The sequence below is a fragment of the Antechinus flavipes genome, chromosome 5, assembly GCF_016432865.1.
Source record: "Antechinus flavipes isolate AdamAnt ecotype Samford, QLD, Australia chromosome 5, AdamAnt_v2, whole genome shotgun sequence".
Lineage (NCBI taxonomy): Eukaryota > Metazoa > Chordata > Mammalia > Dasyuromorphia > Dasyuridae > Antechinus > Antechinus flavipes.
Window position 1 is genome coordinate 188448991 of NC_067402.1, and position 72089 is coordinate 188521079.

The 72089-nt window shown below is 37.3% G+C and overlaps 1 protein-coding gene across 2 annotated transcripts; it reads left to right on the plus strand.

Moving 5' to 3' along the window:
* Positions 1 to 7784: 7784 nt before the first annotated feature.
* Positions 7785 to 50248, plus strand: PEX5 (peroxisomal biogenesis factor 5). 2 transcript variants are annotated; one of them, XM_051963249.1, is made up of 16 exons: positions 7785 to 8527; positions 9165 to 9398; positions 9496 to 9531; positions 10007 to 10139; positions 10364 to 10495; positions 23016 to 23121; positions 23857 to 23947; positions 26257 to 26367; positions 26615 to 26707; positions 27080 to 27199; positions 42156 to 42299; positions 42783 to 42853; positions 44179 to 44391; positions 45045 to 45210; positions 48346 to 48503; positions 48669 to 50248. In XM_051963249.1, the coding sequence occupies exons 2-16, from the start codon at positions 9252 to 9254 to the stop codon at positions 48868 to 48870; spliced, it is 1923 nt and encodes a 640-aa protein (XP_051819209.1). In that variant the 5' UTR covers positions 7785 to 8527; positions 9165 to 9251; the 3' UTR covers positions 48871 to 50248. The 2 variants fall into 2 exon arrangements, with proteins under 2 accessions (XP_051819209.1, XP_051819210.1); XM_051963250.1 differs by lacking the exon at positions 26257 to 26367 and having other exon boundaries at positions 8004 to 8527.
* The last annotated feature ends 21841 nt before the right edge of the window (positions 50249 to 72089 follow it).

The window sequence follows — 72089 nt, forward strand, 5'->3', positions numbered from 1 at the left end:
TAATAAGAGCAGCAACAAAATATCTCACCCATAAATCTAGGTTTCCATCTCCTACAAAGTCTAGAAAGAATGGACACATGCAAAGTTCATCAGTGTTTAAAAAACATATCAAATATATATGACCAAAACAGGTTGTATCTTCAGGCTCCTCAAGTCTTCTCATGAGGATCTCATGTTGTTTTTATTGGATATACTGGATGTATTCCAGTGTTTGGCCAACGTCTTTACTGCATCTAGCTTAGGGCTCAGCAGAAATGCTGTCTCAATGTATTGGCTATCATTTGTCCTTTGTTCTCCAAGAAGACCATGACTTGAAAGTGAGTTAGATTTACATGAGAAAGGGCTGGGCAAGGTCACCTGCCTCACTTTTCCCTCCACAGCTATCTGGGTCCAGTGACAAGATATAGATCCAGATAACTTGAAATGGCCCTGGATAAAATGGGAGACCTTGACCTTTTTAAAGATCTTCAATAAGTCTCAGTTTGACTGAGATCGTGCCTATTCTTTAAGATATGCCCTTTTAGAAGGAAGAACTCATATTCTAGGACCAGCAGAAGCTCATTCTGGGTCCTAGAACCTTTCCTCAATTTGACTTCTTTTAACTTGTCTCTATGTGCTTCTGCCACAAGCCACTCTTGTTAATTGGATGAGGGAAAAGAAATCCAATCACTCCTATTCCTATTTATTATAATCTCTAAGAGACCCAGGAAAACAGTGAAAATTGATCTCTGCAAATGAGTTCTTTCATAGTTGATTCTTTTCTTCTGAATTCAGATTATTAACAGCTCTTCCACTTAAAAACTCTAGGTCCCTTTAGTTTATCCATAGCAAAGAGATGGAAAAAAAGGGACCTTCTCCAAATCCTTAAACCTTTCATATACAAATGAACCATTTAAAATCTTTTAAAAAGAAGTTCACCTTTACCATGGAAATTCAGGCATTCTCTAGTCTTGGTCCCTTGGTCATTTGTCCACATGTCCTGAAATATTAAGTTCATTGGAGGGGAAGGACTGAATTGATCAGGGATCTTAGATAAAGCTCCAGCTCCTGTATGCATTGAAATGGAAAAATTTACAAAATCCCTTAGATTTGTGGGAATCTATGATCTTGAAAAGCTCTTATTATATATACTTTATTTTCAGTCTCAATCACCACATTCACAGGGCTGGTCTTATGAAAGAAACAGGTTGTTACCCAAGGGGTACAATTTTAAGGGGCCCTGGAAAGACAACCCCATTTTTCAAATTTCATTTTTTCAGATGCCTGAAATTTCACCAATGATTCTTTTAGAAAAATGCTTATCTTTCCAGAGAGGCTCCTTCGAAAATGGAAGCAAATTTTAGTGAGGTAACAAAGGCCCTAAATTAGTTTAAATGAATTAGTTATTCAATAAACTCCTACTTGAAGATACTGCACTATTTATTGGGGAGAGAGGCTATTATTAAAAAAATTAAATAAGATTATGGTGCATTACTGCTATGAACAAGTCCACAATTTATTAGATGAGACAAGTGTTAAAAGAAATCTTGGTTTGGACCTTACCCTGGTCAATGAAACAAATTCAGGAAAAGAAATTAAATGTATTTTATTTAGCATATCAAGGCAGGAAGCAGTTGGGTGCTGCCAGCTCAGATTCAAACACCATGCTGCTTTTTATAGACAGGAGTAAACAACTTCCATATAAAGGCAAAAGTATGTTGATTGGTGCACGTAATCATGAGGAGATGGGATTAGTGCACATGTGCAAGGGAATTTCCAGACCACCATCTTCTTCTGCAGGCTGGCTGCCCACATACCCAAAGTCTAAACAAGGTATTAAAATGGGGTCACTTAGACTAATTCTACATGAGTAGCTGACTGCTCAATCCCCTCTTTGGTACTAACCATACTTATGGTACAGCAGCAAATCAGACTTAGAGTGATTCTCTATCCTCGACTGCATCACCTTAATCTTTGCTGCTTGTAATTTGGGAGTCAGTTTGGGAATCAGTTCTTTGCACCGAAGGAGGCATTATAAACACAAACACACAAACCCTATGAGGATACACAAAAGAATATCCACAGACATAAACTTGAGCCATGAGATTCCTGAGCCAAGAGGCTGGTCACTCTTGGCTATGGGCTCTATGGGGACAAGGGTTTCTGCCCATCCACTTGGAACTTAATCCAAGTATTCCAAATGTTGTTTATATGGGTATGAATAGCACTGAAATTATCAGGAATCCATGTGCAATACTCCTAACCTATAAGAATTCATATTCCCTCCTCTACCAGGAGATATCTAGAACCAACCTATTTGGCAAACCCATAACCCTAAGTGTGAGGATTTCAGTATTAAGGTCCTCTGCTGGGACTATGGTTTCATTAACAAATACTTGAAAAAATATGTTCCATCTTATTCAGGAGCATCCAGTCTGCATACCAGACTGCAACCAGTTCCTATACATGAATAATAGGATGGAAAAGGCCCATTCAGACTCATTTACTAAACGGGAAATTGTAGCAGAAACTTGGATGACTGTATACTTGCTTCTTCAGTGAGTGCTAGGAGGCAGGGTAGATGTGGGCTGAAGGCCAAATAATGTGCTCTAGCCCACACCTGCCCATTCAATTTGAGGGGAGCCAGTATTAAGCTTTCTTGTTACATGGGAAATGAAATCTCTCTGGGGGGTATCTTGAAAAATCTGTGTGTGTGTGCCAAGCCTTCCAGCTTAAAAATTCTCAGAAGGCCTTTTTTGTCTTGAATAGTCACATTTTGTTTCAGGGATAGGGAATAATTACATCCCATTTGCCATGTCATTTCCTGACCTGGTATCTCATTTTGCTCACAACACTGGTGGCCTAACAATGTTGCAAGCTATGGGGGAGGGGGGAGAGAGAGAAAGACAGACAGAGACAGAGACAGAGACAAGAGACAGAGACAGAGAGACAGAGACAGAAACCGAGGGAGAGAGAATTGTGAAAAGTTAGTGATTTTTTCTTAATTAAAAGTGAATGAGTTGGAGGAATCAATTTTTTCAACCCATGACTTGTTTGCCTTATAGACTGCAAAATAATAACACAAGTTCTAGATGTCTGCTCCCATACCCATCAGGGGCATCCTTTCCCCCAAAGACAATTTCAGCATTTGGTCTGGTTAAAAGCATAGCTGGCGTGTTGGTTCAGGAGTGCATAAATGTTGGATTCTCTTGTTCTTCCAGCCCTACGGGTGCAAAGCAAGGCAAAAGTACAAACAATACTAGATAAGTTACAAGTGAGGGAAAAGGTCCTAGTTATCAGGAACGAATAAATAGGTGTCCAAGATTGTTATTATTGTTATTTTTTTTAGCCTAACTGAATCTAGGGGCTGTTCACAGGTTGTGTCTTTTGCTGTGCTCAGGTCAATTATGGCAGGCTTTATAGGGGAATGATGTATGCCAGTCATCCATTTGACACCCTTGGTGGCAGTATGAGTGGTCAACAGAATCTGGAAAAGCCCTTTACTCAGTGGCTTAATTAATCTCTGGACACCAAAATATATCTGTAGACCATAGATTTTGGCAATTTAATAAAGTCAGTCTGAGTATTCAAATGATAGAGGAAACAAAATCAATCTGCCTATGTTTAAATGGTAGGATCACCCACTTTATCTCCTCTTCCTACCTTTTGTCATACTTTCCTTTTATGAGAATTTAAATTGTTGACAGGAAAGGTAGCTGGAGATCACATGATGCTACCATTCATCAATGCAAACCTTGAAAGGCAAACTTGTAGTACAAGTGTCTCAGTTCTTAAACTGGTATCAATCCAAGCAGAAATGATAAGGAGTTTGCAAAAAAAAAAAAAAAAGAAAGTAACAGGTCCACAACAAACAAAACTAGCAAAACAGTCAAAATTATAATAGGGTGAATAAAGAAATTGTTCTTCAGATTCTACTCACTTCATCTGGTATTGATATAAATCTTCCCAGAAATGTCTGAAACTATCATTTCACCATTTCTTATGAAATAAAAAAAAAATTATACTGACATATATATATGTCAGTATAATTTGTTCAGCCACTGACCAATTGAACATATCTTGTCTTTTAGTTTTTTTGTCACAAAGAAATGTTACAAAAATTTGTATACATATGAGGATCCTTTCCTTTTTTCTTTGATCTCTTTAAGAAATATATCTAGTGTTATTGCTGGATAAAAATAATAGCTATCATTTTATATGAGAACGTTAAGTTTTGAAAAACCCTTTAGTTCACAAATATTAGTTTACAAATATTCTCAGTTTTTCTCACTATAATACTGGGAAATAAATGCATGCTACAAGATGTCATTGGTCTTCTTCAAGAAAGAAGTACAAACAATCCCCATTTTACAGATGAGGAAGTTGGAGGTTAGGTGATTTATCAAGGTTCATATTTGTGTCGCTCAGTCCTCTCTGACTCTTTGTGATCCCCAGGGACCATAGCATACCAGAACCTTCTAACCTCCACTATCTCTATAAGTTTGTCCAAGTTCATATTCATTGTTTCCATGACACTACTGTCTCATCTTCTGCTATCCCCCCCTTTTTTTTTGCTTTCAATCTTTCCCAATACCAGGGTTTTTTCCAGATTCCTGTGTTCTCATTAATTATATCACCAAAGTATTTAAGCTTTAGCTTCAGCATTTGACCTTCAAGTGAATAATCTGAATTAATTTCTTTAAATATTGATGGATTTGATTGTCATGCAGTCTAAGGAACTCTCAAAAGACTTCTCCATGCAAAAATATTTGTGGCAGCCCTTTTGTAGTGGCAAAAAAACTGGAAACTGAATGGATGCCCATCAGTTGGAGAATGACTGAATAAGTTATGGTATATGAATGTTATGGGATATTATTGTTCTGTAAGAAAAGATCAATAGGATGATTTCAGAGAGGCCTGGAGAGACTTACACGAACTGATGCTAGTGAAATGAGCAGAACCAGATCATTACACACAACAACAAGACTATGTGATAATCAATTCTGATGGACATAGCTCTCTTCAACAGTGAGATGATTCAGTTCCAATCGTTCAGTGATAAAGAGAGCCATATACACCCAGAGAGAGGACTGTGGGAACTGAGTATGAATCACAACATAGCACTTTCACTCTTTTTGTTGATATTTGCTTGCATTTTGTTTTCTTTCTCAGGTTTTTTTTTTCCTTCTTGATCTGATTTTTCTTGTACAGCAAGATAACTATATAAGTATGTATACATATATTGGATTTAACATATATTTTAACATATTTAACATGTATTGGATTACCTGCCATTTTGGGGAGGGAGTTGGGGGGAAGGAGGGGAAAATTTGAAACAAAGTTTTGCAAGGGTAGTATTGAAAAATTACCCATGAATATGTTTTGTAAATAAAAAGCTATAATAAAATAAATTTTTTAAAAAAAGACTTCTCCAGTATATAATATGAAAGTGTTGATTCTGTGGTGCTCATCTTTCTTATAGTCTAATTCTCACAGCTATACATTACTATTGGAAAAACTATATGAACCTTTATCTTTATGTTCTCAACTATATGAACTTTTGTTCACAAGATGACATCTTTGCTTTTTTAACATGCTGTGCAGATTTGCCATAGCTTTCCATCCATGAAGCAAGTATCTTAATTTCATGGCTGTGGCTACAGTGATCTTTGAATCTAAAAATATAAAATCTGACACTATTTCCTCTTCTTTTCCCTATTTGCCAGAAAATGATGGAAGTTGCCAAAATCTTAGTTTTTTGGACATTGACCTTCAAGCCAGCTTTTATTCTCTTCTTTTATCCTCATCAAGATGCTTCTTAATTCCTTTTCACTTTCTGTCATCAAATGTTATTGTCAGCATATCTGAAATTATTGATAGTTCTCTCAATAATCTTAATTACAATTTTTGATCCATCCAGCCTGGCATTTCATATATATTGCATATAACTTAAATAAAGTGATAATATATAACCTTGTCATACTCCCTTTCCTATCTTAAACCCAATCAGCTGTTCCACATTCAGTTGTAACTGTTGTTTCTTGGCTTATATACAGATTCTTCAAAAGACAAACAAGATGATCTAGTACTCCCATCTTGAAGATGTGCCACATTTTGTTGTGATCCACACAAAGGCTTTAGGGTAATCAATGAAGCAGAAATAAATATGTTTCTGGAACTCCCTTACTTTCTCCATAATCCAATAAATATTGACAATTTGGTCTCTAGTTTTTCTGTCTCTTTGAAAACCATCTTTCTTCTTTCACATATTGCTGAAACCTAGTTTACAGAATCTTAAAACATAATCTTGCTAACTTGTGAAATGAATGCAGTTTTCCAGTAATTTGAACATTCCTTCGCATTGCCCTTTAGGATTCAGATGTAAACTGATCTTTTCCAATCCAGTGGCTACTGTTGTATTTTCCAAATTTGCTGGCATATTAAATGCAACACTTGAACAGCACCATCTTTTAATGTTTAAAATAGCTCTGCTGGAATTTCATCATCTCCACTAGCTTTATCATTAGCAATGCTTCCTAAGACCCACCTGACTTCATTCTCCAGAATATTTGGCTCTAAATAATCAGTATTATCTTGGTTACTGGTGATATTAAAATCTTTCTTGGATATATATATGTGTGTGTGTGTGTGTGTGTGTGTATTCTTGTCATCTTTTAATCTTTTCTACTTCTGTTAAATCCCTATCATTTTTGTCTTTTATCATTTCTATTTTTGCAAGAAACTCCCTTTATGTCTCTAATTTTCTTGAAGAGATTTCTTATCTTTCCCTAGGTATTTTTATTCTATTTTCTTATATTGTTTATTAAAAAAAAAATTCTCTTTCCTTTCTTTCTGTAATTCTGTATTCAGATGCTATAATTCCTCTCTCTCAAAGGTCACACTGTTAAATAAATGTATAAAATAAGATTTTTAACTCATGTCTTCTTGGTTCTAGGCCCAGCACTTTATTCATTGCACGATTTAGTGACTTTTGGGATATATTTCCAAATCTGCACATTTTCCTACCATTTTTTCAAAGCCATTGTAAAAAATAGACCTAGCCAAGCAAAACAAATAACCCACATTGGCCATGTTCCTCCAAAATACAAGTCTCAATCCGCAGCCTATACATATACAGATATGTATAGTTATTGGCATGTTGTTTCCCTCATTAAAATGGGAAGGAGACACTGGGCAAAGACTTGTTTTTTGCCTTTCTTTGTACTTAATCTGTCAGCCTCAGTTTTTTCATCCATAAAATGATAAAAGTATCTATTTCATAGAGCCTCACCTCAACAGGAAACACGTGGAAAACACTTTTGCAAACTTAAGTGCTATCATTATCATTAATAATTATTTGCAGCCCTTTGCACAGGGCCTGAAGCAGAGTAACCCACTTCGAAGTGGTGAGGGGCGCCTTAATTAAGGTCCGGGAGACTCCAATTGTAATGATAATTCAGACACTATCCGTGAGACTCTGGGCAAGTCATTTTCAGTTGCCTCGGCGGCAAAATGAGGATAAGAATAGTGCTAATCTCCCAGGATTCTCAAATGAGATAAGACTCAAAAAATGTAGGCTATAAGGTAGCCAGGTGATCCGGGGGATATCGCGCCTCCCCCCCCTCCGTTCTCCCCCCCTTTTTTGGACGTTTCCTAAGTGTATGATCCTGGGCCAGTCCCTTACTCTACTCAGTCTCCTAATCTATAATAGGTCGAACTCCCAGCGTTATGTATGCAAATAATACACGGGAAGAGCTAATCAGAACTTAAGGACCCATCTCAGAATGGTTTTTAAATGCATGGAGTGAGATACACACGAGTACAAAAGAAACCGATTGCTTGGAAATACAATCAATGAGGAAAAAAAAAAGTCTGCAGACCACAAGGTAAATCCTACTTCGAGTCCAAGTCTGCGTTTTATAAAGGAGCCAGAGGCCCAGCATGGTCCAAGCAGCGCTCCAACCAGCCAGTGGGCATTCAGAGCCGGCCCTAACTAACCGGAGATCCGGAGGGCTGGCATTGAAGGCCGCACCAGCCTGGGGGTGGGGGAGGTCAGCCGAGTGGCCAAGCGCCCCGCGGGGTAGAGGCGCCCGAGGCCCGTTCTGAAGCAGAGAGGCGGTAACTGACGATGAGCTCCGGGAGGGGCGGGCGCTGAGCCCGGAAGGCCTCGCCTCGGAAGGCGAGGAGCGGGGGGCGGGTCTCCGCTTCGCTGGGCTAAGGCCTCCCCTTTAAGGGGCCGCCCCCTTTAAGAATTCGGCCTAGTCTGCGCTCGCACCGCGGCCCCTTTAAGCGCGCGCCCCGCCGGACCCCACCCCCCTTCCCTTTTCCTCCCCCACCTCTTCTTCTTACTCCGTTCCCGGCCTCTTTAAGCGCGCGCCCGCTGGGGGGCGTCGCCCCTCCTCCTCCGTTTTACCTCTCCTTCTCCCCGCTTCCCCTCCTCCTTCCCCTCGCCCCCTTCACTCTCCACCCTCGGCCGGCTCCTGGCCTCCGCCCCGCCCCGCAGCCGCACCCCCGCGCCTGGAGCAGGTCTGGCGGCCGGCGCGTGGCGGTGAGCGCTGGGGGCCGAGAGGGAGCTTCCTGTCGCCCTTTCCCTGTCCTCGCGGGACCCCGGGGGCGGGGCAGGAGCAGGGGGAGGAGGCAGGAGGGAGGGGGGGCTCAGGTGACGGGGGGAACACCCCAGGGCAGACGGCGGTCCGGGGAGCTAAGCCAGGTGTGGGTGCCGTGAGCTGAGGGGGAGGGCCCAGCCCTTGGGCTAGGAGGGCTGGTTGGGGTCGGGGTTCTGGAGATGATGGGGGCCGACAGCGGGGGGTCGTCCCTTCTTTCCGTCGAGTTTCCATTCTGGACTCCGGAGAGGAGAGCCCAGTCCAACCCCGGGGCTCCCAGCCTGCCCTGCCTCGGAGATGCTCCGGGCTTAGTGTCCTCAGGGGTGTTGGAGTCTTCTAGGGGGCTAACAGTGCCGCTGACCTCTGGCTTCTAAACCTGGCCGAGCAGCCGCTGATTGGCACCCCTCCAGCCTCCTGAGACCTGCGAGTAGGAGGCTGCTAAGCGGCCGCCTCAAGCCTCCAAGGTGGGAGGGTGGGTGTACCCCTGGCTGGGGGAGTCCCTGCTAGGAGTGGAAGCCGAGTGGGGATGCAGATGCTTGCTATGATACAAAGAGGCTTTCCCTTTTCTCCCCACCAACTTAGGGCTGGAGTTAGGCTGCGGGGGGTCACCTCCTAGGACTGCGCTGAGTGGAAAACTTCCTCCTGCCCATCAGAAGGCCTTCGGTCAACATGGCAATGCGGGAGCTGGTGGAGGCAGAGTGTGGTGGGGCCAACCCACTCATGAAGCTGGCGGGTCACTTTACCCAGGACAAAGCCTTGCAGCAAGAAGGGCTGCATCCTGCGCCCTGGCCCCCAGGAACCCCAGCACCTGAATCTGTAAGTGGCGAGGAAGTGGCAAGTGAAAGGCCGGTGGGATATTGGGGGGGGGGACTTTATGCACCTCTATAACTGTCTTCCTTTCTATCTCTCTTAGGTCTCCAAGCCTTTGGGAGTGGCTTCTGAAAATGAGGTAAATTTACAAGTCTTCCTTCTGCCACCCCTAATCTTGCCTCCTTATACCAGGGGAAAGAGCGCTGGAGTTACAGGAGCTGAGTTCAAATTCTTACTACCTGCCTGACCTCAGGCCTCTGAGCCACTTTGCTCAACTGCGAAATGAGGGAGTTGGAGTAGGTGACCTCCAGATCCTTTATTGCTCTAAATGTGTTTTCCTGTGATATCTTTTCACCTCTTTTCTGTGTTGCCTCTAAATTTCATGCCATTTTTTCTCCTTCACCAGCCTGATGTGCTTTGCCTCCCTCTCTTATTCCTTTGCATGCTTCTGACTCTGGAGTTAGTTTTGTTTCTGTAGTTCTGTTCTTTTCTCTCAACTGTATGTTTTTGTTTGCTCTAGTTTGCAGGGCTCTGTCTCCCCAGTCTTGGTTCCTTCTCACTTTGAGTCCAAGAGTTTTTTTCCTATTGCTTCTTAATGGTGTCTTTCCTGACAGTTGGTGGCTGAATTCCTTCAGGATCAGAATGCCCCACTTGTGTCCCGGGCTCCCCAGACCTTCAAGATGGATGATCTGTTGGCAGAAATGCAAGAAATTGAACAGTCTAGCTTCCGCCAGGCACCCCAGAGAGGTAGGTCCACAGCCTGATGGATTGGGGGACAGGTGGAGATGGACAATTTTAGTTCTATTTTGGAATACCCCTTACTAAGGGCTGGTTATAGGTAGAGGACTTGACCTACAAAAGGGGACATAAGATGTGGTATGATCAGTTGAACTCAACTGGAGTTTCTGAACTTTGTTTTTCTTTTTTTATCCCCTCATCTTTTATCTTTTTTTTTCATCTTTTTCTCTTAGCCCCTGGTGTGGCTGACCTGGCACTATCTGAGAATTGGGCCCAAGAGTTCCTGGCAGCTGGAGATGCAGTGGATATAGCTCAGGATTATAATGAGGCTGACTGGTCTCAGGAATTCATATCTGAAGTTACAGGTGAGGCTTTAAATGAGGGAGTCTGTAATCCCCTTCAATGAAACAATCAGTTTCATTTCCCTTTTCTCTCCTTCCCATCCTTCTCCACAGTCGGGATATAATGCAGTTTCAACAGCTTTATCCTTAGGTCCACTGGCTCAATTTTATAGGAAGATGGGCCTTTGACTTTCATCTAGGTCAGAAGTTCTTAACTTGTGGACCATGAACTATGTTTTTTTAAAAAAAAATGCTTTGATAACTGTATTTTTAAAAATAATTTTAAAATAGAGTTTATCATTACTTTTATTTTTTCAATTAACAGATATTTAAAAAATCAATCTGTCTCTTCTACCACAACTCTTCCACTGATTAAAAAGTTTTTTAAAGCCCTCAGTTTATAGCCTACATAGTCCAGCAAAACAAATTGCTACATTTGCTATGTCCAAAAAGGTATGTCTTACTCTGCATTTTTAGTTTGTCACTTCTCTGTTGGTGAGTGACTTGCTTCATCAACATTCTTTTGAACTAATCTTTTATCATTGCATTGGTCAGAGCCTTTCAAAGTTGTTTTTCTGTATGGTGTTATAATTTTATTATAAAGTATTCTATTTCTGCTCACCTTATTCATCATTAATTCAGAGAGATCTTCCATTTCCCCTGAAATTGTTCATTTCATCATTTCTTATGGCGCAATAATATTCTATTCATTCATGTACCATAGTGTGTTTAGCTATTCTTCAGTAGGAGGGCATCCTCTTAATTTTCAGTTTGTGGATATTACAAGAGCTGTTGTAATTTTTTTTTACTTCATTTTGTTCGGATTAGGCCTAGTAGTGGTATAGCCTGGTCAAAGGGCATGCACAGTTTGGTAACTTTCTGGGCATGGTACCAAATTGCCTTCCAGAATAGTCAGACCAATTCACAGCTCAAACAACAGGGTAAAAAGTATAAAAACTGTACTTTTTCCCAGAGTCCCTCTAACACTTGACATTTTACTCATTTGTTATTTTTGCCAGTCTGATAGGTATGGGGTATATTCTCAAAATTACTTTAATTTGCATTAAATTCTTAGTGATTTAGAGGGTTTTTTCATTTAATTGTTTTGAATTTGGATTTCTTTTTTTTGAAAATTTTCTGTTCATATCCTTTGACCATTTATTAGTAAATGACTCTTCGTCCTATAAACTTGAATTAGTTTTTTAATGTATTTTGGATAAGAGACTTCTCTCAGAAACTTGCTGCAAAGGTTTTTTTTCCCACCAATTGTTTCCTTTCTACATTGGATATGTTTATGTAAAAACTTTTAAATTTTACTTAATCAAAATTGTCCATTTTATCTTGTGTTATCTTCTTTAATACTTTTTTCCGTCATAAACTCTTGCCCATCCATAGATTTGAAAGGTAATTTTTCCTTGCTCCTCTAATTTGTTTATGATGTGACTTTTTATATCTAGGTCAGGTTTCTATATGGAGCATATCTTGGTGTATGGTATGCAGTGTTGGTCTAAATCTAATTTCTGCCAAGCTTCTGTCCAGTTTTCCCAGCAGTTTTTGTCAAATAGTGAGTTCTTTTCCCAATAACTGGGGTCTTTGGGTTTATCAAACAGTATGCTACTATGTTTGTTTGCTTCTCTATGTTGTATATCTAATCTGTCCTACTGATGGACCTTGATTTATTTTGACCAGTACAAAATTTTTATATTACTGCTTTATAGTGATTTGAAATTTGATACTGATGACTCCATCCCCAACCTTCCTGCTTTTTTTCATTATTACTTGAGATTATTGAATTTTTGTTCTTCCATATTAATTTCATAATTATTTTAATGAAATATTTTATAAAATATTCTTTTGAGAATTTGATCAGTACAGAAAATGGATTTATCTATTACTGTCATTTTTATTATATTGCTTTGACCTACTCATGAGCAATTAATGTTACTCGAATTATTTAGGTCTTTTTTTAAATTTCTGCAAAAAGTGTTTTGTCATCAGGATAACTATTTTAAAACCATGTATGTTATGCCTTTAAAAACATTATTAAGAAGGAGTTCATAAACTTCATCAAATTGCCAGAGGAGTACATAGCACAAAAAAAGATTAAGAACCTCTGAATCTATGATGGCAGGGCAGGGAAACTGGTCTTGGACCAAGAAAACTAGCTTGTATTGGTGTTTTGAGAAAGTAATGATTCATTGCTCTTTGGGGGCCAATTGACCATAAACTAGGGTTGAAAAGAGCTAGAAGTTGATCATAATTTCTAGAACCTTACTGTAGTTTCCTCACACAGAGAAGTCAGGAGTGATTAGCCATCTCTAGTAAGGTTTTGAAGTTATGAGTTCTTTTGGCTGTGTTGCCTAGTCACTTTCAATATGTTTTGGGTCCCCTAACAGCTTGAGATAGGAAGCTCCCTAGGATCGGGGCAGTGACAATAAAGTCCTGGGTATTCTTAATTTAGCTTCTGAAGTTTAAGCAGTATGCTTCCTCTGTTCTTGCCCCTGGTGTTTGATGGTATAGCAACAGAGCAGGGATTTCTTGAATAGTATAGTAGCACAGAAAGTTCCCATTTCTGCTCTTTTCCTTCGGGAGAACCGAGATTTTTGTACAAGTAAATGCTGGGGTTCTGTTATGTTAAGTTACCACAGCTGCCCTCTAATTCTAGGTCATGAGAGTGGGACTAGAAGGCCCTCTTCTGCCTAATTTTTTTTTCTGTCTTGCTTTGGTAAAATATATCTGTGAAGTTGTCATTTTCTTTTGAAAGGATCAAAATTTGATTGGCATAAAGCCATTTGGGAAAAAAAAGCCCTACAAAAATACTACATGTGCTGGCATGGGAAGTCTTTTCTAGAGCTTTGTGCCATATTCTGTCAAATTCCTGATGTTCCTTTTTCCTCATTTGGGGAAATAACTCCAGTCTTAAGACTCAACTAAGCCAAATTATCTGAGAACATTTGTAGATGAAACTGGAGCGGGGGGTGGTATCAGCCAGTGTGCTAAAGGACTGCCTGGATTTGGACTCTGCTACTGCAGAACTAGATGCAGTCTGTGAGCACTGGTGAAAGAGGTTAAGAAGAACTGGAGCTAGGTTAATTCATACAAAAAGATCTGGGCTGGAGCTGATCCCATTTAAAAATACTCAACAATCAATTCAAGATAACTAAAAAAGGGAAGATGCTAAAAGAATGAAAAAGACGGTGGAACAAGATGATTCCCTCTTTGATCCAATAATATCCCATAAGATTCTATGTCAAATGCTGTTGTGTGCTTTTAAGCTTTGTTTGATATTGACACTAATAGATACAAGTCATATGTTCACCAAAAGCCTTTGCCCGTGTCATGGAAGATGGCCTTTGATGGACTCTAAATAAAAGAGAGATTTGATGGGGAGGGTTTTTTAAATGTTTCTATTTATGAATGACATTATGCTGTCGCATTGAATGCCAAAACCTTTTGGGGCCTCGTCACTAAGATGCCAAGTGGAAAAGACTTTAAAACAAATAGAGAAAGACAGTACCATGTTACAGAAGCCAACCAAGGAGACTTTAAGGATTATGTAAATGTTATTTACCTGGACTATAGCACACAGTTGGATGGACAACCTGTTGAATTATTCTTACAATAGACATATCCTGGGCCAACACTGCAGGTGGATAGTGAGCTGAATCCAGAATTGGCACCAGGTGGAGAATAGGTTGAATTGAATTTGACTATGTATACAGCTCTTTCAATGTTCCCAAACCACTCCATGCTACAAAAGCCCATCTTTTCACTAACACCAATATTTTCCTGGTGATATCATATGGCTACGAATAGAAGAATGCCTTGATCTTGAGAAAATCACGGTTACAGACAGCTGGTAGATGTAAGCCGCCTGCAGCACGTGAGAAGCGATGCAAAAGACGCTTATGACGCAGAAAAGGAGGTAAGCCAGGTATATATTAAGAATGAGCAAAAATAAATGGACCGTATGTAGAAATGGATGGGAAAGGAAGCCAAAAAAATCTGTATAATAATAGGACAAGATTAGAAGCATCTTGACATACTCAGCTGTAAGTTATGGAATATAAGTATTTCTGTTTATGGGGATAGCCACATAAGGGTTGGAGGCAATCACAAAAGAGAAAAACAATAACTTGAAATTGAAAGCCTTTTATATGAAAAACATTTATACAACTAGGTTAAGAAAGAAAGTGGTTAATCTTTGTATTAACTTTTTATAACAGGGATGTGGTTCAAGATATATGGGGAACTAATAGACATGTGTAAGATCAGAAATCATTCCCCAGTATATAAGTGGTCAAATAGTGTCAAAAGAATTATAATCCCTTCCTTGGCATCCCTTGACAAAGCAGAATTGGTTCTCTTCTAACTTTTTTGGAGAGGAGAGTGTGGCATAGTAGATAGAGAACAGACCTTGCAATCAGAAAAGCTTGGATTTATGTCCTGCCTTTGACACATACTTGGCTGTGTGATCCTGGGCAAGTCACTGACCCTCTTAGTGCTGTAGTCACCTTTTGAAAAGAAGGTGTTGACCTGCATTGGTAGAGGAAATTTCCTCATTAGAAAATTCTCTCTGCCACTTAAATCACAGATCTAGGCCCTTGTCCTTATGACTTTTATTTAACATTTAGGTCACATGTCTGTTTTGAGCTTCTTGTGACATATGATAGAATGTGTTGGTGTTTTCCCATTTTGCTGCTACAAAGAGTGCTGCTTGGATGTTTTAGTACGTATTGGAGCTTTCTTCCACAAAACCCTATTCTTATGCCTCTGATGGAGATAGCTCAGAATTTCTGAAGGCTATGCCATCAGAGTGTGATCTCTGGCAGAGTCTACCAAGCTGGAAAGACCGTGAGACTGTCTTTTTTTTTTCTGAGGATCAAACCAGCTGGTGATGGAGAAACACATCACTAGTAGGCTGGCCACCTGGTGATGAAATGTTTTTGGCTGTGGCAACCCTTGAGACAAAACTGTTAAATGGCTGTCAGTTGAATGAGACCCCTTTCTGTTCCTGTGATTCAAATATTAGAGTATTGGTGGTGCTAAGTATACTAAGCATTAGTAATGGGTGCTAAGAATCACATGGTCTTTAGACCACTGACACACTTCATTTTGACCCATTGATATTCTAAGTGTGAACTCTTTGTTCAGTGACCAAGAAGTGGATGTTTTGTAAGACAAGCCAAATCACACCCATCTGGATATTCTTGCTATTAGTGAAAGAAGAAGAAAGAAGAAAGAATTTTTGAAGAGGCCAAAAAAAAAAAAAAAAAAAGAAAGAAAGAAAGAAAGAAAATTAATGACATGGGTTTTATTATACCTCCAGCAGCTACAAGAAGCTTTTCATGAGACATTTGGTTATCATATAGTGCAGTACTAATGATGTACTAAAAGTACATTATGATAATTGTAGCTTATGTACTGACATCTTTTGTTGAAGATAAAGTAGAGAGATTCTATAAAGAACTTAATAATAGTCTCCAAATAAAATTAAACACAAGGCTTATATTGGTGATTTCAATGCAAAAGTGGCAAAAAGTGAAGATAGAAATATATGACAAAATGTGGTTTGGGAGAAAGAAAAGAGAGAGGGCAAAGATGTATTTCTTACATGGAAGCCTCATATTGTTATATATCATCCATATTTTCTCTTAAAAGAAGTTTATTAGGTCCTGAACATGATGAGCATTAAATAATGTCATGAAGGAACAGGAAGAAAACTTGTTGTAGTTATCCCTGAGTCAACTGTGTATGTACAGTTAGGCCATTGATTCATCAGAACCAAGATCAGAATTTGAAAAGAGAGAGGGAAAAAAATTAGTACTGTAAAAATTGGGGTGCAGTTAAAATGATTAACCCTGAATTGTTTAAATGTAATCAAAAATTAGAAATAGGAAATGGACAATAGAACTTATATCAACACCAATATGATAGTTTTGTTCAGAAGCTTAACCAATGTTAATTCCCACAAAACCCCCGAAGAACCCAGTAAATGGCTCAGTCAGTAAGCATCTTAACTTGCTAAAAAGAGAATTTATCTTTCTTAGCTTCCAATGACAAGAGTGGAATAGAATATAAACTCATCTGTAAAATCTTACAAAGAAAGATGATGAATGATTAGCAATATGGTCTCATAAAACAACAGTAGTAGAGGGCAAAACTAGTTTATTGAAAGCCTGGTAAGAGATCCAACTAAGCAAAGTCATCTCAAGGGTGTTCAAGAATGAAAATGGAAGGATTACAAATAGAAACAACAACAAAAAAAGTAAACTATTTGCAAAAGCCATTTAGCAAATTTTGTTTTCTCCATCAAGGATAGTGGAACCACCATATTGGAAACCCTAAAATCACAGTCTACAAGGTACTTCTAGAGAATGTAGCAATTATACTAGCAAACAATGATGCAGCCAGATTTGGACCAAGAAAAGAGATAAAGCAGATCTGTCCTGGAGAAGCTATGATTATGAGGACATTGACAAATATGCAAGGTATCTGAAGAAAAAAAAGATACCAAAGGTATAGGGAAAAAAAAAATCACCCCAAACCTTAGACATTTAGGATTGAAGAAAAGATATCCAAGAGAACATTAATAACTACCAAAACTGTTTGTCTACTTTTCCATCTACTCAAAATCTGAGCGTCATCTATATACAAATCAGGAACATCAGTGAAGATATTAACTTTTGCAAGTTTGTTCAACAATGGATAACATTTTTTCCATCTAACAATTAGCTGAATGATGTAGAGAATTTACCACCGTTCTTGGTATTGATTAAAAAAAAAATTTGATCCAGTAGAACATGATGCAATTTCACAGTATCCCAAAATCATTCATGATTATTGGAAGCTTTAACGACAGAGACAACTTTGCTCAATTATCATCTGACAGAATCAGATGAGGCAAAAACGTATGCCAAAAACTTTTTTTTTAAATCACTGTTATTGTTGTTTTGGGGTTTTGTTTTTAAGATTATCTTGCCTTGGCTGAAAGCTGTGAAGTCACTCACAGATAGCGTCCCAATGATGATCTTTAAGGACTTTTTAACTGGCTCTGTTTTTCTGACCTAGGTTTTGTCACCCGTCCTTAAGCAGCTTGATAGTCTTCTGTTAAGAATGCCTCATATTAGTGCTAGACTTAGTGCAGACAGCCAGTTGAAACTCAGAAACCCCAAACTTAAGTGATCTACCAGTCTCAATCTCCTCAAGCAAGCCAACAAACTTAGCTCTTGCCAAAGGCATTGACCATTGTATTGGAGATCTAAAAACAGATTTCAGTGTGGTGAAAGCCTTCAGATACTCTAATTTGCAGATGAGTGCTAGTTGCATCAAGACATTCTCAAAGAGCTCTATAATCACTCAAAAGAGTTTGGCTTGCCCAGATATTGAAGAAAGACAAAGTAGATGAAAAATGTTCAGATTTCAGTATAGATTTGAATACTCTGGTGTTTGCTCAAACTTGTCCAACGGTTATGTATATATCTGAAACAAATAGTACAGGTACACACCAAGCTGTTCTAGAGTTAAAAAATAATAGACAGTATTGCATTTAGTAAATTGCAGAGCTCTTTTGCTCATCTCTTATTTTCCATGCAAGGACCCAACTTTTCAGTACAAATACTTTGTGGATGATGCTGTATGGCATCAAGACATGGAATATTGGTGCTTTTTAAGAGCCGAGATTCACAGAGAGCCTTGGAGAGTCTCGTCATGGTGTCAACAGGCTGCACTGTATAACCAATGGAATGCTGATAAACACGAACAAATGGTACCATCAAGAAATTGAGTGATAGGAAAAGAAGATGGATTACTCATATGACAAGAGCAAGGCATGTCAGGTGGCCAACTAGAGTAATCTATTTGTGTCCTTTTAATGTCAGGAAGAAGCCTGGAAAGCCTCCATTTCATTGAGTTGTATCCTCTTATGATAGATATTTGGTTGAACCTGCTCAAAAATAGTACAGACAGGTGTAGGTGGGTTGTGATCTGCACTGTTAGAAATCCCAAATTGATGAGAGCACAGATCCATTTGAGTATATTGGAAATTGGTTGCTTTTTATTCCAAGGAGTATATGCCCAGTAGCCCAATTACTGAATTAGAAGATCATTGTGACTTAAACATATTTCTTGTATAATTCCAAATTGAAAGCAAAAATTTATTGGAGCACTACTAAGGTCCATCATCAGTGCATCTGTCTTCCTGTTTTAGACCTGTTTAAAATTTCATTTCTCATACTGCTAGTGATTTGTTGCATATTTATTTCTTTTTAAGTTGCTCCTGGAAAGCATGAAAATGTAAGGGAGTTTGGAGTGCAGTTGTTCTATCATTTCCTTGAATATTTTCACTCTAGGAACTAAACCTTTTGTACAATATAATATTCAATAAATGTTGGAAGAAATGCATTCAAAAAGTAGAAGGAAGCTGGGTTCTTAGTCACTTTTTCATCACTTTTCCTTCCTTCCTCTCACCTTACTTGTTTTTACAGAAAGGATATTGGGTTCTAAGGAATGCCATCAGTAGAAAAGGGCCAACCCAGGGAAAACTAAAGAAAGCTTCCATGCAGTAAAATACTTGCTTATATACTTTTTGATTATGAAAATGATTTTGTTATAAGTGAACAGTGCATCAAAGACAGAAACTTTCATAGATAGAGAGAATATTTATTCTTTTTATTTTTGACCTAGGAGATTGATGTGTATGTAACAAGTGCCTTGCAGACTCTTGTCAGCAGCCAACCTATGCCTACAATATTGGCCCTAAGATTAGGAGTTGACTTTTTCAAAGCTCACATAATAGATTATTCTTCTTGTAGGTTTCTTCTAAGACAAGTTATATTGTGTTCTTTTCTAACTAGCTCTTTTGAATGTTCTACAAAATTGTATTTTTCAAATGTGGCATATGCTGTAGTTTTATGAAGGCTTCTTGCAACTTAATAACTAGCTACTGAAGAAGACAAGTTTAAAATGTTGGGTAGGGAATGACTACAAAGTAATAAAAAAAGGATTGGAGGTTATTTTATTCATCAGTGAGAATGGAGCAAGTGGCTAGATGATGGGTAAATATTAAGGACTTAATACCCATCAATATGATGGGATTGAAAGTGGTTGACAGGATATATATATAACTCAATAGAATGGTATGTGACCTCGAGGAACCTTTTTGGATTATAAAATAGATATAGAGCTAGAAGTGACTTTAGTGACCATCTAAAGTCCCAAGTTTTCTGCCCTATAATTTTAGTTAGGAATAGTGTAAAGAGGTTTCTAGGGAGGGAAACCTTAGTGTCAGTATTAAAAAGTAGTTCCTAAAATTAGGGGACAGTGTCTTGGGCAGAAAATGTTTGGGGAACATCCATTTTTTGTTAGATATTACTTGATGGCCAAGTTGTTGTTTGTCCTTCATTCTCAAAGAAGACCCTGACCAGAGCGAGTTTTGGATTTAAGTGAAGGAGGCTGGGCAAGGTCACCTGCTTCACTTTCCCCGCCAGAGACATAGGGGTCAATGGCCAGATATAGATCAGGACCCTTGGAGATGGCCCTGGATGCAATAGGAGACCTTGATTTTTTTATGCTGTTTTCAAAAGGATTATTTGACTGAGACCACACCCATTCAGTGATAAAGGCTAGGTAGCAATTGAGGCAAAATATCTCCTTTCACCTAGTCTTAAAAAAAAAAAAAACTAAATAAATAAATAGATGAAAGAATCTGGGAGGGGAAGACCCTCAGGGTTTCTGGCCAAAGCTGAAGTGATTGCTGAGTCAAACAGGAACTAAACAATGACTAAATGGGGCTTGGCCTGGGATCTATTGGTGGCCAAGGAGAATTGGGAGGGATTAGCAGAAGTATGCCAAGCAAAATTGTGGATTGTAATTTTCTGTATAATCTTGAGACATTCATACACTATCTCAGTAGGAAGAGTGATAGGCCATATTTTCTAGTATATAAGCACTGCTCTGCTTTTTACTTCTGTATAGTGTGTGTGTGTGTGTGTGTGTGTGTGTGTGTGTGTGTGTGTGTATAATATCCTTTGAAAATTTTTTTTGCCTGCTGTTTCTATATTGCAACTCAAAATCATATGGAGAAAAATAATTAAAGCAAAACCTTGGTAACAAATATTTGTCATGTTCTGTACTTAACAATGTTATATTTTATTAAAAACAAAATTACTTCATATTTATCTGTAACTCTTTAGGATCAAATACTATTAAAATGAAGTGATTATATTAATCAAAATACAATATCTTGATTTTTTCCAAGGTTTTAGAAAATTTTTGGAGAAGTATATCTTCCAAAGATTTAAATATTTTCTTAATATTTTTAAATTTATATTAATGACATAGCTAGAGAGGAGAGAGGGAGTAAGATTTGTGCCTTTTTCTTTTACACACAGAGAAAAGTGAGGTAGATAGTGACGGAAGAGAGAAATGGACTTTGCCTAAATTGCCCATTAAGTAAACTGCAGAACTAGCTTCCCAAGGGGTATGTGTATATGTATGTATACGTATGTATATGTGTGTGTATCTATATGTGTATGTATAATCACATTCTGTTTTGGTCTTTGCCACTACTTGAAAATCGTATAGTTTTTGAATATATTTTTCTGATGATCCAGCTACTTTTATTGCTAGTTTTAGGGAACTGTAGACTTCTTCTAGTTGTGGGATAACTCCCCAGCCTTATGTATCTGCTGATTTGACCTTTAACACCCTTTCAGAGTTTTCAACCTGTTGCACTTGTTTCTGGATGTGGGAATAGTGAAGGGTGGCAGGCAGTGTCACATTCTACTTGCAGTGTGTCTTGATTTATGTTAGAGTCTTCCTTTTTCACATGTACAGCTTGTCTCTAAGAAAATATACTGGAAGAAAAGATTTTAGAGTAGATACTTGCAAAGCAGGGATAACAATCTGGATAGCCTGACTCCCAGGTGGCTGCTTTGCTTCTCAGATTGTCTGGGAACAGTATTAACTGGTAGGACTGACACAGCTCCTCCTGATAGGGGCATGTGGTTCCCCATTTAGGAGTGTCCTGCTCAGAACAGGGAAAGAGATCACGTGGCTTCCAAAGCCACTGAGGAGAAGACAAGAGGCAAGAACCTGTTAGTTCTTGAATCTGGGTAGGTGGAAGAACAGATTAGGCAGTTTGTAAGAAGGAAAAGGAAGTCTTCCTTTGTGCCTCAACTCCTCTTTCTTTGCCACCTTACAATTCTTTCTCCTCAATGAGGATGTTCATCATATTGATTCTTTATATTTTTATAGAACTTTTAGTTTTTAAACATGTTTTATTGATATATTCTGTCTACCTATGACAGTCTTTCCTGCTTGCTCTTCCAGATCAAACCGTCTCTTATAACTAAGGAAAACAATTGAATTTGATACAGACAACATATATAATACTTTCTCATAGTAATTTCCCACTCCTCTGGCAGGAAGAGGAAGTATATTTATTTTCTTCTTCCCTGGGACTGTCACTGGTTTTTTCATTACTCAAGAGTTTGATTTAGTCATTTTTTCATTTACATTTTTTTAAGATGTCATATATCATTCTCTTGTTTTGATTACTTAATTTGGTGTCATTTCATATAAATCTTGCTCATTCCTCTGAATTCTTCCTATTTGTCATTTCTTGCTGCATAATTTTTCCCACTTGCATGACATTCATGTACTATAGTTTTTCATTCTCCAAGTGATGGGATTTTGTTTCTGGTTCTGTACAGCCACAAAGAGGCTGCACATTTTGAACATTTTGGTGTATGTTGGAACTTTGTTTCTGTCCTTAGGATGCTGCTCAGTAATGGCATTGTTGAGTCAAAGAGTTTGGATAGTTTAGTCACTTTTCTTATAATTCCAAATTAAATTCTACTTTGCAGCCTGTCTTCCCGTAGCTCTTTCAGTATTGAGTGTTCTTAATTATTTGCCAATTTTCATGGTGTGAAGTAAAACCTTAGTATTTTTATTTGAATTTCTCCTATTTCTGTGTGTTTTTATGGTTTTTTTGTGTTTTTTTTTTTTTTGTGGTTTGCAATTCTTTTAAAAAGTGTTGATCTCTTTTGCCCCCTCTCTATTGGGGTTGGCTTTTTCTGTCCTATATTTGAGCCATTTTCTATATGGTGCACTGAGTTATATAAAGTGCTTTCCTTCTGGCACTTTATCAGACCTCGGTGAGGTAAGTAGTGTAAAGATTATTCTCCACATTTTATAAATGAGAGAACTGAGGCTTGGGAAATTAAATATCTTGCTTAGGATCACATAGCTGAAAAATATCAGCTGGAATTTGAGCCCATGTCTCTTGGTTCCATGTCTAGAACTCATATCTGCTATGGGCCTGACATTCTCATGTAGCCTCATGACTTGTTCTGTAACCTTCAGAAACCTTCTACCTTTAACTTTCTGAAAGTGGAGATTCATTAGCATGATTAGGCCAGAGAAGTGACTATTTTTTGAAATACTAGGAATAGGGATGTCATCTAGTCTGTACTTAGAATTCCTCATTTCCCCATTCTCTGGCTGACCCTGTTGGTTCTCCAATCTCCCCTAATCTCTGCAGACCCCTCATCGGTGTCCCCTGCCCGCTGGGCTGAGGAGTACCTGGAACAGTCAGAAGAGAAACTCTGGCTAGGAGAGCCTGAGGGAACAACCACCACTGACCACTGGTGAGTCCTGGCTGTTCCTTCCTGTACTTCCAAGGAAAGATTTTAGGCAATATTTTTTATCCCAACATTTCTCATTCATATTTACATTCTGTCTTCTCCAAGCTTCTTTTTCCTCCTTAGCCTCTTTAATTTTTCCTGCTTGTATTACATCCAACATAAAAACTCTGTAAATCCTACCCTTAGCTTACTAAAAGTCTATAGCTGTCCTAAGGCCTTTCTTGCATCATTTGTGACTCCTAATTCCTTCAAAGTTGTGTGTTAGGGAAGGAAGGAAAGAATGGAGGGAGGATTGAATACCTAGTATATACCAGGCACTGTGCTACTTTTTTTTTTTTTTTCAAATATTATCTCAGTTGGTCCTTATAAAAACCCTGGGAGTTAGATTCTTTTATTATCTCCATTTTATGTTGAAGGAACTGAGGCAGACAGGTTAATTGACTTGCCCGGTATCACAGAGCTAGTTTGAGCCCGGATTTGAATTCGGGTCTTCCTCACTTAAGGTCCAGAGCTCTATCCATTACACCACCTAGCCTTAGGGAAGAGAAGATAATATAATATGGGAATTTGCCTTTTCTTCTATCCCTCATTGTCTCCTTTTAAATATGTATATATGCATTCCTCTTCAGCTGAGAAGAAAAAATTGTTACTGAGGGCTAGGAATGGGTATGCATAAGGAATGTGCATAAGGTAGTGCTATTTTGGAGCATCAGATCATTTTGTCCTCTTCTGACTCAGGTACAAGGAATATCTTCCTGACGAAGACCTGCAGTCCACTGCCAATGACTTCGTGGCCAAGGTGGATGACCCTAAATTAGCTAATTCTGAGGTGAGCCTCACCCCACTGTTTTTCTGTTTGGGAGAGCTTTGAATGGGACATAGGGAATATGTTTTTAATCTTGTTCTGTCCTGGGAGAGGGAGATGAAACAGCAGGACTTTTCCTATAGTCACCTCTATTTTATCTGTTCTTCCAGTCTTACCACATTTTTCCCTTCAGTCTTGGCCACAGTTGATCAGTTCAACTTTATCGAAAATAGAAGTCATTTATGTATATTCCCTTTTCTTTCTTATTTGACCCCTCAAAATTTCTCTAGCTTTTTCTTTTATTTCCTCCAGTTTCTGAGGAAGAACTCACTATTCTTAGCCAAAGCCAGTCCCTCTACTTTTGTCCTTTATCCTCTCCCTTCCTTTCTCTGTTATGGATTTTACCTTTCAGTTATATCTTCTTTTTTTTTTTTTTTTTGTTCAATCTCTTCTTTGTTGTTTCCTTCCCTATTTGCTACAAATGTGCACAAGTCTTCTTTTTAAAAATCCTGTTATCTCAAACCATCATTACACATCTCTCTCACAGCCTATCACTCAGAGTTGCTATACTCTTGTCTCTATTTCTATACTTCCCATTTATTTCTCAACTTTTTGTAATTTAGCTTCTGTCCTCCCTCGACCCCTCCAAGGGCAGGATTTGAATTCATGTCTTGCTTCCTCCCAAGCTTTCTCCTCTATCCATTTTGCCACTCTGTTTAGCATTTGGATCTCAAGGTCAGAGTATTGATGTTCTCATAACTGCTAAAACCAATAGACTTTTTCTTCATTCTAATTGTTTTTTCCCCCTCTTTGCTGATGACTTCCTTCTTTTGAGCACACTTACTTTCCCTGGCTTCTGTGACCTTTTTCTTTCGGTTTTCCTCCCACCTTTCTGGCCATTCCTTCTTGGTCTTCTTTGCAGGAGAATCATCTGTCTTCTAACCACCATTCTTGGTGACTCTCAAGGTTTCTGTCTCTGTCCGGGCCATCTCATAAATATGATCCTTAATCTCCTAAATCATTGCCAACTATCTGTGGGATGACTCTGCCTGGATGTTCCACTGACTTCTGAAAATCAGCTGATCTACAACACTGGTCTCCCACTTTCGTCTACCTTCTTGTCTCATTCTGTCGGCTCATTTTCTAGGGCATTTTCTGCTTTCAGTCACCATAGTTTGCAACATCAACATCATAGGTGACTCTTTCCTCTCCAGTATCCCCAACTCTAGTCACTTGCCAAGTTTGGTAGTTCTACTTTGGCAATACCTTTCACTTATATCTCTGTTTTGTTTTTTTCCAGACAGGTTGCAACTACTCTAGTTCAGACCCTCATATAGTCTCCCTGTTTTCAGGTTTTCCTTTCTGATCTATCCTTTATATCATTGTCAAATTAATATTACTAAGACACAGCTGTGACCATGTTTACTCTCTTGTTTTATATTTTTCAATGAATAACTATTTCCGTTAGGAGATGGTACAAATTCCTCAGCCCAGCATTAAAGGATTCCAAAATCTCTCTAGTCTATATTTCCAGGCTTTTTTTGTATTACTCCCTTTCATGTATATGTTCCAGGCACACCAGTTTGCAAACTCTTCCCCAAACTAAAGATTGCTTCTGAATCTGGATCTTTGCACAGGCTTGGAGCTCCCTTTGCCTTCTTACATTTGCCTCTTCACATTTGCTTTCTTCAAGTGTTGGCCTAAATGGCACATTTTATATAAAGCCTTTACACATTTCCCTCTTTCCAGTTATTAGGACCCTCTCAATTCAGATTATCTTGTATTTACTTATATGGGTACATACTATATGGCCACAGTAGAGTATAAGCTTCTTGGGGACAGGAATTGTTTTTTGTTTTTGTTTTTCTTATACCAGCATAGTGCCATGCACTTAATAAGTGCAAATAATTTCCAAAGAAATGAAATTTGAGACCCATCCCACAACTCTAATTTCTCTGTCTGTCTCAGCACTTGGGGTTAAATGATTTGCCCAGAGTCACACACCTCGTAAGTGTCTGATGCTAGATTTGAACTTGGGTCCTCCTGATTCCAGAGCTGGTAATCTATCCACTATATCACCAAGCTGTTCCATGTGCCCTTTCTCTTACCTCCCTTCCAGCCCCTTTCTAGTTTGTGGTTTTCTTTGCCTCTGTTCCCCACCTTTGGAACCTATGATCTCTTTTTTGTTCTTGGCTATCTTTCAAAGTGCATATTTTTATTGGAGCTGGGTATATTCAAGGAGAAGGGAGTGTGCAGGGTCCTTTCAATCATGGTAGAGGGCACACACTTGGCAATCCTCTCCCAAGTAGCCTGTGTGTGTCTCTGTGCCCCAGTTCCTGCGATTCGTGCGGCAGATCGGAGAGGGGCGGGTGTCCCTGGATGCCAATTCGGGGTCCAGCCAGGAGCAGGCAGAACAGTGGGCAGCAGAGTTTGTACAGCAGCAGGTAGGACCCTGTCACAACCCAGTCCAGCCTCAGAGTCAGCTCTTGCTCCAGGTTATGGTTTCCCTATCAGTATCTCTAATCCCAAGTGGGGAGACGAGGGTTATTGACAGTTTTTTCTGTCAGTGCCTGCCCCTGGCGTGGGTGGCAATGGGAGCTGATATTATTCAGCTTGAGGGGATTTTTGAGAGGATAAAGAATTTTTAGGTGGTAGAACATTGACTGGCCATTTACCATTTCTTTCTCACAGGGCACATCAGATGCCTGGGTGGACCAGTTCACACGGCCGGCGAATGTGCCTGCCCTTGATACAGAATTTGAAAGAGCCAAGTCAGCTGTAGAGGTGAGAACAGAGACCAGGGGGAACACCTCTCATAAAATGCCCATTGGCAGTTTAGTGAAACCTAGGGATCCTTTCTTAGAATAATGTTTTTAAATGCATAAAATCAAATAACATAGACTTGCAAGGGAAACCAATCATGGAAATAGTTATCAAAATTTTTTTAAAAAAAGTTCATGGACCACAAGTTCAGAATCCTTTCCTAGAGGAATTTTTCTGTGGATTGGAACCTAGATAGTAGAGATGTAAAACCAAATAGGAAGGCTCCTAGGAAATAACCTTAGACAGTAAACAGTAGCTTTATAGCTGTGACAGTTGACTCTTTTTGTCCTTCCTCTTTTGCCCTCTTCTTCCTCCCTATGTACCTTCCTACAGTCTGATGTTGATTTCTGGGATAAGCTACAGGCAGAATGGGAAGAGATGGCAAAACGGGATGCTGAGGCCCATCCTTGGCTCTCTGACTATGATGACCTTGCTTCTTCCTCCTATGATAAGGTAAGAGCACTGGTTCTCTGGTGTCCTCTTCTCTTTCAGTCTTCTCTTCAAGCTGGAGATAAAAGGAAAGCTAACTTTGCAAATACTGTTTTTCTATGAACCTTCATATGAAAAGAAATCTAAACAATCATACTGTCTTCCTTTGTTAACAGAAAATCACAAATACTGAATGCCAAAGGTTGTAGCATAAATCTATCATTTTGCTTTATCAAAGCTGTTAATATATGGGATTTGGCATTCATGGACACACTAAGGAATTCAGGACAGCTAAGGAATACATACTTAGCTGAGTATTCAGCTGAGTAGAATACTGAGAATAAAATATTTTGGTTTCTAGTTTGGGGCTCCAGACTTTGGAAAGAATGTAATTTTCTTGAAATGAAACAAGAACATGCCAAAGACTGGAAGCCTTGAACTATAGAGAATTAGCCCCAGTGATTTTGAGGGGAGGTGGACACTGCAGTTAGTAGGGGAGGGTAATTACCTATCAGTGATCTGGAATGATAGGATCAGACTAGAATCCTCTCTGTTCAGAAGTTGCTAGATGGTAGTTATTTTCTTGCCTCCAGACACTTATCTGTCATACTTAAAGTTGGCAAATTTTTTCCATTCTAATCCCATTCTTCAGATGCTAGCTACCCCAACCAAGGTAATATCATTAATTAATGAGGATTGGGGTGAAAACAGAATCACAGAATTTAGAGTTGTGAGGCATCTCGGCAACTCTGCTTCAACACGGCCAAGAAAAGATTTCTCACTCGAATGTATCCCATAAATGGGCTTCCAGCTTCTGCTGGAAGACCTCCAATGAGGGACAAGCTATCTCCCTCTTGAAGCAACCCACTCCATTTTGGGATAGTTTCTTTTGCCTCTGAGGCTGCCTTCTACGACCAAGCAGAATAAGTCTGATTCTATTTCCATATCGTGGTTCTTCACATATTCAGAACCAGCCATCATGTTTTTATTCAGTCTTCTCGCAAAATCTTTTATCAGACTGCATGGTCTGTATGGTCTGTATCCGTCTTAGTGTTCCCAAATTTCTCAGTGTCCTTCATAAATTGTGATACTAACCCCCACATACAGTTCTGGATGTGACTGTGGCAGAGTATAGTGGGACCATCCTTCCTGTGAATGAAGACTGGATGTTCAGTGCTGCCTGAGCTCGGCCACCATATGTAACTCGTGCTGAGTTTACAGTCCACTAAGATTTCTGGACCATTTTTGGAGTGAACTTGTTTTCTATTTCCTCCCTGAGGATAGCAAATAGTATGTGCATAATTTGGGAATCTCTTTCTTTGGGTGATCTCTTTGATCTTCATCATGGGTTCTGCAAAGCACGTGGTTTCATTGCCACTTTATAGGTGAGAAAAATGAAGCTGAAAGAGGAGAAGTGACTTGCCTAATGTCACAAGCTAGAACATGCCTGAGGCAAGATTTATACTTGGATCTACCTCACTAAGTCCAGCACTCTCTGCATTGCACCAGTACTTTTGCTCTGTACTTGTGAAGCAGCTCCATTCTGTGTTTGTAGATCTGATTTTTATGAATCTACATATAAGACTTTACATTCATCTGTGTTGGATTTCATCTCATGAGATTGAGCAGCTGCGTAGTGCAGTTATAATAGCTAACATTTTTTACAACTGATATGTATCTAGTCTCTTCCTTATTAGCTTAGCAGTGTCGATAGTATGATACCATAACCAAACTTTTGCCTTTTGGAAATATGTAAGATCATGCATTTACAGCCAATGTTACAAGTTTGTCTTTTTCTCTCTTGTTTTATATGTATGATATATAACATTTAAAAGAATATTTTTTCTTGATTGAAAGCAAAAGCCACAGTTTTGATAATTGAAAATAGCCAATTGTTTTCCAGTACTTTATTATATTGAGAATGTTGTTTTTGGGGGGCTTTTAGCTACTGAATGAATACATTGGGCACATTTGGGTTTTAGTTGGAATTTTACTTAGCTTACATTTTAATTCTTTGGCTCTTTGCTATTTCTAGTAACTCATAGTATTATTTTAATAAATGTTATAATACTTAACTTAAAAATAGTTAATATTTTTATAGCACTTAATATGTGCCTGGCACTGGGCTAAACATTTTACATATATTCTCCCGTTTGATCTTCACAGCTTCCCTGGGAAGGTACTGTCATCTTTAATTTTGCAAGATGTTGAAAGATTTGCCCAGAGTCCCACAGCTCCAAGTGTCTAGTTAGAATTGAGGCTGGATTTGAAATCAGAGCTTTTTGACCTTAGGTCCAGTGCTCACTCTCTTCATTCACTGTTCTCTCCAGCTGCCATCTCCAGCTGATAGAGAGCTGGCCTTAGATCCAGGAGAACCTATGTTCAATCCTTGCCTCAACCACATTCTGACTGTGACTCTGGCAAGTCACTTAAAGTGCTCTTGGTTAACTCTCTTAAGACTTTGGTTTCAGAGAAAATGCCAACCTGTGCTGGTAGAGGGATTTCTTCATTTGGGAGTTCTCCATATCAGTGAACTCATCTTGTCATTATTGTTATCTTTATTAGACTAAACTCATTTACTTTAGCCTGCCTAGCTTAGCTCTTTTATCTCACATGTTAGCCGTCTCTCCTAGTTTTTTTGTCATCTCAGATCAGATCAGCATCCCTCTTTGTCTTTTTCCAAGTTGCTGATTAGAAAAATGAGCTTCAGAGCCAAGCACAGATTTCTGAGACACACCTCTGCAGGTGTGTCTAACTACTTTTTGAACAATGGTTCTCCAAGGCTTTATCCTGAGCTTGCTTGCTTCTTTTTTTATGCTCTCCAGTCTCACTTGGTGATCTCTTAAACTCTCTTAGGTTTCTCTCTCTCTCTCTCTCTTTCTTTTCTTTTTCTTTTTTTTTTTTGACTAAATATATTATCATATTTATTGTGCTGCACAAGAAAAATCAGATCAAAAAGGAAAAAAAAACCGAGGGAAAAAAAAAGGCAAGCAAGCAAACAACAATAAAAAAGATGACTGTACTATGTTGTGATCCACATTCAGTCCCTGCAGACCTCTTTCTAAATGCAGATGACTCTCTCCATCACAAGTCTGTTGGAATTGGCCTGAATCACCTCATTGTTTTGTAACTGTATTGTGTTCTCTTGGTTCTGCTCACTTCATTTAGCATCAGTTCATGTAAGTCTTTCCAGGCCTTTCTGAAATCATCCTGAGGATTATTTGATCCTGCTGAATCAAAGGGTATGCACAGTTTGATAGCCCTTTGGGCATAGTTCCAAATTAGATTCAGTTGGATTAGTTCACAACTCCACCAAAAATGTATTAGTATCCTAATTTTCCCACATCCTCTCCAACATTTATCATTACCTTTTTCTGTCATTTTAGCCAATCTGAGAGATGTGTAGTGGTACTTCAGAGTTGTCTTAATTTGAATTTCTCTATTTAATAGTTATTTAGAACATTTTTTCATATGAATAGAAATGGCTTTAATTTTTTCATCTAAAAATTATCTGTTCATATCCTTTGATCATTTTATCAATTGAAGAATGACTTGTATCCTTTCAAATTTGAGTCAGTTCTCTCTATATTTTAGAAATGAGGCCTTTATCAGAAACCTTAAATATAGAATTTTTTCCCCAGTTTTCTGCTTCCCTTCTAATCTTGGCTATATTGGTTTTGTTTGTACAAAACCTTTTTAATTTAATGTAATCAAAATTATCCATTTTGCATTTCATAATGTTCTCTAGTTCTTCTTTGGCCATAAATTCCTTCCTCCCTTCACAAATCTGAGAGATAGACTATTCCTTGTTCTCCTGATTTGCTTATGTCACCCTTTATGTCTAAATCATAAACCTATTTCAACCTTATCTTGGTATGAGTGCCAGGTATGGTTCAGGGCTTAGTTTCTGCCATACTGTTTTCCAATTTTCTGAGCAATTTTTGTCAAATAGTGAGTTCTTATCTCAGAAGCTGGAGTCTTTAGGTTTATCAAACACTAGATTACTATAGTCATTGACTATTGTATCTTGTGAACCTAACTTATAGCACTGATTTATCACTCTATTTCTTAGCCAGTACCAAATGGTAATTGATGACTGCTGCTTTACAATATAGTTTTAGGTCTGGTACAGCTAGACCATCTTCATTTGCATTGGTTTTTTTTTTTTTTTTCACTTAATTCCCTTGAAATTCTTGACCTTTATTTCTTCCAGATAAATTTTATTATTTTTTTCTAGCTTTATAAAATAATTTCTTGGCAGTTTGATATGGCACTGAATAAGTAGATTTATTTAGATAGAATTGTCATTTTTATTATATTAGCTCAGCTTGCCCATGAGCACTTGATATTATTATAATTGTTTAGATCTAATTTTATTTGTGTAGAAAGTGTTTTGTAATTAGCTTTGTCTTGGCAGGTAGACCCCCATGGGATTGTCTTTCATCTCTATGTGCATAATTTCTAGATCTGTACTTCTAGATGTGTAGTCCTAATCTCTCTTCTGAGCTTTAATCTCATGGCATCTGCTGCCTTTTGGACATTTTAGACTGGATGTCCTGTGAGTATCTCAAATTCAGCATGTCCCAAACAGAATTATTATCTTTCTCCGTAAAACTGTCTCTCTTCCTAACTTTCCTAATACTTTTGAGATCACCACAATCCTCCTAGTTGTCCAAGCTTGCAAACTTGGCATTATTTTTGACTCCACATTTATTCCACATATAGGTGTGGAGCAGAGAGAGTCTTGGATCAAAGCTGATGTAGACAAAGACAGGCCAGAAAGGGGGTTTGGAGAGAGTCCTGGAGGCCTGGTTTTTTAGATAGTGTCTCCCTGAGCAAATAGAACTCTGGAACAGGAACTGAGTAGTACAGAGGGGGATTTTTAGATAATATATAGCCCTCTACCCTTAGGAAACTTGTAGTTAGTAGAAAAATATATATGACATGCATAAATATCCATAATACAACATTAAATACAAATGTTGCTTATATATAAACAGTGCCTAAGAACAGTATGCAAAAGAGATCAGGAAAGGCTTTCTGGAGATTTGAACCAGGAAAGGATTATAGAAGTCATGTCAGTTATAAGGAATAAAATGGGAAGGCAGGAAAACACAGGGTGTGCAGTTTGGCTGACTGGAGCATAGAATATTGAAGGTTCCTTATGAGAAAAGGTAAGATAAGATAATGCTACTAACAAAATCAGTGTAACTGAAGGAAAAATTATATCAAATATCATTGATAAGGGTCTATATTTCATTTATTTTGATGCCTAACCTAAAATCTGTAAGACCAAAAGCTATTCCCTGGTAGATTAGTAGTTAAAGCATATAAGTGAACAGCTCTCAGAAGAAGAAAGGTGGTAGTGGTAGGAGGAAAAGGGACAAGCATTTATTAAACATCTATTGTATATCAGGCACTGTGTTAAGCACTTTACAAATGTTATTTATCTCAGGAACTGCAAAATCTTAACCATATGAAAGATTGCTTCTTTAATAATGTCTAATATGATTTTATGTAATAGTTATATCATGTATAAATTATATTATCTAAAGTGAATATAACAATAATAATATTAACAACAAAAGAAATAATATTTCTTGGATTTGGCACATTATTACACCAAATTTTTGCTAGGATTCCTGAGTCCATCTTCATTGAAGAAGCAAAGCAGTTCCAGATAAAACATTTGGTATCTGGCTCAGTTGAGTCTGATTGCTTTCTCCACTTTGAGGTCTCAGGAAGGAAAGCTGCCATTTAGTAAGCTAAGAGACTGGAAGTTAATAGTCAGGGAGATTAAGTGATGTCTGAGGGACAAGTTGGGGGTTGTTTTGTTCTAGAAATGGAGGTTAGGACTAGAGTAAAGGAGTGTCTAGGTGGCACAATGGATAAAGTACCAGGCCTAGAGTCAGGAAGACTCATTTTCCTGAGGTCAGATCTGAGTTCAAACACTTGCTAGCTGTATCTGGGCAAGTCACGTATCCCTATTTGCCTTAATTTCCTCATCTGTAAAATGAGTTGGAGAAGGAAAAGGAAAATTACTGTAGAATCTCTGCCAAGAAAACTGCAAATGGAGTCATAACGAGTTAGACTGTATCCTGTCCAACTGTACAATAACAAGAGTAGAGGTACCAGGGAGTATGTAAGCAGAAAGATATTTTGTTGAGGGGAGAATAAGTAGGCCATAGCAAGCAGGAGTTTTCCCAGACTAGTAGTCTGCCTCTTAGCAGGCAACTTTAGAACAATGGGTTAGGGGCAACAAGCAAGCCTTTGGGCAAACATAAGCTGACTAGGGGAAGTTAAGTAAGATGTAGAGACCTGGGCCTCTATACTCTATAAAGGCAGACTTAACAGTGCAGCAGTAACATTAGGGAGGAAGTAAACCCTATTGTCAGAACATGTTGCCAAAATTTAGGCAATATCTCTGGTGTGATGTATTTAGTACTAGAGCTCACCTTTCTTATTTAGTTGCGGTAGCACTGGAAAAGTTGGGAGAAAAAATTTAATTGGATAAATACATTTCTATACTCTCCAAATTGAAATCTCTCTTGGGAAGCCACATTAGGAGAAGAATCTGATCATCAAGGGGCTTCTGCTTACACAAACTACCTCCTGTAGGGTGTTCCATCACTGGCACAGTGGAATGTCAGCTTTGCTGGTAGAGCTTCATCTAGAAGTACATGGCTTTGTTAGTCCTGATTTTCCTCAGTTACCTTGCTCTCTGGCAAAGTTTGAATACAGAATAGCTGTTCTACCATGGCTGCTCATTTCAAAATGGGGAGGATGTAGAAGAGAATAATGGCATGTCATCAGTAGAGTCCTACCAGTAACACTGTGAGGTGGTTTTTGGCCACACTCTCATTGGTGCCTCTTCCCTATCCTTTACCTCAAATGTTACCTGGGACCAGTTCAATATTGAGTTGAACCACTCAGCCATCATCTTAGAGTCTTTGAGAGGAAACCAGCAGTCACATTCTCATATTGTCATATAAAAACAGAATAAATACAAGGTAATTTTGTGGAAGGAGAAAGCACTAGCTCTTGGGGGATTTGAGACTACCTTGGAGGTGACATCGAGCTGTGCTTTGAAATCCCACAGGGATTCAGAAAGGCTATGTGTGTGTATGCATGTATATGTGTAAAAGAGATTGGAAAAGGACTAGAGAGAGAGACTTGTGACAGAGTAATCTAGTGTTTGATAAACCTAAAGACTTCAGCTTCTGAGATAAGAACTCACTAAACAGTATGGCAGAAACTAGGCCCTGAACCACACCTGGCACTCATACCAAGATAAGGCAATGCCCCAGGATAGAGGGACAGCCTGTGCAAAGAAGAGGGGGGGAACTTAACGCTTTGTGTTAGGAACATCAGGAAGAATAACTTGGCTAGACAGAGTATATCATGGGGAGTGATGTGTAATAAGACCAGAAAGTATGTTGGGAAAGGACAGAGGAGTTTCTATTTGATCTCAATAGGAACAGCAGCCTATAATTTATTGAACAGGCAGATCTGTGCTCCAGGACTATCACTTGGGCAGAGATGGGGAGGGGGGGAAGGGAGGGAAGAAGAGAGAGAAGGAGGAAGGAGAGAAGGCTAAAGAAAGGGGGAGAATGAACGAGGGAGGGAGGGGGAGGAAAAAAAGGGGAAGAGCGAGAGAGACAGAGAAAGACAAAGAAGGAGAGAGGAAGAGACAGAAAGAGAATGTGTATATGTGTGTGTGTGTGTATGCATGTATGTGTGTAAAAGAGATTGGAAAAGGACTAGAGGGAGAGACTTGTGACAGAGGGACCACTTAGGAGCTATTATAATAGTCCACTTAAGCAGTTCAGTCAAGTGGCGAGGAATTTGGACCAGAATCATAGCCCTGTGAGTAGAGAGAAGAGGATTTATGAGAGAGATGTTGTAGAAGTAGAATTGGCAAGATTTAGTAACTAGTCAGTTGTGAGATGAGAGAAAAGAAGTCACTGAAGATGACTCAGAAATTTTGAACTTCATTGGAAAGGGGAATTTTAGAAGAGAGGTAAATTTGGTGAATAGATAACGAGTTTTGTTTTGGAGACATTGCCTTTAAAAGAGTCTTGTAGAGCATCCATGTAGTAACAATTAGTGGTATGGAACTAAAGCTTAGGAGAGAACCAGGGACTACATATTTGTATCTGGGAGTTTTCCCCTGACATAATTAAAACAGAAGCTGATGAGATCACCAGGAGAGTGTAGAAAAGATTCTTAGTCATTTTTGTGTTATGAACCCTTTGGCAATCTGATGAAGCCAGCAGACCCCCTTTCAGAATAGTGCCTTTAAATGTATAAGATGCAGGACAGAATCCTTAAAGTATGGCAACAGCTAAGGAGAGAATATGAATGACGGGCCAGCAAAGGATGCTGAAAAAAAGGTTCCTCTATGGCCATATTCCTTTCCAAGGGGATTCACAGTGGAAGAGTAGATATGAAAGCTATAGACATTTCCTCTCTAAAATGTATTCAGTGGTTCAACTTATTAGAACCCTTTACTTCCATCAATTTGACACACTGAGATAGAAGCAGAGCAGTTAGATGGCTCAGTGACTAGAGCTTTGGTCTGGAGTCGGGAAGACCTGAATTCAAATTCAGCCTCAGACACTTGTTAGCTGTGTGATCCTGGGCAAGGATCTTTGTTTATTTTAATCCACTGGAGAAGCTATTCCAGTAGCTTTGCCAGGAAAACCTCTTGGAAAATACAGTCCAAAGGAATCATGAAGAGTCAGACATGACTGAACAGCAACCACAAAAGATAGAATTGTTCAGCCCCAGTCCCCAAACCATGGCTGGTAGCATCTGTATTTGCCAGTTGAGAATGGTAGATCTGTTGCAAATGGGGGTAGGGATGTGTCTCTTGAAGCAAGAGAAGAAGGAAAATGAAACAGTAGCAGTGATATTCTTATACTGATAGAGAATTGGAGGACTTAACAAAGTATTAACAGAAACATTTCCAAGACCTGTTTGCTGTATCAAGTGTAAGAACTGAGCGCTTTGATACTCTGGAAACTGTTTCTCTGTTCTTACTTTCTTCTGGTTCACTCAGTCAGTTGTATTTTTTCTAGTCTATACCATGTGTTGGGCACCATGCTAAGAGTTTTATAGAAAGGCATTCCCCACTCCCCATTTACATTTAAATTTTACTACAGAGTTTTAAAGTTTTTTGAATAAAGTCCTTCAATCCATTTAATCCAACTAAATCATAGTGTATTTTTGCCCTCAACGACTCCTCTCTGGAGCTTCCCAGAACAGTAAGTTATAGAAGGTCATTAGCAATCCAAAGCTTTCATTGTCCAAGGAAGGCAAGATGGGACAGATTCTATTCTTCTGTCCTTCATTGTTGAGGAAAGGAAAACCAAAAAAAAAAAAACCTTTATGGATCTACTCCCAAAATCTAATCCCTTCCTCTGGAATCAAAGGGAAATTTGAGGAAATTCCTCATAATAATTTAATGGAAGTTTTTATTAACAAATCATGCTTGCCCTCACCTTAAAACAGCAGCCAGAAACAATTCCTTTCCACTTCCATTCCTTTTTGGCAGTTTTAACTGTCTGCTTTCAAGCCTACTTCTCTGAGATACCTGAGCTGACATAGTACAGTTAGGAGGATGTTAGGGCTCTGCAGTGTAAAGCAAGGTACCCAATTTCTATTCTAGAAGTAGAACTGAGGAGGCCTGGAGACTGTAGTACAAACTGAAGGGCTCCATCTTTTTGTCTGTCTGCGTTTCAGGCTTCTGAGTCCCAAAGTGTGCATATCAATTGAGAAATTTCATTCTATTTTTTTTTTATTATAGCTTTTTATTTACAAGATATATGCATGGGTAATTTTTCAGCATTGATAATTGCAAAACCTTTTGTTCCAATTTTTTCCTTCCTTTCTCCCACCCCTTCCCCCAGAGGGCAGGTTGACCAATGCATCTTAAATATGTTAAAGTATAAATTAAATACAATATGTGTATACATGTCCATACAGTTATTTTGCTGTACAAAAAGAATTGGACCTTGAAATTGTGTACAAATAACCTGTGAGGGAAATAAAAAATGCAGGCGGACAAAAATAGAGAGATTGGGAATTCTATGTAGTGGTTTATCCTCATTTCCCAGAGTTCTTTCACCAATTCATTACTGCTCTACTAGAACTGATTTGGTTCATCTCATTGTTGAAGAGGGCCACGTCCATCAGAATTGATCATCATATAGTATTGTTGTTGAAATACATAATGATTTCCTGGTCCTGCTCATTTCACTTAGCATCAGTTCATGTAAGTCTCTCCAGGCCTTTCTGAAATCATCCTTCTGGTCATTTCTTACAGAACAATAATATTCCATAATATTCATATACCACAATTTATTCAGCCATTTTCCAATTGATGGGCATCCACTCAGTTTCCAATTTTTGGCCACTACAAAGAGGGTTGCCACAAACATTCTTGCAATACAGTCCCTTTCCCTTCTTTAAGATCTCTTTGGGATATAAGCCCGGTAGTAACACTGCTGGATCAAAGGGTATGCACAGTTTGATAACTTTTTGAGCATAGTTCCAAATCGTTCTCCAGAATGGCTGGATGTATTCACAATTCCACCAACGATGTATCAGTGTCCCAGTTTTCCCACATCCCCTCCAACATTCTGCAATATCTTTCCCTGTCATTCTAGCCAATCTGACAGGTGTATAGTGGTATCTTAGAATTGTCTTAATTTGCATTTCTCTGATTAATAATGACTTGGAGCATCTTTTCATATGGCTAGAAATAGAAATTGACTTCTTATAAATTAGAGTCAATTCTCTATATATTTTGGAAATTAGGCCTTTATCAGAACCTTTGACTATAATATTGCTTCCCTTCTAATCTTGTCTGCATTAGTTTTGTTTGTACAAAAACTTTTCAACTTGATATAATCAAAATTTTTTATTTTGTGATCAATAATAATCTCTAGTTCTTCTTTGGTCATAAATTCCTTCCTCTTCCACAGGTCTGAGAGGTAAACTATCCTATGTTCTAAAAAAAAAAAAATAAGATGAAGGTGGCCTAACTGTACCAGATCTAAAATTATATTATAAAGCAGGATATTTTATTTTTATTTATAAAAAAGAACTTATGACTCAATTTGAGAGAGTAATACAGTATATAAACTAGATAATAATTACCTCAAATAAAAAAAAATGTAAACACAGATGAAAACAATGAAGCCAAAATTAGGAAGAAAGCAGGAACCTGGGGAAAATGTTTAGTTTTTTTGTTTTTGCAGCAAGGTTTCTTTTCAGGACTCATTTCATAAATATATAGAGAACTGAATCAAATTTATAAAAATATGAGTTATTCATTCTCCAGTTGATAAGTGGCCAAAGGATCTAAACAGGCAGTTTTCAGATGGAGAAATCAAAGCTATCTATAGTCATATTTTAAAAATGCTTTAAATTCCTATTGATTAGAAAAATGCAAATTGAAACAATTCTGAGACACTACCTCACACCTATCAGATTGGCTAAGATGATAGGAAAAAATAATGATAAATATTGGAAAGGATCTAGGAAAATTGGGACATTAATAGTACTATTGGTTGTGAACTGTTCCAGCCATTATGGAGAATAGTTTGTCTCTAAAATTGGTCATAGTTTTTGATCCAGCAATACCACTACTAAGTCTGCATCTCAAAGATATCCAAGGAAAAGGACTTATATGTACTAAAATATTTGCAGCACCTCATTTTGTAGTGTCAAAGAATTAGGAATTATTGGGATTCCCATCATTTGGGGAATGGTGAAGAAGTTGTGATATAATTTTTAAAATAAAAATTAATTAATCTTTATTTAAAATTAATTTATTTTTAATACACATTGCTTTATGAATCATGCTGGGAGAGAAAAAATAGAATAAAAGGGAAAAACCATTGGAGAGAAAAAAAATAGAAAAAAGAAGTGAATCTAGCATGTGTTGATTTATATTCAATCTTTGTAATTATTTTTCTGGACCCAAGTGACATTTTCTGTTCAAGTCTGTTGGGATTGCTTTGGATCACTGAGCCACTAAGAACCAAGTCTTTCATACTTGAACATTGTACATTCTTGCTGTTACTATGTGCAATGTACTCCTGATTCTTCTTGTTTTGGTCAGCATCAGTTCATAAATCTTTCTAGGCCTTTCTAAAATCAGCTTGTTTATTATTTTTTATAGAACAATAATATTCTATTATCTTCATATACCATAATTTATTTAGCCATTCCCTAATTGATGGGCATCTATTTCTTTTCCAATTCTTTGCTACCACAAAAAGAGCTGCTATAAAGATTTTTGCACATGTGGGTCCTTTCTTTTCCTTTATGATTTCTTTGGGATACAGAACCAGTAAAGGCACTGAAGAGTCGAAGGTAACATATGATTGTGATGGAATACTATTGTGCTATAAGAAATGGTAAACAGAGTGGTTTCAGGAAAAGCTGGAAAGACTCCAGGAAAGCTGTAAATTTAAGTGAGTAGAAGAAGAACATTGTACACAGTAACAGCTATATTCTATGATGAATGATTATATTATACATGAATGACAGCTGGTCTCAGCAAAACAATGATCCAAGACAACTTTGAAGTACTCATGATGAAAAATGCTATCCAATCCCAGAGAAAGAACTAGTGGAGCGGGCAGCTAGGTGTTGCAGTGGATACTGCACACTGGCTTCAGGAGTTAGGAAGACTGGAGTTAAAATTTGCCCTCAGACACTTGACACTTAAAGCTATGTTAATCTGGGTATGTCACTTAAACCCAATTTCCTTGTGAAAGAAAATGGTGTCTAAGTATAGATTAAAGCATACTTTTTAAAAAACATGTAATTGAGAAACATTTAATGAAGTAAATATATATTGGGGAAAACATGCAAACAATAATTTTAGAGTTTGAAAAAGAAAATGACTATATAGCCCAATCTAAAAAGAAATCCCTGCTATAACATGGTCATGACCTTTTTCCTGAATCAGGAAACCTGAAAACCACTAATGAGGAGGTCACTGTCTTTGGAGACATCTCATTATACTTTTTCACTGTTCTAATCATTAGGAAAATTTCTATTTCTTTGACCTGTACAGGTAATTTTATTGCCCTGGGCCTCACTTCCTTCGTCTATAAAACAAAAGCTTGTTACTACATGATTTTAAGTTCTGGTCACATTTTATGATTCTGCTTATAGCCGTAAATGAGCAAATCTGTCTCTCTGTCTTTGAGACTCCTGTTATCAGAAGGCACAATGGTACAGTAGCACACTAATCTTAGGTTTACATCCTGGCTTTCATACTTCCTACCTGTGTGAATTGACAAGTTCCTTGACATCTTTCAGCCTCAGTTTCCTTATTTGTAAAATGAGTAGAATTGAATTAAATGACCACAGGTATTCTTTCCATCCTATGATCTGGGGGCAGCTTTAAAAAGTCCTCATTTTGTGATGGACAGAAGCAGCTACACCCAAAGAAAGAACACTGGGAAACGAATGTGAACTATTTGCATTTTTGTTTTTCTTCCCGGGTTATTTCTACCTTCTGAATCCAATTCTCCCTGTGCAACAAGAGAACTGTTCGGTTCTGCAAACATATATTGTATCTAGGATATATTGCAACATATCTAACATATATAGGCCTGCTTGCCATCTAGGGGAGGGGGTGGAGGGAGGGAGGGGAAAAATCGGAACAGAGGCAAGTGCAAGGGATAATATTGTAAAAAAAATTACCCTGGCATGGATTCTGTCAATATAAAGTTATTATAAAATAAAATAAAATATTAACAAAAAAGTCTTCATTTTGTCTCGCAAGTCAGTGTTCAGAAGCAAGTGTTATTGGTAGCAAGGCAAGGTGGAAAAAGTTCAAGTCTCATGCTGAAGTAGACACAGATTGTGTAGTGCAGAATGTTTATGAACTTGTAGAAAACACTGTAATGTTCTGGTTGGTTTTCTGGAGGTCCTTTGTTTCAGCAGAATAATCACAAGAACAGCCAGGGATAAAGTCCAAATTCTTTATTATCTCCTTCACAGTCTAGTTTCCTTCCCTGAGGCCTGGGCTAGCTTTCTGGAGGTCTTCCAGAATGTGTCTTGATTTCTGTGAGGGAGTCAGGAGAACCATCATAACGGTCTCTGTCTTGAAGTCTCCGTGAGTCTGCAAGGTTGTGCTCCAGCCTCGAGTCCTCTGTCTTCCCCGAATTTGTTCTGGTCCCCTTTGCTCCCTCTCTAGGTCTGACTCTGACCTTCTTAAATACTCTATTACAACTAAATCCATTCATCATACTGAGTATAAGCCAATCATTATATCACTAAGGAACCATTATTTGTTGTAAGATTAAGTCAATCATACTGAACCATGCTAAACTAGATAACCATTGTCTTATCAATTCCACTGAGTTAACACCTTGTTTAAAATCATTCATACAGAATTTCAGCCCTTTGCAAAACACTGTGCTTTTCTCCTGGCCAGCAGATGGCAGCAAAAGCATGTAAGCCATTTTAAAGATTTTTTTATAACCAGAGGTTCTTAGAGCTTCTCTATTAAAGTAAACCAGTCAAGTTGTGTGCATCAGATGTCCTAATTTTTGTTTGGGGCACTGCTTTAAGTTTTTATTTATTAGGCTGATCTGGAGAGGGGGAAAGGTCTTAATTTCTCTTTCTGAAGACTTCAGACTAGGAGAACTTTTAAATACTTTTTAATATTTATAAAAGTAGGGCAGAAAAAGGAGATTTTTTCGGCTTCCCCCGAAGTACTGTAATCCTAGGAGAAAAATACGATGTTATCTATTATTCCATACAGTGATCCATTGACCAGATGTGGTTCCCTAGCCCAAGAACATGTCCCAAGGGGTCTTCGAGTTGACTTCTTTTCCAATTAGATTCTCTCCTCCTGTTTTTCTCTGATAGACCTTTCTCCACATAAGACTTCCTCTAACTGCACAGTAGAACCATGACTATTCATCTCACTCCTCCATCTCTTTTCTAGGGGTACCAATTTGAAGAAGAGAACCCACTTCGGGACCATCCACAGCCATTTGCAGAGGGGTTATTGCGACTACAAGAGGGGGATCTGCCAAATGCAGTCCTCCTCTTTGAGGCAGCAGTACAACAGGATCCTGAGCATATGGAGGTAAAGGACTTGTACCTCTGAGCCCCACATGGCTTCTCAGCTTCAGAGCATTGAAAAGCAGATGGTTATTGTTTTTTTTTTTTCTTCTTTGCCTTTCACATTTTTAAAGAAATTATTTTATCGCAGTTCCCAATTTCATGGAAAGATTTTTTAGCATTCATTTTTAAAAGCTTTTGAATTCTAAATTCTCTCCTTTCCTTTTACTCTTTCCCTCCCTACCCCTTGAGAAGACAAGCAGTGTGATATTTGTGTGAAATCATGCAAAACATTTCCATATTAGTCCTGTTGCAAAAGAAAACCTAGAAAAATAAAATAAAAAAGCATGTTTCAGTTTGCACTCAGAGTACATAGATAAATAATTTGGGCTAGAGGTTAGGGGAAAAGATTAGGAAAATAAAATGACAAGTTTATTAATTTTTTATCTCTTCTGGGTACATGTTAGGGTAGATCCAGGAATGATGGGTATTTTTAACCTCCTTACAGGCATGGCAGTACTTGGGTACCACCCAGGCAGAGAATGAACAAGAACTATTGGCTATCAGTGCCCTTCGAAGGTGAGTACCATGAATGACAAGGTACATGATACCAATTAGATCTAAGCTGCTTGAATTATTTCTAGTCCTTCAAAAGAGCACATTTGTCTTTTTTTTTTTTAATAATATTTTTTCCCTTAAATTACATATAAAACCAATTTTTAACATTTGGGTTTTTTAAAATTCTGCCTTTCTCTCCTTCCCTTCCCCTTCCCTGAGATGGTAAGCCATGTGATATGAGTTTTACATGAGCAGTCATGTAAAACATTGCCATATTTTGTGGAAGAAAACTTGAACCAAAAAACCCCCCAAAACTGAAAGAAAGTGAAAAATAGTTTGCTTGGATCTGTACTCAGATACCATCAGTTCTTTCTCTGGAGGTAGATAGCATTATCAGTCCATTATACTGATCAGATAGAAGTTGTTCACTGTATAATATTGCTGTTACCATGCATAATGCTTTTTTTTAGTTCTACTCCCTTTATTCTGCCTTAGTTCATGTAAGCTTTTTCACGTTTTTTTGGAATCATCCTATTCATCATTTCTTATACTACTGTAATATTCCATTACAATCATATATCACAACTAGTTTCTCCAATTGATGGGTAGCTCCTCAGTTTCCAATTCCTAGCCACCATAAAGGGAGCTGCTATAAATATTTTTGTACAAATAAGTTCTTTTCCCTTTTTTATAATCTCTTTGGGATACAGACCCAGTAGCGGTGTTGCTAGATCAAAGGGTGTGCACAGTTTGATAGCCTTTGGAAATAATTCCAAATTCTTACTGCTAGAATGTGAATGTTGCATTGCTCTGGATGGGAACTAGTTCTATTCCCACATCAACCCATGTCACTGTGGGGCCCCAGCTTAAGCCTCTCTAAATTTCCTCTAAATTTCTTCTCAGACCTGTGACTGGAGAACAAATTAGGGTTTCTTTACTAACTTAAAAGTTTGAATCTGGAGAATACTTTAGTTTGAGGTTAGTCAGGTATGAATCTGTACTCATTCTCTATCCCAGGCTTTGGTGCCCTGTGACCATGGCTGTTATTGTTTGTGTAAACCTAATCGCTGTAACTGAGAGTATTTGGACTTACTTTTTAACCCTTTCTCTTAGGGTTTCTTTAATAACTTAAAAGTTTGAATCTGGAGAATACTTTAGTTTGAGGTTAGTTAGGTAATGAATCTGTACTCATTCTCTATCCCAGGCTTTTGGTGCCCTGTGACCATGGCTGTTATTGTTTGTGTAAACCTAACCGCTGTAGCTGAGAGTATTTGGACTTACTTTTTAACCCTTTCTCTTTTTTTGCCTCTCCCTTCCCCTTAATCTCCCATTCCCGCTTTACACAGGTGTCTTGAATTAAAGCCAGATAATCTGACAGCACTAATGGCACTGGCTGTGAGCTTCACCAATGAATCCCTGCAGCGCCAGGCCTGTGAGACCCTGCGGGACTGGCTACGATACACACCTGCCTATGCCCACCTGGTGGCACCTGCTGAGGAGGGAGCTGGTGGGGCAGGGCTGGGGCCAAGCAAGCGCATCTTGGGTTCTTTGTTGTCTGAGTGAGTGTGGGTCCTGTTGAAGCTGTGTGGTTTAGGCCAAGGTTGGGGTGAGAATTGATGAATTAGAATCTGAGAAGATACACACTGATTGTGCAGCCAGAGGCAAGCCCCTTTACTTCTCTGGGTCTCAGTTCTTTCATATGCAAATGAGAAAGAGTTTAGATGTAGTTCATGTATTGTTAGCCTTTTTTTGTGTCATGGACTTCTTCTCAGAATAATGTTCTTAAATGCATAAAACAAAATATATAGGATTACAAAGAAAACCCGTTATATTGGAACACTTATTTAGAGACCCCAGATTAAGGATCTTTGAAGATAATCTCTGAGGTTTGTTCTAAGTATATTATTTTGTGATTCTTCTAGTTAGTATTAGTGAGGGGGACATTCAGAGCCAAAGTCTCAGTGATGGAATGGGGATCTTAGATTTAATAATAAGTTAAGTTCATTTTGTATACTAACATACTAGAATGAAACGAAGTTTTGAAAAGTGTGTTTTTTTAGCCCCCGGGTTTGAAATGGTTTGAATGATTGAAGGAGAGATGATTTTCAGGGAAAAGGGTTGGTCAGTTTGGAGTATGTTTAGCAAATGGGAATAGGTAACCTGAAGGTGGTTATTATCTTCTGATTCTTCTTTTCCTCTTTCTCTCTCCCAGCTCCTTATTTGTGGAGGTAAAGGAATTATTCTTAGCAGCTGTACGACTTGATCCTGCATCCATTGACCCCGATGTGCAGTGTGGCCTAGGGGTTCTTTTCAACCTGAGCGGAGAGTATGACAAGGCTGTGGACTGTTTCACTGCTGCCCTCAGTGTTCGCCCAAATGTGAGCCCAGGGCAAGGGGAGTAAAAGGGTCATATGTAGAAATGTAAGGGGGAACTAAGGTCCCCCCTTGTCTGAAGTCATGGTATGACTTGCCATGTTCCACATTTGGGAAGAGTTAGAAATGAGATACGCATTCAGAATCATAAGGCCATATTGGGGTTTGAAATTGGAGGTGACTATGGGCATTCCTTACTTTTCCATAGACACTGCAACTTCAGTTGCACTTTGACATACTGTAACTACATCAAAGACAAAATTCAGTTCTGGAGTTATGGCAGATCATTGATCAGCACTCATGAGTCTTGCAGAATTGTTCATTTTTATCATATCATAGTTATATGTGTAAGATAAAATACAATTACTTACCATTTATGAGGTGGTCTGCTGGAGCTGGGGGCATAAAGGTTAAGAAATGCCTTTGTGTTTCTCAAACTTTACACATAAAACTGAGCTTAAGGAGCTTCAAGTTTAGTAGCACATGTATGTGACTAATTATAATACATTTTTGTACTTACTGGCGTCATAAAACGTTTAGAAAGGGAGAGGTTACTGGAGGAATAAATTGAAGGCTTCATGGATAATGGAGCATCTGAACTGAATGTTAAAGATTATTTTAAATAAGTCATTTAACAAGCATTTATTAAGCACTTTCTGTGTTCCTAGACTTTGAAACAAATAGGAAAGTAAGATAGATAGTTCCTGTTCTCAAGAAGCTTACATTCCATTCTAGTGGAATGATGCCATATATTCACAGATATTTAAATGCAAATTATAATATAAACAACAGCTGGAGAATCAGGAAAGGACTTTTGAGGGACGTGGCACCTGAATTGAGGCTTGAAGGAAATTGGAGATCCCAAGATAGATAAGTGAGGAGAAAGATCATTCCAAGTATTGGGAAACAGCCTGTAGAAAGGTGTGGAAATAGGAGGTAGAATTTAATGTATGGAGAATAGTAAATAGGCCAGTTTGGCTACTGAGTAGTAGTGTACAGTTAGCCTGGATATATGATCTGGAGCCAGACTGTAAAAACTTTAGTGCATAAGCGAAGGATTTGTATCTTAACTTAGAAGCAATAGGGAGCCCTGAAACTCATTGAAATGAGGGAGTGATAGTCAAACTATATGAAGAATGGACTTCAGATAGATACCCATTTGGAGTCTATTGCAGTAGTCCAGATAAATTGTGAGAGGGACCTGAACAAGGAAGTTGCCTGGTGAGTAGAGAAGCCATAAATGCACAAATTATTGTGGAAGAAGAATTACTAAAATTTGACAACTTGTTGGATATGAGGGATAAGGATATGAGTGAGAAAATGGTGGTGCTTTTGACAGCAAACAAAAAAATTAAGGAGGAATAGATTTAGAAAGTAAGATAATGAATTTTGTCTTTGATGTAGTTACAGTATGTCAAAGTGCAACTGAAGTTGCAGTGTCTATGGAAAAGTAAGGAAGTTACATTCCATTCTACTGGAATGATGCCGTATATTCATAGATATTTAAATGAGATTGAGATTGAGATAGCTAGCAGGTTAAGATATTTTGGACCTGGAATTGAGGAGAGAAATGAAGTCAAGAATTATCTGGCTAGAGATGACGGTCTGACACAAGGTTACTGATGAGAGTGCCAAGGGAAGAGAAGAGGCCCCAGGATGGAGCCCTAAGGGATACACATGCATTGGGGAAAAGGTGTAGATGAGTAGGAAGGATGAAAACTATGTGTAGTATAACAAAAAAGTCCAGAGAAGAGATTACCACAAGTAGAGGGTCTTCAACATCAAACACTATGGAGAGATCAAGGAAGTTAAAGACCAAAATGTCCATTGGGATGGACTTCTTTTGTTTAAGTTTGATTGCCTGTGAAAATGTACAGTGGTGTAGAGAAGGTAGGATAAGTTTGGGCATTGATTGATTGGTGAAACAGAGACTAGGATGAAATACTACTGGAAAGATAGATTGGAGTCAGGTTGTAGAGAGATTTATATTCTGAAAGTTCTGCCAGTGACTTGATTTAGTGCCTAACACTGAAATGAAATTTCTAAAGAAGGCCCAGTGATCCCATCCTAAAAGATTTAATGTGTTTTAATTCCACTGGGTGAAGGACAGTGAAACCACCCCACCTGATGTCCAGAAGGGAGGGGAAGGAAAAGAAACTTGATTCTGGCATTCAAGATCTAAACGTGAACTGATGAATAAATCAAAGAAAATACCATTCAGTATAAAAAATTATCTCAAAAATTCAAATAAAGATTCCCCAAAAAGGAGTAACTTCAAAGCAAGCAGAGACTCAAAGGACTGACAAGGACTCCACCAATACCTACAAGAAATAAAAAAGGAAAGAAAAGCTAGAAGCAAAGAATTGGCAGGCGCTTAGACATGAAAGTGGTAAACTTTAACCAGGAAATAGATTCCTTTGAAAATTAGACTAAAACAGACAGAAATCAATGACTCCATGATTCCATGAAGACAAAAAATATCAGAACAAGAACAAAAGATAGAAGGAAATGGCAGATATTTGATATTAAAAGTAATTGATCTGGGAAATAGACCAAGGAGAAATAATTTAGCAATCAGACTCTCTGAAAACTATGGTTAACAAAGAAATGCCTAAAGCACTACTCAAATCTGTTACAAATAGAGAATAAAATAAAGAATAAACCCACTGATCATATGTTGAAAGGAACCCCAAAAGTTAAAATGCAATTCACTTCAGTTTAACAAGTATTTTCTGCTATTGGACCTTTATCAAAGAGTGAGCCTTAAAGCAGTCTTAAACTTTAATACAGAGAATCACTGTTATGTTGTAGAAGAAACCTAATTTCTAATACTGGCTCTGATACTTAATTGCATGAATTTGGACAAGAAACTTAAATTCTGAATCTGAGTTTTTTGATTTGTAAATTTAAGGGAATTGGACTAGATGATCTTTAAGATCATTTCCAGTCCTAAATCTTGTGATGCTCTGTTAGGATAAGATGGTTTGCTTATTATCTTTATAGATAATGGTTGCAATTATATAGATAAGAACAGAGAGCAATGAGATTGAGTAGAATGAGCAGAGATTGAACTAGTCCTGATCTCATGTCTTCTTTCTATATCTTCTTCCTTTGTACTTCTTACTTTCTTGTGCCTGTAGGACTATTTACTATGGAATAAACTGGGAGCTACCCTGGCTAATGGAAATCAGAGTGAAGAAGCAGTGGCTGCATACCGCCGGGCCCTGGAACTACAACCTGGCTATATACGTTCCCGCTATAACTTGGGGATAAGCTGTATTAATCTTGGGGCTCACCGGTGAGAGCACATTTTTCCCCAACTTTTTAAACCCTTAATGCATAATTTCTCTTTATTTCTAATTAATGGTAACCAGCTCTTTGGGATGATTTGTCAGCATTAACCACTTAATTGTCCTATTTCTCTTGTAATTCTATTCACCAGTTGTTGCCCTTTATCTCCTAGAGAAGCTGTGGAGCACTTTCTGGAGGCATTGAACATGCAACAGAAAAGCCGAGGTCCTCGGGGCAAAGGAGGTGCCATGTCAGAGAATATCTGGAGTACTCTGCGCATGGCACTGTCTATGCTGGGCCAGAGTGATGTTTATGGGGCAGCAGATGCTCGGGACCTTCCCACTCTACTTCGTACATTTGGCCTGCCCCAATGACAAGGGGATGGGCTGCCCTGTGAGTGTTCTCTCTGAGGGGTCCCCGCTTCTGCTGTGACTCCCTCCCTCCCAAAGGGCCTCCCAAGGGGGTGGGCTGATAACCATACGCGGTACGGCTTCTCAGGAGGTGCTTGGGGAAGGGGAGAAGAGTCAGATAATCAGATATTCTATTCTCCAGTTAATTGTGGGGAACTGAACTTCTCCTTTTCCTGGATTCTCTTGCAATTAGAGGGTTTCACATCAAACTATGTATCTCTCTTTCTGATCATCATGCCCTGCCTTTTTGGATCTGCCATTTAGGTAGGGCTCAACATAATAGGGTAGCCCCTCACACCAATAGTTACTTCTTATAGAACCTGTCACACATGAAATAATCTTCCCCCATTCATACTCTCTTTTACTGGGAGTTTGTAACATCACAGACTTTGAATAATGGGTTCCCTCTCCACCATCAATGCCTATATATTTTTGGGATAGGATTCCCAATAGGGTGGCCTATTGGAGTTAAATAATTGACTCAGTGGAGGGGAAGTTTTTGTAGGGTTTTTCTGCAGCTGTGTTCCTTTTGAACTGCTCCTGGCTGTGGGGTTATGAGCATGAGGCTGCATGCACTGGTTTGTCCACGTAGGGCTGCTTTAAAAAACAAAACAAAACAAAATCCCAAACTCAGACATCTGTGTTTAGAGATTAGATAAATTGAGTGCTGTGGCTTTAAAGGCTGAAAGCATGCTGTGGAGTGAGCCTATAAAATAATTTGGTTCTATGTATAAAATGGATTAGAATAAGGAGCACTTTAGTGAGTGTGAGGGAGGAATTGACAGAACACTTGGGAGTTCTTGGACTTGGCTCTAGTCTGTAAACTGCCACTGATGTCCTAGTTGTTAGGGCTGTGATTGGGAACTGAGTTTGCTATTTCCCTGGGAACATGTTCTAGAAGTAGAGATCTTGCCAAATTCCTAGAAAGTGTGGGTGTAGCAGCGTATTTCTGTTACTGTATTCCCATTTTCTCACTTCACTGGTTGCTTCAGGGAATTGGGGAGAAGAGCATCTCTCTACTTTCTCCTGCTCTGGCCCCTTTTTTATGAGGTAAAGTCAGGAAGATTCAAACTAACCTCTAATATCTGTACTGCCTCTTAGGTAGGGAGATAACCCCTGCTCCCTGAAATGAAGGTTAAAGCCCTCTTGTCAGTACTTAATGATCAGAAAAAAAGGAAATATTAATTTTCTTTGTTTTTTAAACCACCTTGCTCCCTAGGTTCTATCCTAGAATTTTATTTTTCTTTGTATAAATATGTGTATATGATTTTGTCAAAAATGGTTTTTAAATAAAATTGTAAAATATTTGTATGAAGAATAAATGGAACTAATGCAACTATAATTTTCCACCTTCTTCTTGGAGTTTTAGGGTCAAGGGAAAGGTTGGATTTGTGAATCCTCTGTATCCATCCTGAAGTGCTCTTCTTCCCTGAGGTCACCAACTGAGCCCTTGAGTAAAGAATTGAGTGGTCTGTATAGTGTTTCCCAAATAGAATAGATAGCCTGAAGGTCTAGCTGGCACATCTAGCAAAGCCATGTTAGCTGTGTTTTCTCCATAACGTTGACTGTAATTAGTGTACTGGAAAGATTGGCAGATTAAGGGTCAGTCATAGTATCCGCGCGACTTTGGCTGGGCAACTTAGATCTTTAAAAGTTATTTCCTTTTCTGTAAAAAGAGGGAATTGGATTAGGTGATTTCTAAGATTCTAAGCTCTAATTTCAATGAGCTTTCCCCTGGTTATTTATACTTCCCTTAATCTGTAATCTGAGCTGTGCTGCAGCCAATTTCTTGTCCCTCCATTGTCATCACGTGCTTTTCAAAGTCTGAGAACCTTTTCTCTCCTGGTTTTTATTTGGGGTCAGGATCCTCTGCAAGTGTGCTAGAGCTAATTTTAAATGTTCCAGCGAGCTCTTGGCTAGAGCAAAGGGCAGCCTTAGAAGACTGGGTTATGATCTTTGAACAGATTCCTGTTTTGGAGGGAGAGGGGAGAAGGGAGGATTGGGAATATAACTTTAACCAAGATAATCAATCTTTAGTTATTTACATTAATGATTATGAAAGAAAAGTTTCATGACTTTAACATAGAATATCCATCATTTGAATTACATAGCAACAACAACTTCAGGAACATAAGTCCTATTTAGACAAACAACAGTTATGTTTCAGAAACTACTGCAATTACATGATAGCTTTTTTAGAGGTTTCATTGTCACAGATTTAATCAGATATAATCTTATATTTTTAAATACAATTCTCTAAAGTGCAAGGTAAATGTGCGCCTATAAGTGCAAGGTCATGTAACAATGATTAGCATCAGATAGAAACATTGCTATTCATGAGGCCTGATAAAACTCTAGTGTAGCTGGTATCTTGCAAATAATATCTCATGAATCCTTACCTGGGGACAGATATATTTTGTACTTGGCTGAAGTAACTGGGGCAGAATATGTAGATAATTTTTCATTCAGTAGAGGCTAGAATTAAATTATGTATTCTCAGCAAATGCATCCATAAGATGTTTTTCAAATCTTTAAGGCTATACCGGGCCATGACCTTTGCTGCTTTTGCTACATCTCTTACTTTTAATTATGATACTTGAGAGTTTCCCAGCTTTGCCAAAGGATGGGGTAGAAATGTCTTTCCATACCTTTTATTTTGAACCATTCTTGTTCTTTATAATTTTACAACATTCACTTTTGCTATTTTTGTGGTTTTGTTTACATTACTGTGCATATTGTTTTCTTGACTGCTTTCTTCAGTCTGCCTCACTTTTTGTAGAACTTTCCATACTTCTCTGTATGTATTCTGTCACCCACCTACTGATTCCTTTTCCCTATTCCCTTTAGTTCCTACCCCAAACCCACAAAGTCTCAGCTAAATGCTACCCTTTTACTGTGTACACTGGAATGCCTGCTCTGTGGGCAACAGATTTGCTTTCATTTTAAAATCTTTTCCTTTCCCACTCCTTCCCTTTCCTGGCTCATTCCTGATGACATAGCTTTCCTAGCTACCCTTTCTAGAACTGGTTGAACTTGTATTCATTCTCCCCAATTTCACAGTTGAGATGGAAGAATAAGAATACTTCTTGTATTTTATTGCTACTATCATTCTATAATCTCTGATTTCATGAAATTCACATCTACCACTCAAATTCCTAATAGCTGCTATCTACAGATTTCCATGATACTCCCATTTGTTCTTCAATAGATTTAGTTCCTAGTTTACAATCTTCCCTCCTCAATTCCTGCCCTATATTGATATTCCCTCACTCTTATCTCCCAATTTATCAGTTTACTCATTTCCTATAACTTTCTTCATTCTATCTTAGCACACATAAAGATGATCATACCCTTGATCTTGCCATCACCCATAAATGTAGCGATTCCATGTTAAGGAACTCTAAAATACCCTTATCTTACCAAAGTCTATTGACTTTCCTCTTTCTGCCTTTCATTACCAATCCTGCTCTTTGTTCACATCATTGCCCCCAGTCCCTCAAGTTCTTTCCCTGGTCATTACCACTGCTCTAACCACAGCTTTCCCCATGCTGACAACTTAGTGAGCCAGTTCTACTCTGTACTATCTTCTGAAGTCCTTTGCTACCTTATCATAGGGCTATTTGTGCCTTACAAAGCCCCAGTCTTAGATCACTCCTACCATCCACTGTCTCTGCACTTATACATGTGCTGATGAACAAAGGTGGAGAAAATCATAATCATCCTGGCTGGATCCACTACAATTCTATGTTACCCATCCTCAAATGGACCCTCACTGCTTCTACCTAATTATCTCACTATCCCACTCAATAGATGGCTCTTTCAAATCTTTACATTTCTTCTCAAACATCCCATAGCTCCCTCTCCCTCAAACTTCTCAGTTGAATACCTTGCCTCATATTTTACTGAAAATATTCAGATCATTTTCTAAGATCTATCTTTCCTTCCCTCATTATTTCAAATCAACCAAATGCATCCTACCACTATCTTTTCTTTTATTCATCTTTCATGATGATATAGCCCTTCTCTCTGTCAAGGCTTATTACAATAGCCTGCTACTTGTCATAAGTCTTTCCCTATTCCACTCCATTCTCCCCTCAGCTACCATACTTAATTTTTCTGAAGTACAAGTTCAGTCATATCACTTCCTTATTTAATAAAATGTAATGATTCCCTATCATCTCCAGGATCAAATATAAAATCCTCCAACAAACATAACCTGGCTCCCTTCTACATTTTGTCTTTTTATACCCTCCCTTCTCTCCTCCCTGCTAGACTTTGATCCAGTGATGGAGTTTTGTTTTCTGTTCCTAGAATAAGACTCCAGATAGTTTCACAGGCTGTCCTTCATGCCTAGAAGGCTTTCCCTTCTGATCTCTGCCTCCTGGCCTCCTTCAAGTCCCAGCTAAAATCCAGTCTTCTATAGCAATCTCTTTCAATCTCTTAACTCTAGTGCCTGTTTCTATTTAGCCTGTTATCTAGTTTTGGGGTTTTTTTCAGTTCATAGTTGTTTGCAAGTTATCTCTCCCATTTGATTGTAAGATGCTCAAAGGCAAGGATTTCAAAGACTTTTTTGTCTGTCTTTGTATCCCAAGCCCTTGTTACAGTGCCTGGTACATAGTAGGCACTTAAATGTTTATTGACTATTCTTCACATTGGTCATGTCTTATAGCACAATAATATTCCATTCTATTTGTGTACCACAATTTGCTTAGCCATTTCCTAATTGATTGGCATCCACTTTGTTTCTAATTCTTTGTTATCATAATAAGTGCTGCTATATAAATATTTTGGTATTTATGGGAGTGGTGATAGACTTTTTTTTATAATGGCTTAGTAAGAACTGGATGGTACTTCAGGTATTAGCTTGTCTAATTCTTTGATTTTGCAGGAAAAAAAACCCAGATTTATCAAGGTGAACTAAATTGCTTCAGGTTAGGCAGCTAAGTTAATAGCGGAAACTGAGCTAGAACTAAAATTTCTAAACTTGATGTTTTTTATATTGTGTCCCACTGGTCATCTTCATGCCTAGTGAATAAACAATTATAGGCATAACTGGGATCTTAGACACACTGAACAATTTTAAGAGTTTTAAGAATAAACCACAAATAATTTTTTTTAAAATGCAGAGTAGGTCCCATAAGATTGTATACAAAAACTATTTGTATTAAAGTAATTAATTTCTTTTATTAAAGTCACTGCCTATGTTGCTGTCTAGTGACTACCTTGAAAAATTGCATCCATAAAGCCTAGAACCATTCACTATCAGTGAAAAAGTATGCTCCCTCCCTCCCCATTCTCCAACAACAACAACAACAACAAAGCTAATACTTTCAGCTCTCAAATATTACCACACTCTTTGGATTTCAGTTTTCCTCTAACCTTCTTAGAAGAAAATTGGCCTTTTGCAAGTTCTTTTGTGTGTAAAAAATGGGGGAAAACAATTTTTCTTTCAAAAAAAAATCCTTGCATATCAGATGACCAGTTAGTTGCTCTTGCAATGGTGAAGACTGTGTTAATCAGTAAGCTGTCTGTGTGTGTGTGTGTGTGTGTGTGTGTGTATGTATGTATGTGTGTGTACGTGCATACACGTGCACTAACAGTATGCCAGGTGCTATAGGAGACACTGAGGAAACAAAAAGCAACAATAGTCCCTGACTTTAAGGAGCAGTGGATACCTGGAGTTATGGCACTCATTTTCCTTTGGCCATATAACTGCTATGACAGAATTAAGATTAATTGCTGTAGAGTTCTGGGTCAAATTGGCAAAAGAGAATTGTTCTCTTTGCTTGAAAATCAGGAGATGGGAACAGGTTACCAGGATGGACTCTGAAACATGTAGATCCCATTTTGAGTTCAGGCAGACAATACAAAAAGGAACATGGTCAAGAACACTGAAATCATCCCATGTAAAATTGGTAACACTTTGTTTGCCTTCTTAAAGGGAAGGGAAAGGAGGCAGGGAAAGAATTTGCAACTCAAAATTGAAGTTAAAATGTTTTTATATGTAATTGGGAAATTTAATGAAGTTATATGATGGAATATTTGTATCTGTAGGGTATAGAATTCCCTTACAAAGGGAACTCTTGATTGCCACTGCTCCCCTCTCCCAACCAAAGGGACATCCCCAACCAAGAGGCAAGCTAATTTTAAGGTCCAGAGTTCCCCAAGCAAGGGAACTTTGGGCCCTCTCACTCCACCCCCTCAATTAGGAAGAATACTTAAGAAAAAGACAGGAAGCTCCCTTATGATTATATAAGTAGTTTAATAATCATATACATTACTTACATAGGGGCTAGCTGAGTTGGCTGCCAGTTGAGTCAATGTGTTTGTATCCCTGCAAAGACCCCCGCCTCACCAAAAGCCCATGGGAATTATAGAAATTAAAGGGAGAAGGAGCTATAAAGCATCATGTATACATTAATGCAGTTTAGCTAATGTTTTTTGTTGTTGTCTGGGAACTGGACTTGATTCCCAGATCTTGAGCATCAGACCAGTGTAGGTGATTAGATGTTTAGACATGCAAGGCCATGTGATGGTCATTTCGAATAAGTTCCCAGGCACACACCAGATTACTTGCAGGATATTGTGTTCTTGTAATAGTTTTCACTTCCTTTAGTATGGTTTTTACTAATAGGACACCATATTTCACCCCTGAGAGCCACCCATATATTCTTTCTGAATATCTTCCACAAGGTCTCTGGAGGCAGTTCTACACTACACTTTTGGATACTGCCAGGAAGGATCATTCCATTTGTAGGCACAAACTGCATAAGCAATACAAGCACAGGTATTGTTTTCATACAACCAGTAAGAAAATTACCACAATTGTTGCAATTTTCTTCCATTCTATCCCTAGGCAGGTGAAAAAAGAATCCGTGGCATATGGTAATATAATAATGACTACCAACCCATTTCCAATGTCCATTTAATCACCAGATTTCATCTTGGAGTTCAGATATCCCATGTACGGTTTGGTCCTTAGAACCTCTTTTTTAGGGAGCAATCTGGAAGATGTATTGTTTGCAGGGGCAGTTCTTCCATAAAATTATTTTTTCTGGTTCCAGAACCCATGCCAGGGTAATTTTTTACAACATTATCCCTTGCACTCGCTTCTGTTCCAGTTTTTCTCCTCCCTCCCTCCTCCTCCCCACAACAGATGTCAAGCAGTCCTATACATGTTAAATATGTCACAGTATATTCTAGATACAATATACGTATGAAAAACCGAACAGTTCTCTGATTGCACAGGAAGAATTGGATTCAGAAGGTATAAATAACTCGGGAAGAAAAACAAAAATGCAAGCAGTTTATATTCATTTCCCAGTGTTCTTTCTTTGAGTGGAGCTGCTTCTGTCAATCCTTGATCAATTGAAACTGAGTTAGATCTCTTTGTCGAAGAAATCCACTTCCATCAGAATACATCCTCACACAATATTGTTGTTGAGGTATAAAATGTGCAGATTACTTCCTGCAAAAATCTCTTATAAAACAGATCTTACTACAAGTTAGCATAGCCTCTTAAAATTTACTAATTCTAGTTCATGTTGTGAAAACTAACAGTTCTAATTAGAACTCATAGTTCTAATCTAATCAGTGGCAAAATTAAAAGAGGGAAGGCCAAACTACAACCCAGAGTTTATCTGAAACTTTAGGGAATTTAGGTCTTTGCATGTCCCATTAGAATCATCTACATTTGACATACAGGATTATCTGATCTTGTTGCTTTTTCAAAATTTTCTACTCTGATTTCATTTTCTTTTGGAGGATCAGATGTTATTGAGGATTCAATCCTATACATGAAAGCATGAGTAGCAACGTTCTTGCAGGTAGAGGCTTTTCATCCTTAGGTTCAATGATTACACAAATAAATTTACTTATAAGAATAGGTTGACTTTTTTCTAGTTATAATGAAAAGACTTGGGAGAGTACTATTTTACTTTCAAAATGGTGCATATCAACTAAGTTATTTATGAGAAAACATATTTGTGCCATAAGATACACAGTACAAATAAATGTTATTTCTACACTGGTAATAAACTTAAATAAAATTGACTTTTTCATTTATGTAACACAAAATATTCCATAAGTTACATCCCTCTAAGAAAACTGATTGCACTAAAATTTTCTTCTCTAAACCATATGGAAGATGTTTCTGATTTAAATCTCACAAATAATAGAGTAACAGCTAGGTCCCACAAATAGTTGCATTAATACTTAATTATTCTTACATCATTTTGAAGCATTTAAGAAGCTTATTTCATATAAGCATATACCTTTGTTAACAGGCAGATGATTAGATCAAATATGCATTTACCTAATTATTTAGGATATGGAATGACTACACAGATTGAAAACAGCAAGATCTCACATACTTTGTATTTTGCTCCTATCTTCCATTGATACTCTCCTCCATTTATAGAAATTTGCTATAAAAAAGAAAGAAAAAAGCAAGTACATAATTATAATAGCATCAAACTGGTCCTTCAGGCTCAATCCTAAGGGGCACATATATAGCAAGTTAAGGCATTCTTAGCTGTTTGACTTTAAGTAAGTCACAGTTGACAACTAACCATGCTGCAACAATTTCACCTTATAGCCAGACTCAGGAATAATCAGGTGGTAAACATTTCTGTTCAAAGGAACACAATAGGGAAACTGAACCAGAAGGATCCCACTTCAGGCTAGACCAAAGGTTTGCCTCTTATCTTTTGCTCATATATAGACCTCCACCTATAATAGTTCAGGATCACATTCTTCTGAGTAGCTTAAATGGTGGAATACTCACTTAATGATTATCAGATAATTATACCTGAATTCAAAACTCAAAACTTTACTAGTTACAGTTCCAAGAGACTTTACCTCAAATATCAAGTTTTATTTATAACAGCTTAGGGGTGTAAAATGATTTTTATTCTCATGAGGTTGCAATAAGCAATAAGCAGTTTACCAAGACTTGCACACATAAGAGATTTCATTTAACATCTTTAATTTGTTTTTCTTCTAAAGTTTAAATTCATCCTGGTATAAAGATGAATCATTAGAAATCACTTCTTTGTAATAAACAGGCTTGTATTTTTTCAGTAAACCCATTCCTTTTTGTTGGAACCATATAATCCAAACAAGCTCTTTCCCCAGGGATGATGACCTTGCTCATATAGTTTCACAAAAACTATCATGTTTACAAATTAGGGGGAATTGATAGGGACTCCAGAGAAGGGGCTGATCCTGCTGCCCCTACCTGCCCACCTCATCTATCCTTAGAGCTATTATGCTCTTTGACCTCCCCACTACCTCCCCTTTGACCTCTCCTGTGAAGCGGGGAAAACTGCACACCCTGATACTCCAATGTGGACTGCTCTGAATAAGCATAGAAAATCCAGATATGGCTTTAATTTCATCTCCTCCTTTCCACACACAGTCCTCCCCGCTTTTCCATAATTTGTACAGTTTTTATTGAGTCTCAATACTCAGTAGTAGACCCAAATGATAGAATTTTTATTCCCCAAGCTATTGTAGCTCTGGGAGTTCTCATGGGGGCTTAGGTTTTTCCCTTCTGTTTCCTTAAATAAGCTCTTTTGTTTTAGGGAGGAAACGAGACTGTTCTTAAAATTCAAATAGAACACAACTTGTTACTCCTATAAATGAGTCATAATTTACAGTCAAGTTTCTAATTTTATCACACACCAGTTTAAAAATTATTGAAAATTAATCAACAATTAACTTTTGTTTGTAAGACTCTAAATTCTTTTTTTTTAAATTAAAGCTTTTTATTTTCAAAACATGCATGGATAATTTTTAACATTGACCCTTGAAAAACCTTGTGTTCCAATTCCCCCTCCCCTTCCCTCACTCCCTCTTCTAGATGGCAAGTAACACAATATATATATATATATATATATATAAACATAGTAGAAATATATGTTAAATCCAATATATGCATACATATTTATACAATTACCTTGCTGCACAAGAAAAATCAGATCAAAAAGGAAAAAATAAGAAAATAAGATGCGAGCAAACAACAACAAAAAGCGTGAAAATGCTGTGTTCGACATGTTGTGATCCACACTCAGTTGCCACAGTTTTCTCTCTGGGTACAGATGGCTCTCTTCATTAAAAGATCATTGGAACTAGCCTCAGTGACCTCATTATTGAGGAAAGCCACTTCCATCAGAAGTAATCATTGTATAGTATTGTTACCGTGTATAATGATCTCCTGATTCTGCTCACATCACTCAGCATCAGTTCATGTAAGTCTCTCCAGGCCTCTCTGAAATCATCCTGCTGGTCATTTCTTATGGAACAATAATATTCCATAACTTTCATATTCCATAACTTATTCAGTCATTCCCTAACTGATGGGCATGCACTTAGTTTCCAGTTTCTTGCCAGTACAAAAAGGGCTGCCACAAACATCTTTAGTATCTCTTTGGGATACAGGCCCAGTAGAAACACTGGTAGATCAAAGGGTATGTATAATTGATATCTCTTTGAGCATAGTTCCAAATTGATTATAAAAGTAGCTGTCTGGGGCAGCTGCTAAATAGTTCCTACAAAGATCCATTTTGGAGATTTATGACAAAAAAGACCAGAATTCAATGGAAAATTTGACACACAAGATTCAGGAGAACCTGAATAAGGTAAATATTAAAGACCAATTATTAGGAACCCAATAAGGTCAACCTGTTTACTTATGTGTGAAAATGTTATTTGTACTCTTAAGAATTTATCATAATATGGATATTTTGAAAGATAGAAGACTTGGGGTTAAGTTGAGTTAAAAATAAAATTGGGTAGAGCAAGGTAAAATGGAGCAATTATATAAATGAAGCATCAATTGGAGAATGGCTATAGTGGAATCAGGTAAAGGTGGAGGTCTGGTATTGCTGGAACCTTATTCTCATCAGAACTAGGTTAAAGATAGAGTAATATATATACATATACATATACATATATATAAGAGTATGAGTCTTCTAAACTTATAAAGAAATAAGAGAATGAGGGGACAGGATAAGGAAATGACTTTTAGAAGGATATATAGATCAAGAAGTAAGAGTGTAGGAAAATGGGTTAGGGAGATAATGGTTGGAATTAAGTCATACCTCTGAAGAAGGAAAATGTAAAAAGAGAAGGTGAGAAGGATAATAGAAAAATAGTAATTATAGTACTAATAATTATAACTTTGAAAGTAAATGGGATGAATCCTACTCATAAAATGGAAGTGGTAACAAAATGGATTTAAAAATCTAAATCTGACAGTATGATGTTTACAAGAAACACATTTTAAAATAAGAGATATACACAGAGTTAAAGAACTAGAATAGAAATTATTATGCTTTAGCTGAGGTAAAAAACCAAAAACCAAATAAAAACCCACTACTATCATCATCAACAAAAAAACTCAAAATCTGAGACTCAGGATCAGAAATAGTAAGGTATTTTAGATAGTAACCTTGTCTTCTAATACCAAGTTCAATGTTCTAATAGTTATTAAGTGCTTATCATGTGCAAAATCCAGTGACATAATAGTGAATGCTGGAAGTACAATACTTAGGTAAGACACAGTCCCTACCTTCATGGAACTTACAATCCACTATGCCATATTGAATACACCCTACCTCAAGGTGGTTGACATGTGTTCCCCATTACTCTCATTCTATCATATTCAGACTTTTCTTTTTCTTTACCTGATAGAGTGTGCTGGTAAGTATTTATTTAAAAATCAACTGTCCAATAAAACACACACACACACACACACACACACACACACACACACACACACAGAAGACACTATTAACATTTTCTCTATCATTTTCTTAGTCAAAATTACACAAAACAGGTGTAAATAGATTGAAATTTTAACAATCAGCTCTCTAGAAGGTTCAAGCTTGCTCTGTTACATACACCCCTATCTGATAGTTACATGGTATATTGGGTAAAGAAAAAGAAAAGTTATTGGGAAAAGAAAGGTATAAGTGGAATCAGAAAGGGTCATTTTGTAATTTCACATATTAGTTTACATATATTTCCTTCTCATTTGGACATATAGATATATACATAAATACATATATACCTCTATGTGGGTTCTCTCCTTGTCTCCCTCATGTGGATGCTAAATTATCCCATAAAAACTTGTTTGGAGATGCCTTTGCCACCACATATACAAAGTAAAATGGATAGGAAAAACTAATCACGTCTACATTTTGAAACTCTTAGAATTCACAGAAATACCTCTCATTACAATTACTGTAGAATTGTCCTGATTTTGTTACTATTAGTCAAAATAGTTTATACTTCAATATTTTAAGACTTCATGATATAAGGCTGTTTTCCTTGATTCTTTACAAGGATTCTTAACTTGGATTCTGTGAACTTGGATTTTTTTTTAAGCTTGATACCTATATGTCAACATAATTGTTTTCTTTCATAATTCTATCTATTTTATATTTTTAAAAAGCTTATCCTGAGAAGGGATAAAGATCCCTTTTTTTTGTTTGTTTGTTTGTTTGTTTTGTTTTTACCAGATATTAAAGAAGCTTATGACACACACACACACAAAGGCAAAAAGGATTCTGATTTGGTATTTTGGTTTTTATATTACTTTTTACAATTAAATTTTATTTTATTTTCAGATCTACATTTTTCTCCCTTCTTCTCCCCCAAATTTGAGAAAGGAAAAAAAGGAAGGAAACCAAATATATTTAGTCATACAAAATATCAGTAGGTAGATTTTAATGGTTGCTCTAGCCAACACTATTGGATATCTCAAGGAAATAATAAAGGAGGGAAAAGGATCTACATGTGCAAAAATATTTGTAACGGCTCTTTTTGTGATGGCAAAGAATTGGAAAATGAATAGATGCCCATCAATTGGGGAATGGCTAAATAAGTTATGACATATGAATAAGTTATGGTATATGGTATATGGAATATTATTGTTCTATAAGAAATGATGAACATAATGACTTCAGAAAAGCTTAGAAAGATTTATATGAACTGATGCTAAGTGAGACAAGCAGAACCAGGAATATATTGTACACAGTAACAGCAAGATTGTGCAGTGATCAATTATGAAAGACTTCTCAGCAGTTCTCAGCGGTTTAGTGATCCAAAGCAATCCCAATAAACTTTGCATGGAAAACGGCATCTGCATCTAGAGAAAACTATGGATATTGAATTTATAAACATATGCTGTTTACTTTTTTCACTTTTTCTTCTTTTTTTTTTCTCTTGTGGTTTTCCCCTTTTGTTACTTTTCTCTCCCAACATGATTCATAAGGAAATGTGTTTAAAAAAATGTTCCTGTATAACCAGGAAAAAAATAAAACAATTTAAAAAAAGAGCTGCTGTGGCCAAATAATACATCATTCTACAACCAACTTGATAATAAAACTTTCTGAATTTAGTTAGTTTGGCCCCCAAATTGTAGGCATATAATCTGTCTGTATTTGAAACCTATCTAGCCTTGGCAGATCTTCAAAACTGTTTTCTCCAGACATAGTATTTAAGAATTCATGACACAAAGCATTGGAGAAATTGTTTTACTTTCACCCTTTCCTAATCTTGGTCAACTTAATTTCACAATGTTCTCTACATTCACATCTTATCCTTTTGTCCTATATCTTACTCCTCATGTCTTGCAATTTACATCCTGAATTACTATCTGCCTCCTCTGCTCTTGCTTACATACTGCTGAGTGATGCTGAATGAAGAAAGTCACACAACAGGGTTCATTACAAATTTATGTTATTGAATTTCAGCTGGATTCCCACTGCCAAGGCACTTCTTTTACTTTTGATTGAGTTTTTATTTTTAGTCTCCATGGTAGCCGTACCAAACCTTCTTTTCTCTTCATAAACCACTTATATTCTCCTTTCTTCTCCTTCTCAGGAGAGCCTTTTATTTCATACCACATTCAACAAATTGAAGCCATCCATCTCAAGATTCTTTTATACCCTCCCCCCCCACAATTTCATACTTTGTCACTTCAACATCACCATTGGCCATTAAAAAAAAAAATCCCAGTCTTGTGCTCTCTCTCACCAATGCTAACCCTCTGCGTGTAGGAACTTGGTCCCCACAGTCTTAATTTCCATCTTGTTTCTTCCCTCTCAAATTTTAATATCTTGTGATGCACTAGTATCTATCCGATTAGCACATATCTGCCTAGTTGGCTTTCTTCCTTAAAAATCCTTTCTTAGACAATATCATCTTTAAATGTTATCTGTATCTTTACTCTTTTTCAAAGCCAAACTCGTGTGAAAAGCTTTATACACTTTTTGCCTTCATTTCTTGTCCCTTCTCTTCTCAAACTCTTGCAATCTGGTGTCTAACTTCATCATTAGAATGAAGATGTTCACTCCCATTGATCGATGATCAAATCTTAATTGCCAAGGCATATGATGACTTGGAAAAGTTAATCACTGAAATTAATATCTATGAATCAGATTTGGATATCCTTGTGACTCAGTTGTAGAGTCGATTAGATTTTAGGTGCCTTAATTTTTTTGATTCATACATTTTATTTTTTATTTTTAATAATAGCTTTTTATTTTCAAAATACATGCAAAAATAGTTTTCAACATTCACCCTTGAAAAACCTTGTTTTCCAATTTTTTTTTCCTTCTCTTCCTCACTCCCTCCTCTAGACATCAAGTAATCCAATATAGGTTAAATATATACGATTCTTCTAAACATATTTCCACATTTATCATGATGCATAAGAAAAATCAGATCAAAAAGGAAAAAAGAGAAAGGAAAAAAAGCAAGCAAACAACAAAAAGGTGACTATATTATGACCCACATTCAGTGTCCATAGTCCTCTTTCTGGATACAGATGGCTCTCTCCATCACAAGCCTATTAGAATTTATCCAAATCATGTCATCGTTGAAAAAAGCAAAGTCCATCCCAGTTGATCATCACACACTCTTGCTGTTGCTGTGTACAATGTTCTTTTGGTTCGGCTTACTTCACTTAGCATTAGTTCATGTAAGTCTTTATGAAATCCTGATTATTTCTTATGGAACAATAATATTCCATTACATTCATATACCATAACTTATTTAGCCATTCCCCAATTGAGGGGCATCCACTCAATTTCCAGTTTCTTGCCATCACAAAAAGGGCTGCTACAAACATTTTTATACATATGAGTTCTTTTCCCTTTCTATGATCTCTTGGAGTTACAGACCTGCTGTATCACTGCTGGATCAAAGGATATTCATATTTTGATAGCTCTTTGGGCATAGTTTCAAATTGCTCTCCAGAATAGTTGGATCATTTCACAACTCCACCAACAATGCATTAAGTGTTCCAATTTTCCCACATTCCCTCCAACATTTATCATGATCTTTTCCTGTCATTTTAGCCAATCTTGAGAGGTATATAATGGGTATCCTAATTTTAAAGGCTACAAGATGGTCTTTCCCTTCATGGAGATAAGAAAGATGAGTCAGCTTGGTCAGGAAATATTTTACACTGGGGCTCTGGTATTAAATGGCATCTGACAGTGGACTTTGCAGAGATTGTTCATTCAATTCTGTATTTTCTCTATTGCTATGGATTCTGGAGATCACCTATTGACAGTCAGTGTGATGTATAACCCATCCTTGCCTTTCTTATAAACCAAACACAGTCTTAGTTTAATTTGTGTCACTGGACCTTTTGTAACCACCAAACTGTGTAAGAAGATGATCTGATTGTAGGATTTGTCTTTGGTCACTGAGTGTTCATTGATCTCTTATTATTGACAACTGCTGGCCTTGCTAATAAATAGATTATTCTCAGATTGTGATTTGTGCCTGAGATTCTCTTCATCTCAGATTTTTATCAAGACATCCTTTCTCTGTTTTCATTCTTCTTAATTTCTGCTGCATACAACACTAGAACACTCTCTCCCAAATGCTTTTGCTTCCCTGAATTTTCATGCTACTGCTCTTTCTAGATTCTCTTCCTACTTGTCTATCTACCCTCTCTCTCTCTCTCTCTCTCTCTCTCTCTCTCTCTCTCTCTCTCTCTCTCTCTCTCTCTCTCTCTTCTCTCTCACTATCTCATTTCTCTGTCTTTCATCCTCTCTCTTTTTCTCACTTGTCTCTTTGTCTCTGTTCTCTCTGTCATCTTCCTGTCCCGCTCTTTTATTATGTCTGTTCTTCAAGGCTCTCTCTTGTGTCTCAATGATCTCAATTCTCATGGATTTAGTTATCTTTTGGGAGATGACTTCCAGATCTACATAAACTGACTCTAATCTCTCCCTTGAAACAGAGGCCACTCAGTGAATGTTTCACATTGGATATTCCTGGGATGGTATATTTTTTCCTGGAGGTTTGTTCCCATCTGTACTTTGAACTGGAAATGTATGAAATCTCTCAGGCCGGGATAAGGGCCAAGTTCTATTTTCATGCCTACTTGATCTGGGAGGCAGTAGTAACTTGTAATCTCCTTCCCATGGAGAAAAAAATGAGTTAAGGGATCTTGTTCTCACCTGCCATGTATTCTGGAGCCATGCTTCTATCTTCATGGGATGACAGATGGTTTTGGGGAGACATTCCAAATGTCTCATCTCATGAGTAGCTGGGGACATGGATTACCTGCACATAGGCCACAGGACTGTCATATTCATTCTCATTCTCTCTCTCTCTCTCTCTCTCTCTCTCTCTCTCTCTCAAGTTACTCTTTGGGGTTAAGTGACTTGCCAGGGTCACCTAGCTAGGAAGTGTTAAGTATATGAGCTCAGATTTGAACTCAGGTCCTCCTGACTTCAGGGCTGGTTCTCTATCCAGGGTAGCACCTAGCTGCTCCCTAGTTCTTCTTTGGTCAGTCTTCTGCCTGGTTACATTCCAGTGATAGAAGGGAGGCAGCATTGTAAATAGAAAGGTACCTTGGGCCCTTCCTCATCCAAGACCATCCAAAGCTTCATGGGGCCCATGAATATGTGCCTCTGCTCTTTGCTTTGGTATTTGTTCTTTAATTTTAGCTGGAAATGATTAGACCTCATGAAATTTTGTCCTTGTGAATTTTGAAAGATCAAGAGAGCAAAACACTCAGAGATCTAGGACTGAAGTCCATGGTGGGGTTTATATCCAGCCAATCTAGATTTGGGACTCAAGGCTCTAGAAAGGATCAACCTTCAGGAACTAGTCCAATGGTTTCCAAGACAAGCTCTCAATCCATCAAAAATGGCACATTTGCATGAACTTAGTGGGATCCACTATCTAGAGACTGCATTAAGTCTGAATCTACTCTTCCTAGAAAATTAGATTCCATAGAGAAGAGTGTACCCTGCTCTGGATTAGTGATGTGTGTGGGAGAAAATGGGATGTTTATATTTCTTTTCTTACTAAAATTTCAAAATAAATGTCCTTTGGAAAGGTAATTAAATTTCATTAGTTAATGAATTAGTTATTGGCAGTTAATAGTAAAGGATCGGGAATCACTTAAGAATGGAGACTAAGCTAATATTAGAAAAGATATAACCAGAGGTATATTTAGAATGTTGAGGAGCAGAAGTTGCTTTGGGAAATTGAAACCAGAGAGCCACTTGTACATCTACCACTAAATACTGATCAGTGTAAATAATGAACCACATTATTCAATGTGCATTATTCAAAATTATCATTATATATAAAATATGGCAATAGGTATCAGTCTAATGGAAAAATGCATTGAAAATTTTTTTAATGTTTTTCCATTTGTTAATATTACAGTAGAAGATAACAAAAATATATTTTTGGTTCTAGTATGTCACAAAGTAATAGAGTAGTTACAGAAAGAGAAAATTTTTTAAATTATTGAAAGCTACACATAAAGATAAGCATACACTGAGGATATGACAAAAACATTTTTAAAATATAGCTATGTAGAGTGAACAAATGTTCACTCTTGTTTCAAATCTTTATATGCACACATGTGTGAAGAATTTTCTTCACATCTCTGTGTATTTGTATTCTCAGATGATGAACTGAGAATGACCTGGAGTTTTATCAAAAATCAGCAGTGCTTTAAATGCAATACCAATATCCTTGCAATATTTTTTTAGTGACTAGGATAAAATAATTGAATAAAAGCCCAGTCTTTGAATATAGTTTTAGTCACCCATGCTTTCCCTATTTGACTACAAACAACTGGAACTTATTGATAGCTATAGCCTCTCAGAGTGAAAGGGTTTTAAGATTGTCACACAAGCATTGGTTTTAATTTAAAATCCTGTCTGCATTTCCTCCCAATAAAAATGTCAGGCAATCTTTTGACACTTTAAATCCAGGTTGAGCCTTTTTTTTTTTTTTTTTTTTTTTTTAGAAATCTAAGTTCTGGAAGACATCCTTTCCTAGAATAATCCACACTAAAAATTTTTTGGTCAGTTTATCCAACTTCTTTATTTATTTTCTTCAAAACATCAGCATATTTTAACTGTCACAGTCTCATCTGCAATGACCACATCTCTAGTAATTTTAACATGTTTAACTAAACTTGATTTTTAAATATTACCAAACTAACCAACACTTGCAATAAAAATTTCTTCACCATCTCTTTCATTTCCATTTTCCTTCACTGCTTTAAATAAACTTGAAGGCTTTGTTGGAATGATTGCTCTGCTAAAAAGGGGTTATTTTTATTACAATCTTCAATCCATAAAGCTAAAAGATGCTCCATTTCTATTATTGTAAAACACATTCCTCAGTTTGCAAACCACAAAAAGCTGATGCAGTTTTATCTTTTTTCTACATGTTTTGTAATATTCTGTATTATAGATTCAGGCGTTCCAACCTTTCTCTATTTTAGAGTTACTATGACTACGTTTTTGCCATTCAATTACAAGTCTCATTTTTGTTGTAATGTAATTATAAGTCCCTTCTTTTTTGTGCTTTCAGTGTTTCTATTTAAAGCATGCTTCCTTTTGTCTAAGGGCTCTTTAAAAAATAACACAATTGTTGGTAATAGGGTATGCAGCAGCATATCACATCCATGTGAGATGATAGGAGAGTGTTGACTGATGAAGTACCAGAATATTAAAATAGTGAAATAGCTCATGTGAATCACAGTAATTGAATTTTGGTTCATATTAAATGCCAGCTCTATAATTTTATAATTTGCAGTAAATCAAATTTTGCATTATTCAAACTCATTATAACTGCTACCTAGCTGTACATCTACATTTACACTATCTGTATTGGTTTTCATGGCATCTAATTAGATGAAACAGTCTAATAATTTCTTTTCTTTCTTATTGGTGGTAAATTTACCTTTTTTATTTTTTAAATACTGATAATTTGTTTTTATTTCTTTTTAAGATTAATTTATCTATAGGTTTGTTTATTTTATTTTTGTTGTTTGCTACCCAAATCCAAAACTTAGTATTATGTATTATTATTATTTTGGTTTTTGATAATCTCTTCTTTGATTTTCAGGATTTTTATTTTGATATTTAGCTAGAAATTTTTATTTTTTTTTAACTTTTTAGTTGCTGTTGTTTTTAGTTTAATGGCCAATTTATCAATCAGCTCTTTATTATTGATGAAAATTTTTAGAATTGTAAAAGTTCCCCTAAGTAATACATTGGCTCCACTTCCAAAATTTTGGTATGTTTTGTTATTGTTTCATTATTGTTTCTATAACTTGTTCTTTGACTACCTATTCTTTAGGATTAGTTTCCAATGAATTTTCAATCTTTGTTTTAAAGGCCCTTTACTGAATATTGTTTTGTTGAATTCTGATTGGTAGATATCTTTAATATTTCTATTTTTTTGCATTTGTTTTCAGTATTTTAAAAGACCTAATAAATGGTCTATTTTTGTGAAGATGCCATGCATAACTAAAAAAATCTGAATACTCTTTCTGTTTTCATAATTATCTCCAGAGAACTATCATATTTAGCTTTTAGAAAATTTTATTTAAACCCTTCATCTCTTTTGTTATTGTGTAATATTTATCTTTGTCTCAAAGTGGTTTAAATTGAGATTTCCTCACTATTTCTTTTTACCTGTCTATTTCTTCCTGTAATTCATTTAACCTTTAAGAATTTATATGCTATGAAAAAGTGCTCTAAATCATTGTTAATCAGAGAACTGCAAATGAAGACAACTGAGATACCACTACACATCTCTCAGATTGGCTAAGGTAACAGGAAAAGATAATGATGAATGTTGGAAGGGATGTGGGAAACCTGGGACACTAATACATTGTTGGTGGAATTGAGAACTGATCCAACCATTCTGGAGAGCCATTTGGAACTGTGTCCAAAGCGCTATCAAACTGTGCATACTCTTTGATCCAGCAATGGAAAGAAGGAAAGAAGGGAGGAAGGGAGAGAGGAAGGAAAGGAGGAAGGAAGAAAGGGAGAGAGAGAGAATGAGAAAGAGAGAGAAAGAGAGAGAGAGAGAAGGAAGGGAGGAATGGAGGAAGGGAGGGAGGAAAGAAAAAAGGGGGGAGAGAGGGAGGGAAGAAGAGGAGGAGAGAGGGAGGAAGGAAGGGAGGGAACGAGGAAGGAAGGAAGGAAGAAAGGGAAGGAGGGAGGAAGGACACATTTTAAAGAATAACATATCAAATTCCTTACCATTTTAAGGAGAGGAGAGGAGAGAAAGGGAGAGAGAATTTGGAACTCAGAATTTAAAAAAGAAGAATGTTAAATTTTTACATGTAATTGGAGAAAAAAATATTATTAAACAACTATAGAACAAAACAAAAGTACACCTTAAGTGATACTTCCTATAGGAGGCCTTTCTTTATATGAATGCCCTCTTTTCCCTTGAAATCATTTGGTGTATACTTTATGGTTTCTTTTCTTTTTTTTTCTTTTTTCTTTTTTTGTGATCATGCTGTATCCTTCACTTTCCCAACCAGATATATGGCAGATCCTTAAAGGCAGGTCTGTTTCACTTTTGTCTTCATCTACTCCGTTTCTATCTCTGTGCCTGATCCTTTAATAAAGGCTTGTTAAATGTATTCCTAATTTCACAAATTTAGAGCGTTTCAAGGAGGGGAAAATGATTTTTAGTGTCAAAATATAGTGTCAAAGATCTGCAGAGAGGCCAGGGAGAATGGGAAGATCTGATCATTAGATCTGACAATTAACTTTGAAGAGCGAAGTTTTTGTAGAATGTTGAGATCAAAAACAAGAAACTTAAGATGTTAAGAAAACAGAGGAAAAAAGTGGAGACACCTACCTATTGTAGATGAATTTTGCTATATGACCCTGGGCAAGTCACTAAATTCTGTTTGTTTCAGTTTCCTCATCTATAAAATGAGCTAGGGAAGGAAATGGCAAACACTCCAATAGTTTTGCCAACCCCCCCAAAAAAACCAAACCAAACCAAACCAAACCAAACCAAACCAAAAAACCAACAACCCAGATGGAGTCACAGAAAGCTGGACACCACTGAACAAGAACAACATTTTTTTATGAAAAACATATATAGGGATTTTATTGGATTTTCAAATTTGATATAACTCAGATCCTAGTTGTTATTACCACCTCATTTTACAGTTGAGGAAACTGAGATAAACAGAGATTAAATGACTAGATCAGGACCAGACAGCTAATAAGTATCTTAGGTTACATTTGAATTCTGGTCTTCTTGTATTTAGATTCAGTGCCTTATCCACTGTGTCAGCAAGCTGATTTTAAAAGTAATTTACAGAGTATAGGTATTAATTGCCTCTTAAAGATTTAATAAAATTCACCTATAAATCCATTCGGACCATAGAGTTTTCCCTTCTCTTTGTTAATCCCTTTATTGTTTAATATCCTTTTCTGAAATTGGGTTGTTTAAGATCTGTACTTCAAGTTCTATTTTCTTTGACTTATATTGTTGCGGACAATTATGGTATTTAAAAAATTCTTGATTTTGTTAGCATGTACTTGTGCACAGAAAATTCTGATAATATTATTACATCTTTGTTGTGATTTCACTTGTTTCCTTTTTTATTTTGACAGCTTGATTTTCCTTTCTTGCTTTATAAAATCAAATAATGTTTATTGGTTTTATTATTAATATATAGACTATTAGTTTTAAAAGAACTAGATTTTAGATTTGTTAATCATTTCTATAATGTTATTTGCTTTTCATTTTATCTATTTCTCTTTTAATATTCTTATTTATTTGTTTTTTAGAATTTTATCTTTTATTATGCTAAAGTTGGTGAACATTAACAAATATCAATATTTCCATCATACAAAGAACAGAAAAAGAGAATCACACTGTATGAAACCCCCTATTCAAGGTTTGTTTCCTTACTCCCTTTTTCCCACTAATTAGCATTCCAGTTCCATTTAGCTAATTATTGTTACATACAATTATTTATATATGTACATATTTGTTGTAACATGGGAGCCACCTGACAGTGGCTGCTGGAGAGCCAATCCAGACCTGCAGATGGAATCTCCTTGTGTGAGAGGATGATACAAGGAGACTGAGAGGCCTTTGTGTTGTCTGACCTCTCTCCCCTTCCCTCTGCCTCCAATTTATCTCATTCCCAGTCTACAACACCTGTATCAACAAAGGTTGCCCTGCAGCTCCTTCAGATGCTGTGATCCACAGCTGTGGAGACTCTCGGAGAACTGACCTGTCCTTTAACACACACACACACACACACACACACACACACACACACACACACACACACATATATATAAATGTGTATTTATATATAATTCAAAATATTAGGTCCAAAGCTATTCTACTTGTCTGTTTTTCCCTATGAACCTCGTGTTCCTATTTCTCATCTATTAACATTTTTTAATTGAAATGTTTTCTTTCTTTTTTTTTCATATCTCTATGTAGTGCCTCTACGTCTATTATCTTTCTCCTCTACCAAAACAACAACAACAAACCTAACTCCATTCTCTCAAACAAGTAAGTAAAATCAAGCAAAACAAATGCACAAATTGGTCCTATATGAAAATGTCTTGTCTAGCACTTATAGATTATTATCTCTTTGTCAACAGGTGGGAAGCATACTGAACCATCAGTCCCTCAGTCTTTTGGAACTGTGGTTGGTCACAGTTTTTAAATCTTTCAAAATTATTGTTTTTTTATAATGTTGCAGTTGTGTAAATGATTCTCCTGGTTTTGTTCTTTCCATTTTGCATAAGTTCACACAAGTCTTCTAAGATTTTTTTGATTCTATTTATTTCTTCCTTTCTATTGGTATGATACAATTTCATTAATTCACTTACCATAATTTGTTC

Excerpts from the sequence above, each read along its gene's own strand:
- PEX5 (XM_051963249.1), top strand. The coding sequence starts at position 9,252 with ATGGCAATGCGGGAGCTGGTGGAGGCAGAGTGTGGTGGGGCCAACCCA. Across the intron at positions 10,496-23,015 it reads ATTCATATCTGAAGTTACAG|ACCCCTCATCGGTGTCCCCT; the intron begins GTGAGGCTTTAA and ends TAATCTCTGCAG. Across the intron at positions 27,200-42,155 it reads CTTCTTCCTCCTATGATAAG|GGGTACCAATTTGAAGAAGA; the intron begins GTAAGAGCACTG and ends TCTCTTTTCTAG.